At 38.8% G+C, this 61,686-nt stretch overlaps 1 protein-coding gene across 3 annotated transcripts; it reads right to left on the bottom strand.

The window, feature by feature from the left end:
- Nucleotides 1-3,064: 3,064 nt before the first annotated feature.
- Nucleotides 3,065-34,860, bottom strand: RBBP6 (RB binding protein 6, ubiquitin ligase; the record flags this gene model as incomplete). 3 transcript variants are annotated; one of them, XM_079718604.1, is made up of 19 exons in its annotated part: nucleotides 3,065-5,069; nucleotides 5,374-7,131; nucleotides 7,968-8,069; nucleotides 8,358-8,720; nucleotides 10,719-10,787; nucleotides 12,115-12,169; nucleotides 12,280-12,358; nucleotides 12,467-12,563; nucleotides 14,986-15,323; nucleotides 15,442-15,545; nucleotides 17,004-17,176; nucleotides 18,120-18,233; nucleotides 19,893-20,032; nucleotides 20,385-20,481; nucleotides 20,599-20,687; nucleotides 22,786-22,830; nucleotides 27,260-27,296; nucleotides 30,029-30,128; nucleotides 34,695-34,860. In XM_079718604.1, the coding sequence occupies 19 exons, from the start codon at nucleotides 34,858-34,860 to the stop codon at nucleotides 3,491-3,493; spliced, it is 5,505 nt and encodes a 1,834-aa protein (XP_079574730.1). In that variant the 3' UTR covers nucleotides 3,065-3,490. The 3 variants fall into 3 exon arrangements, with proteins under 3 accessions (XP_079574730.1, XP_079574731.1, XP_079574732.1); XM_079718605.1 differs by lacking the exon at nucleotides 18,120-18,233; XM_079718606.1 differs by lacking the exons at nucleotides 7,968-8,069; nucleotides 18,120-18,233.
- Nucleotides 34,861-61,686: the final 26,826 nt, after the last annotated feature.

Below are 61,686 nucleotides of genomic sequence, written 5' to 3'. Positions count from 1 at the left end.
TGGTGTTGGCTTTAATAAAAGATCACTGTTCACCCTCCAGCTTTAAGTGCATAATGAAATTATCAATAGCTATTTTTAAAAAGTCTTTTTAAAAATTAAAAATATAATAAATTTATTTTTGGCTGCATTGGGTCTTCGTTGCTGCACGCGGGCTTTCCCTAGTTGAGGTGAGCGGGGGCTACTCTTCCTTGCGGTGCACAGGCTTCTCATTGTGGTGGCTTCTCTTGTTGTGGAGCATGGGCTCTAGGCACACGGGCTCAGTAGTTGTGGCACATGGGCTTAGTTGCTCCGCAGCATGTGGGATCTTCCCGGACCAGGGCTCGAACCCTTGTCCCCTGCACTGGGGATTCTTAACCACTATACCACCAGGGAAGCCCTAAAAAAGTCCTTTTAACATGATCTTAAAAATAATCTCAAAGGCGGGCTTTTGCACAATAAGAACAGTGCTCATTAAAGGAATTAAAGGCAGGAAAAAGTGGACAAGACATAGATGAGGACACTTGCACAAATCAGGATGCATAAACCATTAACTAGCTTTCTACATCTCTGAATCCCTGTCCTAAACATTTTGGAGGGGATCTGCTTTCTTCATTTGGCATGCTGAGACTAGCAAAGGAGTTATTTTTAGATTCCTAATTGTAAGGCTTTGGAGTTTCCCTGGCACATTGAAGCAGCTAGTCATTGGAAGCATATTATCACCCAAATCTATAGTAGGTCAAAAATTTTTTCCTGTCTTTAAAAAGTTGACATATTCCTGGTTTCCATGATCCAGTGAGGGAGACAACCAAACAGAGCCTGTTAGTAAGCACTTTGGTGTTACTATAGCATATTCAGTGATGCTACTGCATCTTGAGTATGTACATTGAGGAAGGCAGACAGCACTGAGAGAACTCAAAACAATCAAGCTAACTCTCAAACAATGGGTAGGAACTTGTGAAGACAGGCAGAGGAAGGAAATTCCAGCCAGGTGAAACAGCCAATTGAGTTCAGATATAACGTTGCCTTTCTGGAGAGGTTTCACATGTCCAACTCCAAATGGCAGGGGTGAGGCGGACAAGTTAGGCACTAGTTGGAGTACCCAAGGCTGGACTGAACCTTCAGAGGCAGTGGAGTTGCCTGCTCAAACCAGCATTAGACAACATGAGCCATCAGAATTTTTAAGGATCAAGTACTGCACCTAGCACAGTACCTGGCAGTTATTTCTTAAATTTTCTTTCAAGCCTTTTAATTTTGTTAAGCAGCATGCAGCACCTGTAACTAGATTTGGGGTTTAACCTGTTCAGATACAGCAAGATGGACAAGGGGGAGCAGGTTTTGGGAGTGTTAGCATGTGGCTGAAATAATGGGATATAGGCAACTATAGAAGGAAGGACAATAAAAGAATGACTACGGGATGAGTTGAAACCTCAGGCCAATAGAGAATAGAGCTGAAAAACCAGGTTGCAGATGATATAATGGAGTTTAAATTTAAGATGGGAATGGTGACAGGTGATTAACAACTCTGGAAAATTGTCATAGGAGTGGACTGCAATTAAAGTGAAGGTGAGTTGAGCTTGAAATAACAATGCCCCTAGGTAATGAAACTGACCTCACATGACAGAATTTATGATAAAAAGTGAGTTCTAGATGCCAAAATCCTCGGTGAATGTGGGAGATACAGTTTAGATTTTGGGTCGAGATTAGTTAAGTATTAAGAGTGTAGTCTTGGGCTTCCCTGGTGGCGCAGTGGTTAAGAATCCGCCTGCCAAGGTAGGGGACATGGGTTTGAGCCCTGGTCCAGGAAGATCCCACATGCCGCTGAGCAACTAAGCCCACATGCCTAGAGCCTGTGCTCAAGAGAAGCCACTGCAATGAAAAGCCTGCGCACCACAACAAAGAGTGGCCCCCACTTCCCGTAACTAGAGAAAGCCTGCGTGCAGCAACAAAGACCCATGTCACCCAAAAAATAAACAAATAATTAAAAAAAAAAAAGAGTGTAGTCTTGTTGGAGTATCTGAAAATACAAGTGGTATGTGTTGTGGGTAGGGTGGGGTGAGGTTGGCAGTGGGTAGAACAGGCATCCCATCACCAGTGATGGAGATGTCTAGGAATAAAAAAGCGACTTCAGAATCACAACAAAAGCAGAGCCCTTTAAAGTCAAGTCGGTTTCATTTAAAGGCAGCATTTCCCAAACTTAACTCAGTCCTGAACGGCTTTCATAAGGTTAATAGCACTCTATCACCCTTACAATTTTTCTTTAAATCACTTTTTCCTTAAATATTAAATGCTGCATTACACACATTTAAGTATGTTTGTATACCATCTAAAACCGAGTACCAACAATGGTATACAATACTGTAAATATGGTACACTCTGGAAATAATGAATCAAGGCAAGAAGACAGGAAGTTAATAAAAGTTGCTGCTAATGTAAACCCTTTCCTCTTCTACTACCACAGTCCAATGCCCCCTGCCAAAGTACTTTAGGACCACCACCTCACAATAGAACTGGTCTTTTCCTGTTTTTAGCCACTGTCTTCTTAATCTCCATTTATACATCTATGTTTCTAAAGTACCATTCTTATCCTAGTTCCCGACATCCTTTCAATAGCTTTTTATTGCTTACAATAAACTTCCTAAACCAGAGCCATTAAGGAAATCCATTGTAGCCTTACCTACTGCTTCTGGACCTATTGCTGCTTGCTTCTGTTAACTGGACAGATTGGGTAGGCCACAGACTGTTGTGTTATTTAGTACTTTATCAAGGAATTTAATACTCATTTATCAGGGTTTCAAAAAAAATACATAACCATAAACAAATCAAAATTCCTCATCTCTAAAATTCATGTCCAAACTTCTAATTACTATATTTAAGACCCTTCCAGATTTATTCAACCAGATCTCCAATTAACCATGATTTCTTATTTCTGGCCACCTATTACCAGCTCACTAATGAAGTACATTTTCCATGTTTACTTCAGAATTTTATATATACAGTTCAGCTTATACTAAAGTCTCAAAGGATATTTTAAATATGGAAATGGAAGGGGGAAGAGACATGACACACTTTCCTTCAAATAACGCAAGTATTCAACATTTGAAAAGTTTACTGAAAACTTTTATTGTAATCAAAAGGTGACATAACGGAGTTGTAATGAATTCAGCGAATCATTCTGCTGATATTTTAGAACTGATATCAGATTTTGCCAGGCAATTAAAAAAATTCAAATGTGAAAATTTCACAGTACAGTAAACTCCACCCCAACTAATTCATGGTGGTTAAAAATAATAGGCCCTAGCAAAACCTCTCATGTTACATGGTCACAACTCACAATTCTGTACAAAAGTTCGTGTTATAAAGCTCTGATGTAAAAATCAAATAATCAAGCAGCAATATTTTAAGTGCAGCACAGGGTCTTCCATATTATTTACAAGGCTTGGATCTCTTTACATTGTAACAAAATTTAATACAGATGACTTAGTAATTAAGTCAATTTTTAAAATCTGCCCTTTTACACGGTGACAGATTTCACTTTTTGGTCATCCTTCTCCTTCTCCTTTTCTTTATCTTTGCTCTTCTTTGACTTCTTTTTCTTATGTTTGTGTTTTTGGCTTTTTTCCAATTCTACTTCAGTGCCTGCATGTTTCTTATGCTTCTTATGTTTCTTATGTTTCTTGTGCTTTTTCTTTTCCTTCTTTTTCTTCTTCTTCTTGCTGTCCTGACTTTCTGCAGAGCTAGCACTGCTACTGTGGCTTCGGGTTTGGCTTCCAGAAGGGCTATGACTTCTACTTGGACTGACACTAGGGCTGCTTTGACTCTGGCTCCTGGTTACACCTACCTGGCTGACTGCTGCTATGTCCAGGCTCTCCTTTGCTTTCTCCATTACTTTATCTTTCAGTTCTTTAGAAATTTTCCCTGAAATTTCTTCCTCTTTTACAGATACATTGCTTTCACTGTCACTTTCATTATAATCTGGTTCAAAAGCAGCTTCATCAGTTTCTCTAGTTAAATCAGAGGACAGTCGAGAGGAATGACTTAACTGGGGTTTAGGCTTGATGGTGTTCTTATCCATTTGCCCAGTAACTTGCTCTTTCTCAATCTGTGGGTCTGGTGGGTTAAGTGTATAAAGTGATTTATTGCCACTTGACTCTTTATTGTTCTTTGCCTCTAACACATGTTTCTCACGATCTTTACAGGGATTTTTATCTCCAGATTTTGTCTCTTCACTTGAACGTTTAGTATCATAAGTGGCTTTATGATCATGAGGTTTTTTGTCTCTTGAGGGACTAGAGTTACTTTTTTTGGAATCTCCTGTTCCTTTTTTAGGCAAATCTCTCTCTTCCCTTGGCTTAGTTTTTTGTCCAGCTGCAGAGTCTTTACTGCGAGGAGGAGAGTCTTTTCTTCTTAATTCATTCCTTTCATCTCTACGTTTGGAACTTGAATACTCTCTGTTGTCATAATCAGTTTTTTTGTCTCTGTTGGGAGTGAAGTCTTTATTTGAGGAACCTCGAATGGAATCATGCTTATCTTCTTTGCCAGAAGTTCTAGTCTCTTTGGAAGATTGAGACAGACTTTTAAAATTTCCTTGCTCATTCAGACGGTCCAGATTACTATCTTTCTCTGGCTGAGTGCTGTTCTTCCTCTTTTCTGGGTTTTCCTTTTCCAACACTGAATGATCTCTATCTTTGGTTTTCCCTTTTTCACTAGATGCAGAGTTTTTTGAACTTTTGACCTCATGCTGTGTAATTTCATGGCTCACTTCCTTGGTGAGTTTCTGAATTTTCTCTGATGACTCACTTTCTTTTTCAGTATATTTGACTGCATTTGATGGTTTAGTGCTAACATTTTTTATAACACTGGCAGGTTTTCCTACACTTGATATAGGCTGTGTGGTGGATTTAACATCTTCTTCTTCAGATTCAAAGTCATCTTTATCCCATTTGGATTGAGGAACCTGAATCATAATAATAACATCTTCAGCAGGAGCTGTGTTATCATTATTATATTCTTCCATTGTTTTAATGACAGTTCGCTTTGTATCTGTTTTTTCTTCAGATTTCCGCACAGGACTGCCTCCAGTCGAACTGGTACTAAAAAGAAATAAAATATTTTTTAATTAATGAAGAACTTACAGTTATTAAACACTGTTAAGTATAAAAAGACCAAGTTAAACATGATAAATGTCCTTTTAACTTTCAAAAGCCACTTATTTTGCTCTGAGATATAAAGATTTAAGTGTATGACTGTATAAAAACAAATGTGGCTCACCCCCAAAATCTACTTATCTTTTAACAATTCCTTTCTTCAAAGACAAGAGTAACCAGCTAACCCCCCAACATCAATACATTCTTAATTAACATATTCCACTTTTTCCACCCGCCCATTATCAGATACCTGGTATAATCCACAAGTGTTGAGCTGGATCCTTCAGTTCCAGTCACTTTTCGCCTGACCTTTCCTTTGATTTTTTCTTGTTTAACTTTGCCAGACGTTGACTCCAATTTTTCAGAGGGTTCTTTTGTATTAGATATATTTTCTGTACTTCCAATTTTTTTACCAGTTTCTCTGTTAAGCTTGATTTTTTTGGCTGGAGCAGTTGATGATGAAATTTTGTCTTTTTCAGGCGTCCTATCCAGCTTTTCAATATCAAGTTCCGTTTTGCGCTTTGGTGATGGTTTCACTATTTCAGTTACTTCTAATTTAGAGATTTTCATTGAAGATGACTCAAAATCTTTATCTCCACCTTTCTCTTCAGTTTTTCTTTTCCTTTTTTCTCCTTTGCTATCAAGTGGTTTACTTTTCTCATTAGGCTTCTTGGCCTTTTCTTCCTTACTAGTTAGCTTCTCTGACTTGATGTCTTTGGAGTAGTCCTTCTTCACTTTTTCCTCTTTGACTGGTTTTGTCTCCTGGTGTTCCTTTACTGACTTAGAGTGAGCTTTTCTGGGGGTACCAATGATCTTTTCATCTTTTTGAGAGGAAGATGATGATTTCACATTGTCAGTCTTTGGAGTCTCCTCTTTGGCTTTTTTAAGTGGAGGTTCAGATCGAGGAGATTTTTCACGCTCTCCATCTAGTTTTTCTTGAGGTCCTTTAGCAGGTTTTGCAACAGTTTCTTTTTTGGACACAGCAGATCCATCATTTTTCCGTTTGGTCTTGTCACCTTTTGCTTTAGGTTTGTCTTTTTCTCTCTTGTCTTTTTCAGACACTGATTTAAAAGTAATGGATTCAGCATCCATTGGTTCATCTCTAACAGGTGTAGCATCATCTCTACTTGGGAGAACAAACAATGAGTCTGTTTTATTTTCTTCATTACTTGTTGGCTCTCTTGATTTCCTAGAAGTTTCTAATAACTCTGGGTTTAGAAAGCCTTCACTTTCTTCCCCCTTTCTTCTTTTTCTGTGTTTCTTATGTTTATTTCCTTTACCATCTCCTGGAGCATTTTCACTCTCCTTCTCTTTTGACTTTGTATTATCCTTCTGATTGTGACTGTCTCTTGATGAAAGCTTTTCTGGATAGTTGCCACCTATGTTTCGACTTCTATGACTCTGTCCACCAGAGTACTCCTCTCTGCGGCCTCTTGTGAAGGGAGAATTCCTGATGTTAAGTGGTAAAAATCTCTCTGGAGAAAAGTTCTCTCTATTTGCTGATGGTCTAGGCTGTGCTCCAGCAGCATAGCCTTTATAATATTTTTCATACCACTCTCTATATTTTCTCTCCCATTCTCGATAACGTTCTTTTTCAAATGGGTCTCTGAAGTCAACACTCCTCCCGTAATAAGCTTTCATGTCATAAGGTGGTGGAACTTCTCTGTACCTGTTAAAATATTCACGTTCTGTTTCTCCTTGAGGTACATTACGTTTATTAGGAGATTGTCCCCTAAATGCTTGAGGAGATCTTGATCGTGAATGATACCGTCTATATGGGGGTGACCTTGACCTAGATCGATGATACCCGTGCGATCTAGACCGTGAACGGTAATTTCGACTCTTTCCTCTGCCTCTTCTGGGGTATGGAGGTGATCGTGAATAGGAACGAGAATGTGAGCGGCTAAACGATCGAGAATAAGAACGTGATCGTGTTGAACCAGATCTTGATTTAGAATAAGTATATGAACTTCTTGAATAGGATGAACCACTATAGGGAGATTTGGACCTAAAAGCAAAAATAAAACAATAGTTGATAGTTGAGAAATATATACAAAATAAAATACAGACTCTCAGATTTCAGTATGTTCTCCTCACGGTTCATTATTTCTTTATATCATTTCATCTTAGATGATTAAAGAGGCACAGTGACCTCTACTGGAATGGAATAAAGTACACAAAGATCAGAGCAATCACTTGTTATAAAACAAGAGTGAAATCTTAATAATTAGAGTGAAGTGCATTAATGTACTGGAGTTATATGACCTAACATTAAATAAAATGCCAATTAAATTTAAACATTAGTTCCTATCTGATTATTAAGTAGGAGTAACTTTTTTTGTCCTACGTTGGCCAATAGTCTAGCTTTAAAAGGAACATCTCAAGCATAAAAAATAAGTCTTTTAAACAAACTTCCTGGGAATATTTATAATTCAGTTTTTCTATCAATAAAGCAACTTGTATTCTACTGTTAGTTCATAATCACACAGGTTAATGTTCCAGCAGAAAGCTGTAGCCTTAGGTAAAAGGGTTCTCAGAAATGTAATCTTTGGCTAGTCCACTATTTCTTTCCTTCCACAAACATTTCCCAATTATTTCACACTATAAATAACTTCAAGGGACAAGGGTAATTTAATCCCCATAACTGCTAGTTCTACACAATAGAATTTACAGTGAGATATTTCAATAAACAGGTATTGGGAAATAAGCTACATTTCCATTTTTATAAACCTAGACCGAATCAGAAAAATTCCATCACTGCAATGTTATTTATATCCATAGCTAATCCCTGGATATTCAAAGTCCCATTTGTAATTCTGTTGTGAAGGCTTGCAAAACACTAACCTGGAAAATGAGCGCCTACGCTCCTTTTGAATCTTTTTGTATTCCATCAATTCCTTAGCAAAATCATTTGTAAACTCATCTAGCTTGGACTTTTTCTTTTCCCTAGTAAAATAAAGTTAAAGAGCGAAAGTTAACAAAAACCATTTAAGAAAACTAACAAGACAAATGTAATTAGATCATGAATGACATGAATGAAATTGCCATTAGTTTTCCACTTTAAAACTATAAATAACTAGGAATCCCTGAGGAAGTTGCTTGTATGGCTTGGTTTAATTTTTAGGTGATTTTTCTTATACTAACTGGAAACACTGGAAAATGCTTCCAAAGATACCTATTTAACGTTACATCAGAAAATGAAAGTGTAGAGTAATTTCAAATTCAAACACTTACTCTTCTTTTAGTCGTCGTTGCTCTCTATAGAATTCTTCCCTGGACAAAGGTGGTGCTTGTGTTGTTGGGATGGTATTTGAATGAGCTGTCTGTACTCCTGATGATACCCAAGGTGTTGATAAATTGGCCGGAGCTGGAGGAAACCCTGGAGGGGGAACACTATACCCAGCAGGTGGTGGCTGGCCAGGAGGAAACTGAGGAGAAAACTGTGGAGGAGGAACACCTGGAGGGAGAGGAAGTGTGTGGGGAGGAGGAGGATACAAGGGAGGGGGTGGGACAGGTACAAAAACTGGAGTTGCTGGTAGTGATGGGCCTTGAGTTCTCTGTGATCTTTCGCTGTGGTGTCGTCCACGGTTTATACTTCTGGAAAAATAAATTCCAAGATATTAAAGCATCTGAAACAAGTAATCTTATCTTTTCTACTCAAAATCTTTTCTATTCAATCCACAAACAATGGAAAAGAATCAACCATTCAAATAAGCACAGGGACACTGATATTGTTTATATGTAAAAGTAACATCATTTATATGTTAAAAACAACTTTTAAGGCCAGTTAGGGACTGAGATAAGTTTACTAGGCCTTCTTTATATGGAGATGCCATACTTAAAAGTTCTCTTTTGTGAAGTCCAAATATCACTCCACAATGATTTCATTACTTCCTAATCTGTCATTTAAAGGAACTGACAGGTTAATGTCTTTGTGACCTATTTCTCCCCAAAATGCCTTCCAAGACCAAAAGTTTAAATGAAGAAAACCCACTTCCTATAATCTTTTTGAGGAAATAAGACCCTTCAAAGTAGAATAAACATGGGACTTCCCTGCTGGCATGGTGGTTAAGAATCCACCTGCCAGTGCAGGGGACATGGGTTTGATTGCTGGTCTGGCAAGATCCCACATGTTGTGGAGCGACTAAGCCTGTGCGCCACAACTACTGAAGCCCATGCGCCTAGAGCCCGTGCTTTGCAACAAGAGAAGCCACCGCAAGAAGAAGCCTGTGCACCGCAACGAAGAGTGGCCCCTGCTCGCCTCAACTAGAGAAAGCCCACGTGCAGCAACAAAGACCCAACACAGCCAAAAACAAACAAATTTATTAAAAACAAACAAACTAGAATACTAGTTTTAACATTTGTAATTAACAACTGAAAATCTCACTTTTTCTCTCAAAGGGTTAGGTTAAAATTAACAGTGCTGGCCAAAGTTTCTAAATTCTGCCTCATCAAAGAAACAGTGGCTTCTTTAAAAAAGTGGGCTTATTTCTGTTAAGCTAAAAGGATTTTTAAATTATAGGTAATAGGTAACTGGTATACAATAGCAGCAGCTGGGATTTAGATTTCAGGCCTCTTTTCAGAGTCTGATTTAGTAAATATTACCTTCTTTTTAAATATGTGATCTAGCAACAAAATAGTAGTTATCTTTCATAAGCTTAGCAATTCTCTTTGGAGCACTAGAAGATACCCTTAAGTATGACCTAGATAGTAAGAACTATATGGCTTACTTCTTAGATTAACACTGCTTGTGCATCTTCTGGGCAAAGGGCCCCAACAATATTCTGTCTATCCTTTTGGAAGAGAACATGGTAGAAGATGGGGATAACTGAGTCTAGGGGAGAAATAAATGCAAGTCTTCTTTGCATTTGGGAGCTGAGCTGGTCAACATCCATCTTAAATTAAATCAACACCTTAGTTTGTCTGGGCCTTACTGACCGCCCTCTACACTCAACAGAGTAAATGTAAGCCAGTATTCTGCTGGGTGCTGACAGGGAGAAAGTAGTCCTTGGGAAGGAGTAGTAAAGATGTAGCCTTGAAAAACCAACATTTAAAACACTAAATGTAGGGACTTCCCTGGTGGTGCACTGGTTAAGAATCCGCCTGCCAATGCAGGGGACATGGATTCAAGCCCTGGTCCGGGAAGATCCCACAGGTCGTGGAGCAACTAAGCCCGTGCGCCACAACTACTGAGCCTGTGCTCTAGAGCCCATGTGCCACAACTACTGAGCCCGCGTGCCACAACTACTGATGCCATGTGCCTAGAGCCCATGCTCCGCAACAAGAGAAGCCACAGCAATGAGAAGACTGCGTATGGCAACGAAGAGTAGCCCCTGCTCGTTGCAGCTAGAAAAAGCCTGCGCGCAGCAATGAAGACACAGCGCAGACAAAAATAAATATATTTATATATATATAAAAAATATTAAATATAATCTATTCTTTTATAGGCCTCTTAAGGGCAACTACTTAAGATTTAAGTGAGCAAAGTATAAACCAAATGAACCCACTCCCCCTACCACTACTGTGCATTAATTTGTGTTATATTTTTCAGTGTGTCATCCGATTACTGTTTTTCAAGATTTTTAGCAAGCCTACCTGTAGCAGCTTCTCTCCCCTCTTCTAATTTGCTGTGGTGGAGAAACCAGATATCCAAGCTTGTTGGAACTGTGTGGAAAGAAGGATAAAATAGGCTTGAGTATTACACACACCTTTTCGTGTGTAGACTTTAACATACCTATTTTAACTATTCTGAAAACTTTTCCTTACTCCCTGATCCTGCTTCTTAAACTTGTTTCAGACAGAGATATGAGCAACTGTTATATTTACTTAAAATTAAATATTCTTTCTGATTAACATATTATATAAGCTTAACAATTAGGCTTCAATATATATTTTATGTAATGTATTCTAATTAGCATTCTATAAGTTACTCTATGAACTTATTGTTATAGAAAAGGCAAAGAGCTCTTTTATCTGCTGGACACTATGCAGAGGCATTTGACATGTGAGGTAAGTAGCACCATTTCAATTCTACAGATGAGGCAATGAAAGCTGAGAAGTAGAATCACACACCCATTGTCATATAGCTAGCAAATGCAGGAGCTGGGACTCAAACCCAGGTCTGTCTCCAAATCCTGTGTTCTTTCTACTGATATATTCTGCTAGTCTCTCAACTAACATACTTTTTCTAACATACTTTTTCTATAAGAAGTTTGGTTTATCTTTCAAACAAAAAGATTAAAGTCTTAGAATATAAGCCAGTTTACATAAATATATGAGCCCATTTATATGGGTTACATAAACAGAAATAATTGTATAAAAACAATAAATAAATCTGATTTTTAATGCCATAGAACATCCTACAGAAGATCAAAGTTCTTAGTACTTCAGGGTAGAAAATCATACCCTAAAGAATTTTTTGTTTTTTCTTCTGGGAGACGGAAGGATTTATTACTTGCACCAAGTAAGGAGAACACCAGGGATCATTCACAAAGCAGTGTCTCCCACACCCTATAGATTTTAATATGCAATAAAATTTCATTAACATAGCTAGTCAAAATGAGAAATTTTGTGTTTGGTAGACTTTAATCTTATTATGTGTTTATTTACTCAAATCAAAAACATTCAAATTAAAGAGGAAAGTTTAATCTACTAGCATAATAACTGATTCAGTATTTAAAATATTCTTTCAAGTAATTCTTATCTGTTCATTAACTGAGATTCTGCCAAGATGACCATTTGTTAAGTCATAAAAGTAAAAAGAATTTACATGAGTTTACATCTTATTATTACAGAAAAGAATTACTCATTTTTTAAGAAGAATTCTCCATAGAGTCTTGAATTTGTGACATTTTACATAAAAACTGTGTTAACGTGGCATATAAAAGAGGAGTTTACAATAAAAGACACTCAGCACACACTGCTTAGACTGTAATTTCCATTATCTGGTTTGAAAGCAATCATCTGAAGATTATTTGAGACATATACTTACTGTTCCCAACCTGGTCGACCACCACCTGGACGAGCAGTGTTTATTCTTACTGGGCCTTGGAAACAAAAATAAACAAAACCAATAAGTAAATATAAAATTACAGGTTAAGTAAAGTTATAATTATTTTTTAAGGAAAAAAGTTCAAACCAAAATGATTTTACTCACCAGTTGTGGGGATCAATTGTCCATGCAATAATGACTGTCCAAGCAAAGATGGGGTTCCAAGTACAGGCACCTGGTAACCCTTTAGGAAAAACACAAAAAGGTATAGTTAAAAAAACAAAACAAAAAACTCTACTGTAATAATAATAATAAAAAAAAATCTCCAAATTTAAAAGCCAGGGAAACTTACCTTCTCTTCCATAAGGGCAGTAATTGCAATTGAAGAGGCTCCCTTTGAATGTTCAGATGCAAGCGCTGCAGCTGGCAGTATTTTATTATCAGAATCCCTAGATAATAATATAATTTACAATACATTAAAAAGTCACCAGAAATGGAGGATTAAAGCTACAAACTTCCAGTTATATAAGATAAATAAGTAATTGGGACGTAATGTACAACTATAGCTAACATAGCTGTACGGTATATCGGAAAGCATAGATCCTGAGTTCTATGCTTTAGAACTATGCTCAGAGCATAGATCCTGAGTTCTCATCACAAGGGAAAAAATTTTTTTTCCTTTTTATTGTATTTACACGAGAAGACAGATGTTAGCCGAACCTACTGTGGTAATTATTTCACAATATATGTTAAGTCAAATCACTGTACTGTATGCCTTCAACTTATACAGTGATGTATGTCAATTATTTCTCGATAAAACTGGAAAAAAATAGGCAATATTTTCCATATTTTTGAAAAAAAAATTCCATGTTACAAAGATTTGAGTCATATTAAAGAGGCCTCTATATATAATACTTGCAAAGTCTGAAAAATAATAGACCTGAAGGAAATGTCTGCATTACACAAATATTCTTATTTTGGGAATACATAATCTATGATAATAGGATTATAAAGTTTACTTCCGCATGTAATGAGTAAAAATTATCAAAGGAAAAAAAAGAGTAAAAGTCACACTTTGTTGGGGCTTCCCTGGTGGCGCAGTGGTTGAGAGTCCGCCGGCCAATGCAGGGGACAGGGGTTCGTGCCCTGGTCTGGGAGGATCCTACATGCCATAGAGCGGCTGGGCCCGTGGGCCATGGCCGCTGAGCCTGCGCATCCGGAGCCTGTGCTCCGCAACGGAGAGACCGCAACAGTGAGAGGCCCGCGTACCACAAAAAAAAACCAAAAAACAAAACCACATCTTGTTATTGTTTATCCATCACAGTTGCATTAAGATGAGTTACGGGCTTCCCTGGTGGCACAGTGGTTGCGACTCCACCTGCCAATGCAGGGGATGCGGGTTCGTGCCCCGGTCCGGAAGGATCCCACATGCCGCGGAGCGGCTGGGCCCATGGGCCATGGTCGCTAAGCCGGTGTGTCCGGAGCCTGTGCTCCGCAATGGGAGAGGCCACGGTGGTGAGAGGCCCGCGTACCGCACAAAAAAAAAAAAAAAAAAAAAAAAAAAAAGAGTTACATCAAAGATGATGAAAACTTCTGGGGAAAGTGAGAGAGGACTGGACTTTTGACGAGTTCTTCATATGTAAGTGAAATGTAAAATGAAGAAGCCTCCTTAACAAGTACAATCTATGGTAGATATGCTAGAAATTGTTTCAGTTTTAAGACTAGTAAAAAAAAAAAAAACACTTGAGACAAAATAAATAAAGGATTAAGAGTAAATTCTACTTCCACCTCTACTACTAAATCAAAAGGGTAACCTTAGATAAGTCAATGAACTCTCTGGGCCTTATTCCCGCTATTAATCAAATAAAAGGCTGAACTAGGTAAGTGGGATTTAAAAAAAAAATTTTATTTTATTCAAGTATAGTTGATTTATAATGTTCTGTTAATTTCTGCTGTACAGCAAAATGATTCAGTTATACATATATATACATTCTTTTTCACATTTATTTCCATTATGGTTTATTACACGATATTGAATATATAGTTCCCTGTGCTATACAGCAGGACCTTGTTTATCCATCCTATATATAATACTTTGCAGGGATTTCTTAAATATTCTTGTAAAGGTCCTACTCCTAAAGATTTTGTTTCTGGGAACAAACCCCTGGCATCTACTTTTTAAAAGCTGGTTGATTTTTTAAGACTTTATGAGCCATTGGACTATAAAGGTCCCTTTCATTTCAGGAGTGGTAGGATTTAAATGAGTTTTCACTACTCTCCTACGTAATTATACTCCAAAACAATTATTTCTGACCTCTCTACTTCTACCAGTATTTCATCCCCTTTCTCTATTTATCCAAATTGTTCTTAGTTCTGCTGAAGTCTACTGTTTTCTAATACCACCATAAGAGGTGACCATAAGTGACCTCTCCCTCTTGTGAACTGCAGAGCTGTTATGGGCTATTATTCAACATCTAATGTGACTTGCTGGCAATGTGTATAGTTTTTGACCTTGGGATGCTTAATAATTTGCAAATTAATCTCCTTCATTTGTCTGTTCCTCCAGTAAAACTTAGCCATTTCTTTTTTTTTTTTTTTAATTTGGCTGTATCATGTGGCTTGTGGGATCTTAGCTCCCCGACCAGGGATCGAACATGAGCCCCAGCTGTGCAAGCGCCAAGTCCTAACCACTGGACTGCCAGGGAATTCCCAAAGACTAGGTCATTTCTTACAAGTCACCCACCTTACTGAGCACAGTGGGATGCAACAGACTGAAGGTCACTAAAACAACTGTTAAAGCAATATACAATAAAAAAAAACTGCATCACTGATCTCACTTGTTTCCTAACAGTGAGAAATACATAGACTTACCGAAAAGGTCCATCTGATTTTTCTGGGTGGACTGATATGGAGACTGTTGCAGTTATATCAGGTACAGGGGCTGGGGTAGAAGATGGATGTCCAGGCACAGGAGGGGCCAAGGAAGACTGATTAGAGGTTAATGAAGATATTGATGGAGCCAGGTGAGTTGATGAAGATGTCACTGGAATCATCAGAGGATCTTGTTGTCTTGATATTGGAGTTCTCATCAGAGGTTGTAGGTTCCGCTGAATGAGTGGTCTTGGAGGTGGTATTGGAGGTGGGGGTGGAGGTAACTGTTTTCTTAGTCTTTTCGTATAACCAGTTTCATTTTTGAAGTTATTAACAGCCTACGGACACCAAACATAAAAATGCAGAAAAATGTAATGTAGTATTTACTCAAGTACGGTTAAATCAATTAAAAGATTTTTTTTAAATTTTTATAAAAAGTGATACAAATATAGCTACCTGTCGTAAGAACTTATTGGCAATTAAAGCATCAGGAGAGACATCATTCTGATGACACGTTGGACATGTATGTTCATCTGATTCCAAGAGAGCTGTCCTTATACCTATGTATAAGATTTTAAATATTAACAAAAGCATAGTTAGGAACCGAGTTTTTACTGAATGAATTAAAGACAGTTTACATGTGTTCAGTTACATTACTGTTTTCCAAGCACACGTCACTAACCATTTCTATTCTTAGATTAAGAAATTTAAAAGTAAAATTTCTCACCTGATAGCACTCCTCTGCTCTAACCTCTCTCTACCTTAGAAACAGAAGTAATGGATATAAGCTAAACAAACATTTAAACTGAGAGAAAAGATGCTCTTTCCCAAATACCATTCTCTTTGTTTAGCTAGTAATCGGAATATTATAGGGAAAAAAAAAAAAAGTCTAGAAAGAGACAAAAACATTATATGGCTAATATAGGGCTTTTAAAAAAGCATCACTTGGGAATTCCCTGGTGGTCCAGTGGTTAGGACTCTGCACTTTCACTGCTGAGGGCCCGGGTTCAATCCCTGGTAGGGGAACTAAGATCCCACAAGGTATGTGGTGCTAAGAAAAAAAGCATCACTAGAAAAGGGCATTATAAATAATAGAAGCATTATTCAGGCAAAGAAATCAGAGACATCTATAGCACAGCAGGTAAGAACCAATACTAAATTATAGATGCACTGACTATGCTTCAGTGTTGCAAAAAAATCCAATCATAAGTGGTCTGTTAAATTCAAGACGCACTCTGAAACAAGTCTTAAGTGACCTCTTCTTGACTTTGGTCTTCACTGAAGAGGCCCCATAAAAAAGATTTGTATTCCAAAACTACCTTTTTTTTTGTGGCCGTGTGACCAGGGATCAAACCTGCATCCCCTGCAGTAGAAGTGTGGAATCTTAACCACTGGACTGCCAGAGAAGTCCCCCCAGACTATCTTTAGAAATGATAAAGACCAGAGCAGGACTGAGCAATGAAATTTTCAGATGACATCATTTTCACCTGGGTAAGAAGGGACAAACTTAAGATAAGTGGCAGAAAAAAATCAAGTGCTAATAGAATATAAATGACTCGAGACAAAAGTCACAAGTAACCCCCTGGCAAATGTTGGGTAATATCTTTACAGAGTAGTTCTCAATCACACTTAAGAATTTTAGAATAAGCTATTTTTCACATTCCTAGAAAGGGACTTAGATATGATTTAAAAGTACTTCTGGAATATCTAAAGCCCAAAAGGCTTTTACATTTCTGTATACCATTTAAAACAGAGGAAATAAAAATCCGACATTTTATAAAACCTCAGTAAAGTCACCGTGATGAAGGTAAAGAAGGTGGTCAATTCTAATATTTAAAAGGACAAAGAGGTTGTTGGTTTTTTTTTTTAAAAAGTGGCAACAAAGTTATTAAATGCTCATTGATTAATTTATCAATAATTCATATTTTATTATTAAAATATACAATATTGCTAACAGCCTTTCCAAGGAAATACACATACTCTAAATTATGTATTGTCAAAGATTCAACATTTCTTACATTCATCACAATAACTGTTTCCACAGCACGGAATGACAACAGCATCAGTCATAATATCTTTGCAGATGAGACACAACAATTCATCTGGGATAGGATCATCTTCTTCTGAAGATGATGATGGTTCCTCTGGTAAAAAAGGTGGTTTTTCTTTTTTTCCAATTGCATATGCTTCTCTGTAAAAGGAAGTTTTAGTGTTTTAACATTGTTAAGGCAAAGTATTTCCAAAAAAATTTATAATGGGTACTTATAATTCAGTACAATGTCAAATCAGTTTACATAAGTGTGTACCTCCCAAAATAAGGGAGAAGTTATGAACATCCTCCCCTGAGCAAAAACATATAAAACAAAATCCTAAACAAGTATAACAAAAAAGAAAAAAAATGCTATCAAAGTGGCTAAAAGGATCTTCGAATCTGTAACTCTAAGAACTGAGAGCCAGAGAAGTAGAGTGACACAATCAGTGCCACAAAGTTATATTTATATGGGTGGCAGAGACGGGATTTGAGCTTAAGCTATGACAATACCCTAATCACTATTTTCTTTACTACCATGTTTCTTGGGGGAAAAAAATTGTTTTTTCTTCCTCCATAGTCTAACAGTCCCCAAAACCTGTGAAGGTACTAATGTGAATACCACAATATGGGAAACTAAAATTGGAACTGACATTACACAATTAAGGGGGATAATTCAAGGGAAATATGTCACTAATCACACCAGTAATTAATAGCCAGAATTAGACTTCAAAACTGTGGTCTACTATACTTAACATTAAGAGAGATTAATCTATTTATAGTCAATTAAGAAATATTCATGACTTAAATATTTAGAATATGTGTAAAAAATTTAAAGGAACACCTCACTAGATATTTGGAGGTCCATTTTTCATAGACATGTACTTTGCAGAAATGTTGGGTATTAAATACATTAAATATAAAAAACCAAAATATTCTATTCTCAGACTTATCACCACTGCTTCCAACACCCTCATCTTCTCTGTAATCAGGCACATTTGTAAAACACAGGAATTCTCAGAGAAATCCTTTCTGTTTCATTCAGGAACAGTGTGTTCATCTCAATGCTAAAATGAAAGAATCTCATCTGGACAGAGCAGGGTACCTTAGGTGTGTTATTTGTGTTGCAGTTGCTCCATAGACATCACCACGATTCCAGAAATATGTATCAATTTGCTTATGCCCCATTGTTCCCAATTTGTGAAAGAGGAGTCTCCCACTGCCCAAGAGAGAAAAGAAAAAAAAAAAAAAAAAAGAGGAGAAGAGAGGATAGAAAAAGAAACAGAAGAAGAGTCTAAGTTGCTTATCAGTGGTGTTAGTGGAGAGGGTGAAAGTTTCATTTAAAATATTTGGGTTCCCATTTTCCCCAGTATTTGCTGTGTGTTTGGCACAAATGGGCTTTTGTATTTCAGTATTCAAAAGCAATGAAGTTAATTATTAGTAGGGGTTCACAGGTGATGTTAATTTTTCCAACACAAATTTCTATTTAAATACTTTTATATCTACATATTATATTAATATGTAGCCGTCTGCTCTTAAATTGTGTCTGTAAAGGTCATCAATTTCAACCTAAAGCTGTTTGGAATCATGTATGAAATGTCTGAATTAGAAACAGCGTAACAACAAACTGCTCTAAGATGAACCACAAAAACACAGGATGGTAGACTGATAAAAAATAGATGGGAGTGAAGTTGAGAAAGTGAGCAGGGTTGGGAGTTCAGGAAAACATTAATTCTTACCTATGAACTAAAACAGTGTATTTACTCAAAAACAATGTATTTACCTACTCAAAAACACAATCTTTTTTCAGTATCATTCTGTAAGCATAGCCATTTTCATCATCCTTACCTGCTCACCACATCTGACAATATAGCATGAAGCTGAGGAAAACTGTTCTTAATATACATTTTGTCACTAAGAACATGGACGTCTATTCTCTAAATTGATGTTTCTCAAGGTATGCCCTAAGGATCCCCTAAACTCACAATCTCCTCGAGGACTTGTTAAAAAATGCAGACTCAGAGTCTCAACATATAATCCCTGGGGGCGGGGCAGGGTACCCAGGTTGTTTAACACACTTTTGTAAGAGATTCTTATGCACGATTAAGTTAGCGAACCATGTTCCAAAGAACACTTAATATTGTGTTTTATATTGTGAGAGTTTACAACTGTTGATGGTAATCAAAAAGGTAATTAAATGTATTAATAAAAGCATATAAAATGGGAAGTTATCTAGTTGAACTATGCCTCTAGGTTTACTGTCTATTCATTTCATTAAAAATTGGCTCATAAAATAAAATCTGAAAACACATTAAAAATAAGCATTAAGGTATAGCTTATAGAGCTATAGCTGATCTGAACTAATGGTTTATAAAATAAACCACACTTCAGAATCTTAAGACTCACACAGTATATCCAAACTTATTCAAGATACCTCAGCATTTCCTTTAATCTTGGCACTTAAATTTGCCTTGATATCTTGCAGAACTTTTATTCTTAAGCCTCCTGCTTCTCAGAAAGTTTAAGATACTTGTCTTGTTCTTTTAAAGGATGCAAACAGCATATAAGACTATGTGGGAGTATGTATGTGAATGAGGAAGAAAGCAGGGAATGACAGAAAAAGAAAAATTAGAAGACCACAAGGGAAGTGGCACTCACTGGCAGCAAAAAACCCCAAATCCATTTTAAATTTGCTTTAAATGGAGCAGACTGCAGCCTCTCATTCTTAACACAGAAATGCAACATGTGGAAACTAAGTCTTGGTATACAACGTTCATAAGGAATCCAAGTAGCCAACTTACAAGCCCAAGATTAAATAAAACACTATCACCTGGACTGACTATAGTCTCCATAGATCATACCTAATTTGAATACTTACGCATCTATAGTTGGTATTGCATATTTTCCAGTGTTGGTAAGCATTGCACCTTTCATGTTAGGATCTTTCACCTCCATCATAAAACTTCTGGGAATTCCAGTGCTCTTTTTAATCCTAGGACCAGATTCAAAGTTCTTATCCTATATGTATGGGAAAGGAGAGAGGAGGAAGAGATAAAGCAGTTACCTTTATTTAGTATTAGCTAACACACAGTGCTATCATATATGATCTCATTTAATCCTCACAACAGCCATGTGAGGCAAGTACTATTATTACCTCCATTTCACAGAGAAGAAATAACAGGCTTGGAGAAATCAAGTAACTTGCTCACTCAGTAGCAGTGTCAAGATTTGAAGCCTGGCAGTTTGGCTCTAAAAGCTATGCTCATTTGCCATTGTAATAGAGAAGGCAGTATTTACCAAGAAAAATAATATGGCTAAGAAAAAATTTTAAGAAAAATAAGGTGTATCATAGCTTCTACTTTGAACTTACCCCATTTGTTGGGCAATTCTTAATATAATGGCCGGGTTTACCACAACGGAAACAAGTATAAGATGGAGGTGGTGGACCTAGAGGTTTCTTCATGTAACTGAAAGGGGAAAAAAAAATTACATGTACACAAAGACTTGAAAAAAATGCTTCTGATATTGTGGGGGGGGAACCCCACCCCAAGGTACCTATTAGTATGAAGTATTTATGAACTTACTTGACTGGGTCGTATTCATGGCCAGATTGCGACATCATTGCTTTAATTTTATCTTCTTCAGAAGCATTGGCTTCAGCCAGATTGGCAGTCTGTTTAACAGGTAATTATTTGACACACACATTAGAAACACATTTAAGACCACACAGCCAAAGACAACACCACTCATCCTGTAAAGAGCAGTATCTAATCTTGCATAAAAAGTCATTTACAAGTATAACCTAGAAGATGCACTGGGAGTTCGTTAGGTCATTACATGATGTTTGGGTGTCTATGGTGCTGAAGAAAGTCTTTCTGGGGGCACTCAAACCTTAGACCCTGTTTGTACCTTACATTTAAGATTTGCATACTACTCTTCTAAGAGTTAAAAACTGAGACTAAGCTAGGAGAGAAACACTTGATGTTTTTAAGTCTTAAAAATAGTTCAAGTGTCACAGCATTAAGCATCAAATGTCAAGCATATAACTTGGAGGTAGGGTTGGGGGTAGAACAATTGAACATATTATGCAGCAGATACTACAAGTGAGAAGGCTCTTTAGGTAGTGGTATCAAATTTCAAACTAAGTGCAAAGCACATGCACTGAGCATTCAAATTTTAAATCCAACTCTCCAAAGATTTATGAACTTTAAGGTATTACATACAATAGTCTAGATATAAGCAGGGTCTAAGGGAGTGAGTCCTAATAACTTGAATCTTCAAGCATCTAGCACTCATATCAGCCATTCATTAGGTTTTAGCTTTACATTCATCCACAAAACAAGCAACCAGTTTTAACACTTTATTGTAATTTTATATACAAAGAATGCTTAACATTAACAGAGCTTAGAACAACAGCAACATTTACAGAAAACTGGATTACAGATGTTGAACAACTAATTTGTTTGAACCCAAACAGTAACTTACAAATAGTTAAAAAAAAAAAAAAATCCCCCAAACCTCCAAAACTCCCCAACTGCTTCCCACAAAGAAACAATGGTAGGAATAGACCAAAACTCAAATATGGTCCTTACAGTACACATGAATTAAAACAGTGAACTATAAGTTGCTAAAGATGTTAACTCTATGCTAAACCACTTTGCATTAAAAAATTATAGAGATTGGTTTTAGCCCACTTCATGCTTTAGAATCATCAACTTTAATGTTTACTTTTCCCACAACAGGAGCTTAAAAAGCTGTATTTGTTACTAGGACATTTTGGCGGATACATTCTAGGGGATAAGGACAAAACCTATAACAAAGCCAATGACAAGATAGGGACAGCACTAATGGAAAACTCATCTAACTCATTAACCTCGGTTGCTAAATTTGGTTTTACATTTATGATAGCAGGGAAAAAAAAGATCTTCGGAAAACTGGAAAACTTGCTTCTTGGCCCTCAAAAATCTGCCTGATCTGTAATATTTGCCTTTTTCCCCCCTAATGGCACAATTTGCAAACTAAGTCTATTGTTTTAAAAATTAATCCATCACTAGTGCTTTCCCAAACAAAAGGTACACATTGTTGAGCAGAAAATTGCAAGCAATCTTATCGCAAAACATGGCATATACAATGATTTCAGGAGGTAACAATTTTCCCCTCTGCCAAACATACACATCGGTATATTCCTGCAAACAACTTTATACATTTACACAATTCATGTAGTCTGTGTTCAAACAAATTAGGTTGTTTAAAACTTTTTCTAATGCAGACAGACTACAAGTCTATAGCATAAAGAAACAATTGTATCACATTTAAAATGTTGACCTTCAAGGGATCAATTCAAATATTCAAGAAATAACCACGCAATCGTCCGTGTAAAGGAAAGCTTCTATTTTGGCTGCGTAAAGTCCACATAATTTACAGCCAAAACCAGGGAATTCCTCCAGAAATTTGTTAGTTTCCAATGTATAATTAAACAAAATGTATGAGGGAAAAAAGCGAGTAAGTGGAGCTTCATGTGTTTCTTCTGTCTTGAAGATGAACAATACTCCAACATTAGGTGAAGCTGATTTCAAAATACTCCCCCTATCTTCTCAAAACAGCAACTACTCTTTACAGGATAGTAATAGTATGTACAATGTGTCTGCAAAATATCTCCTCCCCCAACCCCTCTTAAAACATTGTTCCACATTAAACAACAACAACAAAAAATATGATGTTAGAAAAAGATTTATATTTTCAAGAATATATATATATATATATATATATACCTTCGTAAGCTGGGCCAGAGAAATAGATGCAGAAGAGTCATCAATCTGTTCACAAAAAATTAAACACACATTCAAGTTCCACACTGAAAACATCTGAAAGTGATCATTTAGTCCCTACTGCCACTTAATGTTCAAATACTGGGCATTTTTCTTAGACGTTTTCTAAAGAATGTTATCTTGTTTTAAAGCTGAAATGTAACTCACCCCACTTATCCTTCTCCACACATCCCACATACAGCAAATAAAGGCTAACCGTTGATAGGGACTCAATTACAATGAGAAAACAGGGTAAAGAAAACTATATCACATAGGAAAACTGTTCAGAGTGGTGGTTTACTAAGTAAGAGTCCCATGTCTATCAATGGTCTCTAAATTTGATAATGCTCAAGACAATGTACACTAGAAGAGAGAATAAGAAATCTTTCGAACTTTCCCGAAACGCCATTATATAACATTGTAAAAACAAGCAGCTCTTTAAAGGCTCAGATAATTGCTTTAATAAAACAGGTCCCAGATAATTGCTACTTTTTTCTTCTTTGAGTATGTACTGCTCAGTCTGAATAAGTTCATTTATTCTCCCATACAAAGAGTAACAATAGCTAATCTTGCCAAAGAAACCACAGCTTTATCAGGGCAAAGATGTTAAGCCAAATAAAGGGAAACAAAAGGTACCCCGGGGCAGGGCAAACAGAGCAGTTACAGAATGGACTTTAATATGCAGAGAAAAGAAAGTTAATTTAATCAAACAGAGCAAGTATTAAACATGGATATAAAAGGGCTTTAAAAATTTTTTTTTCAAATGTGACATTTAAAACTTCTTCATTATTGTTCCCCTGAATATGTTAATATCAGTTTTAAAAAAATGTTTATGTATGTGTGTATGCACACACCTTCGGCCTGTAACTCTAAAGATATGATTTCCCTACAAGTGTACCAAAATGAACACATTATTAGCTTCCTATGCAGTAAGTGGGCTGCTTATTCGACATGTTATAAATTTCTCATGCATTATTGGTCAGAACTCTTCTTTAAAATAGAGAGAATGTAACAAGATGTCTGCATCAAAGAAGAAAAAGTGAGTCTTCATCTTGTATTTTTCAGGTATTCCAGAGAACTAAGAGTATTAAAATAAAGGCAGCATGACTTAGAGCCCCAAACAGAAATGTAATCAGTTTCGATATGAAGTTTTTAGCCCAATGCCCACCACAACAGTAATTCAATAAATGGAAACAAAACTGATGTTGGCTAAATTTAAAATACATCTTATAAATATCTTAAGAGCTTTAAAAGTTAGTTTGATGGATATTATTACTGGGATGTTTATTTAAACAAAAGGTTCTTAGCTCCACATTGAGGGACTACAGAGTCCATAATGCACTAATCCCACATACATTCCTAGCCATATAACCCACCAGTGGGTTCTCACTCTCGTGCAGCTTTGAAGTGTTCTTTCCTTAAAGAACGAGTATCTCAGGAGGTAAATTTAAAAAAGAAAAATTGAAAGAACACATAAATAGACTATTTTTATCCAGAACAAATTCTGACCTATTCAATCTATTTTGAAGAGGGTAACATTTTATTGATATATCAACCAGCAATTACCTGAATTTTAAGAAACAAGGACTGAACAAACTGCTGTCAATCAATGAAATTAATAGCCTTTAAAAATAGCCTATTACTGCCTAGAATATGCATACTGATCATTTCCTTAGAAAGAAAGCAATCAGTTATATCACCCTTTTTTCTTGTTGGAACTAAAAAACTAACATTTTCTTGTTCTTCCCACTCCTAAGATATAGCTGTCTTTTTGTTATTATGCTGGGCTTTCCTATCCTTTCTTTTAGATTTCTGCCAACTTGTTATTAGTAGTGTATATTTATTTATCTGGTTAAAAGTGGTTTCAGATATTCAACAGCATCTAAATCACCTTTTTCCACCAAATAATCCCTATAACACTTTAATACCTTATAATACACAAGTCAAATTTACCACAAATTTAGAAAGGCATCCAATTGTTTTCTACATATAGCAAGGTACTAAGAAATAAGTGTAAAATGCCGACAAGAAATGCTTTAGAAACTAGGAATTTATACGTACTAGACATCAATAAATACAGTAACTTTCAGATTAAAAAAAAAAACGCTACTTAAAAAAAGTACTCTCCAAAAATACTGATTAATGCACACCATAGACATCAAAATTAACCCACATTCTCACATCTAATTTGTGGTCTTGCATCTGGAAGCAAGAATCTGAAATCTTTTATGCAAACTATATTTGCTTGAAATTAAAGGATCTTACAAAATGTAAGCAGGAAGAACCCGCAGCTTTGGAGTACCAACATAGAAGGATGACTACAAACAAAACTTGTGGAATATAGATAGAAACAGTCATCCTTGATTAGAGCTGGCTTAAATTACCAAAAGTGTACATACATTTATTTTTACTAATTAGAATTTTAAAATCTGGTTTAGTGATTCTGTCTTAATTGGCTTTTGTGAATTTGCACAATACACATAAGTTGCCTAGGATGGGCACTAATTACACTTTATGAATATATTCTCTCAAATCTTAAATGTCAGCAAATGTACCCCAAGCAAATAAATGATGGGGATATTAAGTTACCTAATATCTCCACTTAAAATTATTCTACCTAAAAATCAAAGCCACTTTTAAAGTTATTTTTTAAAAAGAAAGAAAAGAGAAACCTAAATAAGCATAAAATAAACTGCTTCTTGTAAGTGTAATACAGACATGCCAGGGAACACACAAGGCTAAAAGAACGTTAACTTTATTTATGAACATGTGATCTGTGTTTATACACATGCTAATAAACAAAAAGGAAATAATTGCTTTCAAGAAATAAAACTTCATCTGAATTAGTTTAAATACTATATAAAATGTACTTTATACAAAATGTGTTACATTAACTACTACAGTCACCAGTATAGTCAATCTGATTTGTGCTAGCATTTGGATACATAAAAATCAGTTTTAAACCAATCACCAGCAAAACAGAAACTGTGGACAGTCTTTACAGCATTACGCTTTAAAAAAAAAACCCCCCCCCCAAAAACCCCATATACCCCAAAGAGGGGGGAAAAAACCCCCCAAAACACTAAGAGTTGTGATTTTTGAATCACTATATTTAGTTCTATGAGAACTAAAGGCCATATACTTTATAGAGAACAAGTCCAAAGTTCAGATATTCTATGTTATCATGTTTAAGATCCAATGATCCAAGGTTAGTGAAATGCCTGATACATAATTAAAAGATCAGTAGCATTTTAAAAGGATAAAGTTGAAACAGCAAGCAATACCCTTAAATTCTATGTGAAGATTTCAGACATCTTGTATTGTGTACAAATCAAGCCTGAGCAGTCAAATGTTTAGAGAACCATCAAGTTTTACAGAACCCAATTACTACAGATCTCTGTTCTGAAACGGATGTTTCACCCCACAACTTAGGAATGTTGCTACCTTTTACTTAAAAGCTCAAAGTCAAAATGGTGTCATGCTTAAGGTTAAGAAGTTACCCTGGTTAAGGGGAGTTACCTTTGATAAGCTACAGCTTTCAGCTGGCTTACAATTAATGCAGCGTTTTAATATCTTATGAGAAAGAGGAAATATCTTAATTTGGACAACTGAGCAGACTAGAGAAGTAGAAGACCTCTGTTAAAACTTGAGAACGATGTACTCAATTGTATAAAATCATCAAAATCATCGACGAGACACTGATATACTTGTAGGGGGCCCAATTCCAGGTTTCATTTTACAGTACAGATATAAACAAAGAATAGGAGCTCAAAATTGCCAAATAAAGCAAAACTAAATAATAAAAGCTGCATCAATGGTCTCTGGAAAGCTCTTTTCTATGACGTGTCTGAAATTGGAGAAAGCATCAAACCTTAAATATATGCTTTGGATGTTGCTAATGCATTTTTCAAAGCCATCAATCAGGCAGTAAAAAAAACCAAAAAACAAAACAACAAAAAAAACCAAAAACCAAAAAAAAGAAAACCTAAGTGATACAACGTGAAAATGGCAAAATATACACTCCAAACATTTTTTATTGCAAGAAACAAAAAGCACACAACAGCCTGTACATACATACAAAATACTAACTATAGACAGACAGATGTAGAACATGTTACCATGTTCATTAGTGTAAAACCTACATGATCTAAAAAAAGATCATACATTAACTGTACAACACAGCGTCATACAGGAAGAATGCTATCATATTTAATATGAAACAGTGCTTTTTGGGCACAAACTACCCATTTCTACAAAATAAAGTGTGCAAATTATGCCATATATATCCATATTCAACTGAGCTGTAATCAAATACATTTTATTTACAATATGTACTATGATCAGTTGGATATTAAGTTCTAAAATGATTTACTTCACAGCTACATTATAAAGGTAAAAGCAATGTGTAGAAAAAGTGTGAGATTGTGTTTTTACATACTGCTTTTGAAGTTCCCATCACTGGTTCAGTTCGACTTCTAAAACGACAAAAAGAAAAACAGCATTAGCTCTCTGTGAGTAGCTATTAATGAATTTTTGTGATAAAAACATCTCTCTAATCACATATTTTTAGGAACACAATTTTTCCTTGGCATAAAGATTTTAAAACAGCCAATTTCAGAAGTAATAAACACACTACCTTGATTAATCTTTACTACCTTTGAACAGTTTAAGATGCATTTCTGGTTTAAAAAAAAAAATCCATACTGGGGAATTCTAGAATAGGTGTGTATCTTGCCACTTATACAATAAATGTTTTCTGAAAGGTAGTATGAGGATTTTGTTATTTAAGAAACTTTGTCGTTATTTTTTTTTTTTTTTTTTTTGTGGTATGCGGGCCTCTCACTGTTGTGGCCTCTCCCGTTGCGGAGCACAGGCTCCGGACGCGCAGGCTCAGCAGCCATGGCTCACGGGCCCAGCCGCTCCGCGGCATATGGGATCCTCCCAGACCGGGGCACGAACCCGTATCCCCTGCATCGGCAGGCGGACTCTCAACCACTGCGCCACCAGGGAGGCCCTGTCGTTATTTCTTAATAGATTGAATAATAATATTATTCCTCAGTTTCTTAATAGGTACAGATGTGAATTTTCATACATCGGATTTCCTTAAAGCAAGACCACTGTTGTTAACATTTTTTAATTTGGATCCCTGAGAAACTGCTGTACTCAAAAAACTAAATTTCAAATCCAGAAAGACAGGTTGGCAGTTTAATTTTTTTTTTTTTTTTTTTTGCGGTATGCGGGCCTCTCACTGTTGTGGCCTCTCCCGCTGCGGAGGAGCACAGGCTCCGGACGCGCAGCCTCAGCGGCCATGGCTCACGGGCCCAGCCGCTGCGTGGCATGTGGGATCTTCCCGGACCGGGGCACGAACCCGTGTCCCCTGCATCGGCAGGTGGACTCTCAACCACTGCGCCACCAGGGAAGCCCGGCAGTTTAATTTTTTAAAAAAGTCTCAAGACAATGACCAAAGACTAAATAAGAATTCTAAGTTCCAAAAAAATCAACATTCTGACAGAGTATTTTGGTTAAAAGAATAAGTTAAATAAGTTGGTTATGGAGAAGTGAACAAATTGATTTTTAAAATACATACACAAATAAGCTCAAGGAGAAATTCCTTTAAAAGTCCACACAGAAAAGGGAACAAGGGTCAAGTTGCTAAAATACAGCCTTTAAAGGCTTAGTTTTAGTTTTAAGTTTATGCTATCCTGACTACAAAGAAATGTCAGACAGCGTATGGAGTTTCTAAATTTGTGCATGATTTGGAAGTCCTGAGATAAAAATGAAGTTTTAATTTACTAGTATTTGCTCAACAAATTCAAAGGCACTTCAAGAGGCAAGTATATTACAAAGGAAATCATATACATAGTGAATTCACATTTAATTCTTTAAGGGGCAACTATTTTCCCTAGTATTGATACTTTGAACAATTCTCTCCCCAAAGTCTCTGAATATCAAAAAAATCACTGAAATCGAACATTTGCTATTTTTAAAAAGCACTTGGTAAATTAAGGAATAACTTCACACTAGATTCTAGGAATTAATTATTCTCTTACAATGTCGCAAAATTATGTAAAGTTAAAGGCACATAGTTCACTTGGTATTTACAGAAAAAAAAAAGTATTCAGCTTTTTAAGTTGTTGCTATACAGAAGATATGACACAAAAGAAGCTCCAAACGTTAATGTATGGAATATATATAACTTTACACTAAACTAATGAGAATATTCTTAGAAAACTTGTCCACATGAGGTAAAGCTCCAGGAAATGACTATTTTCCCTCAATTCCAAGAACACATTCCATTTCCTAGGACTGGCAAATTCCAGAATGTTTCATTGACCAAAAGCAGAATTTGCCAAAATTTCAAGTAAGGCTACCTCACCTTTAAGTAAAAATCTCTACGCTTTAAATAGCTCAAGTTGCTACCCTTTTCACATATTATAATTGTTATTACCACTGAAATTTCAAGAAAGCAGAGAAAGTTAGATATAAAGTTTTAATCCTGCCCCTTTAGTGAATTTCTTAAGCTCTAGACCACTCTTAAGATATTACCACATTCTTACTCCAATAAAGGGCATTTACCATGTGCCAGGCACTATTTAATTCCTACAACTCCCTGGAGTTAAATACTCATATCCCTATTTTATTTTGAGGAATCTGAGTCACAGACTTTAGGTAACTTACCCAAATACAACTTCACACAACTGGTGGGAAGTAGTAAATGGAGTCAAACCTAAGTCTGATTCCAGTGTCTGTGGTCGCTTTCCAACAAAAGCCCCGTACTGATTAGGAACAAATGTTAGCATTACTGAATACTCTTGATGCTGACAAAATATTTAGGACAGATCTCTTAAGACACTTAACATACATTTCTGTAGTGAAAAAATGGTAGGGGGAAAAAGTGTACAGGCAAATAAAAACCAAAGAAGGGTTCAGAAATATTTATTCACTAATTTGAACATCGTTTTCTTGTCTTTGTAAATATTACCTATACAGGGCAAAAAATCTTTCTAATAGCTCTTACTCCTAACTAGAGGTTAAGTTAGCTGGGGGAAGAAACTAGGAAAAAACAAACTCATCCTCATAATTTTAAGGATTAAGAAGACATACTTATTAGGGTAAAGTAATGAGTTCACTTCTAAAATATACTTGTTCTTTCTCACAAAAAAAGTCTATTTTGAGAACTTAAACATGGGATTTAATAAATACTTACATAACATATGTCTTGCTTGTAGATTTAACACCTCCAATAGGAATTCTTCTAACAATTACAGATGAATTCTTAGGAATTAGAGCATTATCATCAGTATATTCTGTAAATAAAAAGATAAAGATTTGAATTTCTATTTGGGATTTGGATAAGTCATAGTCCTCAAGAAATAGAAAACTTCAACCAGACATAAATGTTACAGGAAATGATCTTAAATATAAAGGAGTATTAATAACTACATGCTCCTTGCATCTAGATTACTGAAATTGTCAGAACAAATATCCATAGCCATAAGGGGTTTCTCTTAAAAGGACACCCAATAGTATCAGCAGGTTCTTGGCTCTGGCACCTCTACTTTTGTGGAACCCCAAATCTCAGTAAGACTAAGTCATTCTCTATTTAGCCAGTAATGCAGAACATCTGAACTATATGAGAAAAAGCTGTTATTTAGAATGCAAACATTCTATCTCTCCTAGGCCCTAAACACAGTATTACTGGGGAAGACACAGTAAGAAATTAAAATATGACACATTTCAAATACAGAATAAAGGGCTTTGTAATAAAGAATTGAAAGTGGATGCAACTTTGGATGGTATGTTGATTCAAGGAAGGCCCCTCTGAGGAACTGACAGGTGAGACTAAGAAGCCAGCAAGATGTGCAAAAACACCGGACAAAGAATGTTTCAGAGAGAGGGAAAAGCATGTGAAAAAATGACACAAAAAGGCCAGAAGAGCTGATGAAAATGAAAGAATGACTTGAAATACAGGTAGAAAGGTACACATTATATATACTGATTCATATCTTGTTTCTAAGTACAACAGGAAGTCACTGAAGGATTTTAAATAAAAATGATGACAATTTTAAAAACAATATTAAAAACAAAGATAACTCTGGTATCTACGTGGAGAATGAACCTGCATGGGAACAATAGAAACAGGGTGACCAATAAGGAGATTGTTGCGTAGTTTAGGTAAGAGAGAGTAATGATCTGTTCTGGAATGTGACAGAAATGAAGAGTCAAGAGTGTTTTGAGGTAGAACGAAGGCTTTCGGATGGATGCGGGGGCAGAGACGAAGGTGAAAGAGGAATCAGGCATGAATTCCTGGGTTCCTGGCTTAAGCAACTGGATGAACAAGGATGTCACTTTCTCAGAAGACAAACAGGGAGGAAGAATTTTTCTACTCTTTGGACTGTTGCTTGCAATACTTTTCTAAGAATGAAATTAAAAAAGAAGCTGGACCAATGAGTTCAACTATGGTTAAAAAAAAAAAAAGATTTGCTATGAAAGGAATTTGTAAAATTACCAAAAAGAAAAATAATCCACTACAGGGAGACATGTAAAAATGTACCCATCTCCCTTAATCACACAATCAGGTATCAGGGTTCACTCTTTTAAGATTACTGAGTTTACCTGATTCACTAACGTTACTCAGCACCTAGGGGCTGACTACCACTGTTCTAATTATTTTAAGTTTATCACATATGTAAGTAAGCATTTTAAGCTTCTATATATGTATCAGCTCTATTATTTTTAATCACACTATTTCCTGTTATAAACTAAATTGTTCAGGAAAGGGCTCTTTTCAGTATATTTCAGGTAGTGTAAGCTGTATCTTCACAAGTTTCCAATTAGAGTGATGCAATTTCCTAGATTTCACATACCAATGTAAGACTACCATCATTATCTTTTGGATAGTTCAGGATAGTCCCAAATTCCAAGCAAGCTCTGAGTAAGAAAAACTGGGAGCAGGGGAGATGGGGTATCTTTTAAAAATCCTGGAACCAAAACTTGGTGTCAAACACGGGACAGTTAAGCTTCTGCCTATGTAACAACCCTCAAAAGAGTTCACTGTGGGAACAAATAGCAAATATGTTCATGAGCTCTCCAAGCCAACTTATTCATTTGATCAACACAGTGCTCTGTCAAGCTTAAAGTCTGGTGCCCTGATGCCACATGCTTTCTAATTGACCTTTTAAAGTATCTGAATTACACTGATGATTTCTTACCCTTTAAACACCTCCTTAATAAGTAGCCTGTTAGCTTCAAAAGACCCTTTCTATGCAACACTGTCATTTCGGATCCAAAAACATGAAGACTATGGATGAAATGAAAAACAAGATGAATTTAAGAAATGGAGAAACAGTCTTGAAAATACTTCATCCTCAGCTTCCAAATCTTTCACACTAAGTTCAGGATAAAGGTTGTTTTGTTTTGTTTTGTTTTGTGTGTGTGTGTGTGTGTGTGTTTGGAGGGGGATTGCAAACAAGCAGAAAATTAGGAAAACAAGTTTATTCAGGAAAAACATTCAAAAAGATAATTTGAGATTCATTTTGAAATACAGTCTAGAAATAAAGAAGAATTCTTAAATCTAAAACATGAAATTCTGATCCAAGCATTTTAGTCTAATTAAGATATAAGAGTCCTAAACATGGACAGATTTCCAAAACTGTAAGGAATGTTTTATAGAAACATTAATTCAAACAAACGGAAGTGATCCAGTTTGGCATTCTTTCCTAGGCAATCTCCTAACTATGAAGCTATATTTATTCCATCCTATTTAATTCACTGGACGGTGCTAAAACCAAGTGGCATTCTTACTCAGCTGCCTTGTGACACTGGATGCTATTTCTCATAAAACTCATTAAGTGCCTAGATATCTTTTTCTCTCCTAATTTGAGGATTGCATAAGATGCAAATTTTCACTTCTCTTAACCAATCTAATAGCAAAGCTTTCTCCAATAATGACAGTTCACAAATACATAAAAAATATGCTGCTGAGCAAAGCACTTCCCTGCTTTCAGCGTTTGTAAAAATAACGTATCATATAATTTCCTGGCTTAAAAAAAAAACAACACATGACAAAACTCTTAAATTCATGGGCAAGAATTCCATCAACAATAATTTACTCCAGTTTAACAAAGTTGTTATCAATTATTAGGTGGAAAAGATGGACAAAGTCTAGTCTTAAATCCTGTTATACTCCAGTAAAATATGAAATTGCGTAATATGTGATTAAAATTGCCTTAATTCTCTAATTTCATTTATATTTTCTTTCCTCTCATTCTTTAAGTATCACTAACATATCAAGATGGCCTAAAATTCGTGTAAATCCATCTGTTCTGTTAAGCGTGACTATAATGCTTAAGGGATGCTTTTGTGGCCTTAAAGAATATCTTCTTTAAGGTATTTTCTTGAATAATATTTTTAAAAGCTGTTTCTCAACTGTTCATGATCCCCAATAATTTTCCCACATAATTACAATTACCAAAGCCTCACATGAAGTGTCCCTTAGGTCTGATACACTGAAAAAAGGGGGGCGGGGGGAAGTGGAGACTATTCTTTCACGTGTTAGCAAGTGAGTATATAAAATTCTTCCTTATTGAGTATTTTTGAGTTGTGATATGCCAGTAGTACTGTTTCTTAACATAACACAATTATAGTTATGTCTGGATGTACTGATAAATGGAAAACAGCTCTTGTACATAACAAGAGTTATTCTACCTACCAAACTATATGCTAGACGTGGAGCCCCCCCAAATTTCAACTAAAAGAACCCATGTTCCACCTTAAGTCAAATTTAGTGATCAATGAAATACCCTAACTAGCACTTCACTTTACTTCTCATCCCATCAGTAAAACTCAAAAGACTGACCTACTAAAAACTACACATCAGCATTACAGTAATGAGAAAAAGAAACCAAAACAAGTTCAAAGCCAGAATCTGAAAAGGCCATTTTGTCTCATTCTCATACCTATGCTACATTCTCAATATTATACAAAATGCTTTTAAAAAGGAGAAAGAACTTAAAGATTCCAATGAGTGGCTTCTATAAATAAGCTACTCATATAGTAGCAGCCGACTATTTTTCAGTATCCTAGTATCAACATCATTACGTAAAGTCTAGCAATTACTATTTTAAAAAAAGGAAAAACCTGTACTTTTGATCTTTACGAAATTGCTAAAGTTTAAGAGTAATGTGATGAACTAAGAGTTCAACTACCTAATTACTGCATTACTAATTCTGGAATTTACACACAAGACAAAAGTGGTCACACCGGAATATACCAAGTTCCAAAAGCAATTCTAACATTAAAGACTGGCTGGATTACGTCTTCTGAAACATTAAAGTGAGGATCTTTCACCACAACGCAGGCAACTCCAAAAATTAAAACTAACTAAATAAATCAGGGGAGGGAGAAGAGAACATAGAATTTGCCATTAAACCCCCAAACGTGGTTAGGTTAGAAAGTTAGCAAAGTATCTCTAGTGCTGCTTTAACAAATAAGCAGCCTGGCTTATGCGCTCCTCCCCTCCTTCTGAAGAAAAACAGGTTAGAAAACGCCCCAGGGCAAGCACTCAGAGAACCTGGACAACACCCGCATCCTGTGCCACGGAAATCCTCGTTTTAAAAAATCATTTGGGAGGAATCATCAGACTTGCACGATTGGGGATCAGCCTGTTCCAGATGATCCAAGTACGCAGAAATCAAGTAAGTCAAACTCCAGGGCCGACTGCTGCAACCCTTGGCTATCAATGAAAGTCGTCCCCAAAGTGTTCGAACGAACAGTCCCACAAGAGACATCATGGCGGTTAGTCTCCTGCCAGGCACCTCGCCACCAGCATCTCTCTTCCACCAGCGAGGATGTGGAGCCCCTGTGGCTCTTACCTTCTTTCGTCTGCGCGTTGGTGATCTGCAGGTCGCAGTCGGCAGCTTTCAGCTTCTCTCTCCCCATAATCTGCTTCTTTAAGTCGCAGAGGGAGATGTGGAGCCCATCAAAGGTGACGGTATCATAGTTGAGTTTAGAGGAGAATTTATAATGCACACAGGACATGGTGCCAAAGGATTCCTCAGGTTCACCGAGGAGACGTGGACACGCTCAATGTATGTATAAACTTAAGAGCAAAATATGTACACACACAGAATACTCAAGAGACACCGAAGGACCCTAAGGCCTCAGATTAAATAACCCCCCCAGCCACAAGCGGGGGTTCGTAAAAACAATAATCCAGAACCCCCCACCCCGGATATTCAGAATCGCTTCATGTGGGAGGAGGCGGACGGGGACGGGGCAGGGGGCAAGCGAATCCGCCAACGGGCACAATGTCACCCCGCTGGGTTCCCCTCGCTCATGCTAAGGGCCGGCAGGAGACGGGGGCAGGCGGTGCAGTCAGTAGCGGTCAGTCCACACGTTAAAGTCCGAGCGACCCCGCGGGGTCAGGGGTCCATAGCGCGGCCGCACCTCCCGGTTGGTCTCTCTCTCCGTGGACGGGGGTGACCCAGGCCCCGGGAGACGGTTGAGGGGAGAGGGCCTAGGCCCGGAGTCCACGAGCGGCCTCTCGCCTCCTCCTGGCTTCCGGACGACCGGCGTCGGCTGCCCCAGGCCCAGGCCCCCACCACACACAGACCCCTTTCACCTGCTCCCCGGAGGCCACGGGCGGCCCCGCGGCCTAGGCCGAAACGCGCGGTCGGCGGAGGAGAGGCCTTCCCGCAGGCCGCCCCGAGCTCCGCCTCCCCCCCGCCGCCGCCAACGCCGCCTCAGACACAAAGCCGGTAATAGGCCTCGGCTAGGCCTCGCAGCGCCTCCTCACCACCCCGGGCCCCAGCCAGCGGCCGGGGGGCTTCGGCTGACCCCGGCGACGCCGCCGAGGCTCCCCGACGCTTCCTCTTGCTGAGTGCTCCGCGCTTCTCTCGCCTTTCGCTCCCGTCGCCTTTCGGCCCAGTACCACAAGATTAGGCCCGGAAACCGCCGGGCAACGGCGAAGGCTCCGCCGACTCCCTTTTTCTTTCGCCCCCCTGCCGCTCTCGGGCCCTCGCCAGGTGCCGGCGACACCGCCAAGGCAACCACTATGGCGGACGCGGCCTGGCTTCGGGCGAGCGCCCCACTCCGGGGTCTCTTAAGCAGGGATTGCACGGGCGGCGCGCGCGGGGCGGGCCTGCCGTGCGCTCATAGGCGGGACGAAGGGCGGGGCCTGCGGCGTCACAAAGCGCACCGGCCCGCCCACGTGACCCCGCGCTGTGTGACTCTCGAGCGCGGAACCTAAACCATCCGGGGGAACGGAAGAAACCATCTGCCTCAAAGGGGGGGGGGGGAACCACCGATTCCTCTGCCCAATTTAAATAAGCATTATGGTTGAAATGCAGTAAACTATGGTTGCTATGCAAGCACCCCCTAGCTTCCTCTTACAACAAACTGGTTACCTAAAGCTCTTCCTAAGGAGAAATTCTGGAGCAGCCCCGGGCTCGAACTGATAACAACCACTACTGTAAAGATACATTGAGCTCTTACTATTGGGCTAAGCATGGGGGTAAGCGCTTTACAGTATTTTCACGCTCGGGAGCCTAGTTGTCTGGGTTGGAATCCTAGCTGTGGGGACTCTAGATTTTAGTCTTCTGTGCCTTACTTTCCTCGGTTATATTATAAAATGTTGTTTAAAAAATAGTATTTGGGGGCTTCCCTGGTGGCGCAGTGGTTGAGAGTCCGCCTGCCGATGCAGGGGACACGGGTTCGTGCCCCGGTCTGGGAGGATCCCACATGCCGCGGAGCGGCTTGGCCCGTGAGCCATGGCCATTGAGCCTGCGTGTCCGGAGCCTGTGCTCCGCAACGGGAGAGGCCACAACAGTGAGAGGCCCACATACCGCAAAAAAAAAAAAAAAAAAAAAAAAAAAAAAAAAATAGTATTTGGTTTACTGGGTTGTTAGAGATTAAATTAATGAATACATTTCCATTGTTTAGGACCGTCCCTGGCACATGGTTCAATGTGGCTCAATAAATGTTAGTTTAACATCAACAAAAAACCAGAGGTGGTCAGCACTACCGTTATCTCCAATTTATAGATGAGGGAACTGAAGCTAGCGAGCGATCATGCACTTTCTGAATTCGCAGAATCAGGGGAATGTCTGCTCAGTGGCGGGGTCCGAAATTCCATCGCTAATTATATATGCCGGGAACTGTACCAAGACCCCCTCAGTAGATTGGAATATTTTTTCCTTGGTGCATGGGGAAGTTATTATTACATTCATAAAATTCATAATGTAATAAAATTGTGTTCATAAACTGCAATAATCACTATTATTTACAAATGCATTTTCCGCATCCTCTCTGAATTTTACAGGCTGGGCTCAGAGAAGTTAGTCACTGGGAGCAAGGTCACACAGCCAAGACTTGGCAAAGTTTGCCAGGGACTTCCTAAATACACACTCCAAATTCTTACTGAACTCGGTTTAAATCAATTATCTTATTGTAGAAGTCTCCTGAGGCCACCTTATCTAAATAGCACCGTCATCATTCTCCATTCCTTTACTCTTAATTTTCTTCCAAGCACTCACTCATCATTACTTACAGGGTGTATGTTTACTTTTAAATCCTCTGTCTCCCCTTCAGCTGAGAAAAGGGATTTTTGTCTCTTTTGCTTATACTGTATCCCCAGCTCTTAGAACACTGCTTGGACATAGTAGGCACTCAAGAAATATCTGTTGAATAACTAAATATAGAAATACCTATAGAAATACCATGGCGATAAGATTTTTGCAAATCAAGGGCAGTCCCAGAGACACAAATACAATTTAATTCAACCACATCATCAGTGCTTTTCACATGTAACAAATTTCTTTCTCCTTTATCTTTGGTAACTCACTAAAATTTTCTTGCTCTTGGGTCCACTGTAGAACAGCTGCTTTTCTTGAAAAAAATCTCTGTGTGAATGAAAGGGGGAAAATCACATCTAATGAAAGAAAAACTGGACAAGAGAATGGCAAATCATCTTGGTATCCCTGCCTCCAAAGTGGTCTTTGGTTAATTCCTCCACACCCAATTTAATTAATCAACCTGATGGGATTCAAAGGAGGCCACACCCTTAGGGTAGAGTAGATCAGACCCCTGCCAGAAGAGGAGTAAGTGTACTTTGAAAGAATACAGTCAGTGGTATGACTTGGTCCAACCGTTCTCCTCAGCCAAGAGCCCTTTACAAAGCTTTGTTCACCCTCGGCACTCATTTATGGAGAGCTCACGCCTTATCACATCAAACAGGTCAAAATGTACCCACAACCCACATTAAATATACTTTTGATGAGATTTTTTAAAATTAATTAATTTATTTTTGGCTGCGTTGGGTCTTTGTTGCTGTGCGCGGGCTTTCTCTAGTTGCGGCGAGCGGGGGCTACTCTTCCTTGTGGTGTTGGGGCTTCTCACTGCGGTGTTTTCTCTTGTTGAGGAGCAGCCAGGCTCTAGGCAGGCAGGCTTCAGTAGCTGTGGCTTGCAGGCTCTGGAGCGCAGGCTCAGTAGTTGTGACGCATGGGCTTAGTTGCTCCCCAGCATAAGGGATCTTCCCAGACCAGGGATCGAACCCGCATTGGCAGGCGGATTCTTAACCACTGCACCACAAGGGAAGTCCCTGATGAGATTTAACTGAGCTGCCTGACTAATTGACAAAATGTTACATTTGGTCCATTTCATTAAATTCCTTTACTAATATCAATTTTGTAAATTTCTTTTGGTTATATGGAACTACATTCCCTGCTGTACCCACCTCCCCAATATTTTTGTAAGCCCTTTTGAAAAGCCTTTTGTGCTATACCTATGGTGAATGAAGCATCCCTTTCCACGCCCCTCCTCTGTAGCAATTTTGGGGCTCTCACACCTAGGATTTTATACCTTTGTCATTCTCAAACCCACCATACCCTCACACCTCCACCAAACACATACATTTAGTAGATCTCCTACCTTATTTCCTTTTGCTAAAATTTCCTAATTGGGAGACTGAAGAAGCTCTGCCTGTCCACTGAAGGGGACTTGGACTACTACCCAGGCTCCAGAAGTTAGAGTAAGGCCTGCCCCCACGGAGACTGTATTTATATACATTTATAATCTAATCCCCCAAGTGCCCCAGTAGCAGTGCCATCACCAGATTCTTACTCTGGCCTGCGCACTCTCAGGCCAAATTCATCAAAGGTAGATACATATATCCCCATACCACCAATGTATCTTCCCCAGATGGTTGATTGATTGCCCTTATATTACCTTTATATTTATTTAATATTGGGGCCTACAAAAATTTTTGCATTTTTAATAGAATCCATCAGTCTTTTCCCCTTCACTTTTTTTTTTGGCCAAACCATTCAGCTTACAGGAACTTAGTTCCCTAACCAGGGACTGAACCCGTGCTCTCGACAATGAAAGTGCCAAGTCCTAACCACTAGACCGCCAGGGAATTCCCTCCTTCATGGTTTTTACCTTTATTTGTATACTTAAAAAAGTAGTTCCTGGCCATTCAGCACCCACTTTAGATATTTATCTGCTTATGTGTCCTTCTAGTTTATGTATGAGCTTCCTGAGTTTAAATTAAACTCTGTAATCTATTTGAATATTTTTGTGTATAAGATACACAGAGCAAAGATCATTTTATCCCTTTTTAAATTGCGGGGCTTCCCAGGTAGCGCAGTGGTTGAGAATCCGCCTGTCAATGCAGGGGACACGTGTTCAGTCCCTGGTCCGGGAAGATCCCACATGCCACAGAGCAACTAAGCCTGTGCACCACATCTACTGAGCCTGTGATCTAGAGCCCGTGAGCCACAACTACTGAGCCCGCATGCCGCAACTACTGAAGCCCACGTGCCTACAGCCCGCGCTCCGCAATGAGAAGCCACCGCAATGAAGAGTAGCCCCCGCGCTCTCTGCAATTTAGAGAAAGCCCGCGCACAGCAACAAAGACCCAATGCAGCCAAAAATAAATAAATAACTTGTTTTAAAAAAAAAAACCAATTTCTAAAAAAAAATAAAATAAATAAAATAAAATTGTGAAACATATTGTTAACAAAGAAAAAAAGCATAAATATATATATTATGATTTGATGCAAACTACAATATGATCTATAAAGGGACTTTGTTTTTAAACTATTTTTATCTTATGTCTATTTATAATAGATAGGTGATTTTAGTTTTTAGAATATTTTTGCAAACTTATGTTTGACTCCTTCCATCTTGCCTTCTTAGCAGCATTTTAAGGCACATTTAATTTGCTGAAAGCTGGTCATTGATTATTTAAGTCCTCACATGAACTGAGTTTTTGAAAATTGATATGAGCAACCTATTTTCCCTCCACCGTTAATTCATGTATTCACTCAACACTCATTCAATCGGCAAAAGTAAGAAGTTTGACTGGGAATTCCCTGGCAGTCCAGTGGTTAGGACTTGGTGCTTTCACTGCTGAGGGCGAAGGTTCAATCCCTGGTCCCAGACCTAAGATCCCCGTACGTCATGTGGTGTGGCAAAAAAAAAAAAAAATTATGATAATACCATGTGTGGGAGATGGGGAGCAGTGGGATCGCCTGTGTTCATTGGGGGGTATGCACTGGAACAGTCATTTGGAGAAACAGTTTGGGATTCTCTTGCAAAATTGAGCATTCCTATACCCCATGAATCAGTAATTCCACTCCTTGAATTGTAAAACAGAGTTAAAATGCTACTTTCCTAGAAACAGAAAGTAGGGGTTGGGGGAGGGGGAAAATGAGGAGATGTTCAATGTATATAGACTTTCAGTTTTGCAGGATGAAAAAATTCTAATTCTAGTTACACAAAAAAGTGAATATATCTAACACTACTAAAGCATACAGTTAAAAATGTTTAAGATGATAAATTTTGTGTTACATGAAAAAAAAAAAAAGACCAGAAATATAGTATCTCGGAAATTTCCTGGCAGTCCAGTGGTTAGGACTCTGTGCTTTCACTGCTGAGGGCCTGGGTTCAATCCCTGGTTGGGGAACCAAGATTCCACAAGCCACACAACACTCCCCCACCCCCACCCCCCAAAAATATATATATAGTATCTTTCTCATATTATATTGGTTATATACCCAAGGCAAAATTTAACTCGTGTACTTGCACAAGAATTTCATGGAGTCTCTCTTTTTAATAACAAAAAGCTGAAACAACCCAAATGCCCATGCCATGAGAATAGATTCATTAAAATCCATCCAGACACTAGAATATTGTACAGCAGTGAAAATAAGTAAAATACAGCTACATGTAAAATATTGTGATGGGAATCTTTTTAGCTGTTCTTGAATCAAAAAAGCAAGTCTCAGAAGATGGCGTATTATATAATACCCTTTCTGTGAATTTCAAAAACTAGTAAAACTAAACAATGCGTTATTTAGTTAGTCATACGGATAAAACACATCTGCAAAAAGACAACTGGAAAACACAAAATTCAGGAGACTCCATTACTTCTGAGAAGGAAGGATGAGATACAGAAGAGGAACCCAGAGTTGTTGGTAATGATCTTGGTCTTGGGTAGGTTCACAGGTATTCATTATTTTAATGAAAAGAAAGAAAGAAAGAACAATTAAACTACAAGGGAGCCATGCACAGAGCAATGATGACAAGAGGTCATGAGATCAGGGTTATGATTAATCCACTGATGTGCTCCTGAAGTTCCAGCCCTCCCTTCTTCCCATTACCAGCAAAGAATCTCACAGACAGACAGAAAAATGAAGTCCTTTTCAAAGAAACCAAAATTAGGCTAGTTCCCTAAACCCTCGTAGCACTTAATGCCGTAACTGTAAAAAAACAAAACAAAACAAAACAGAAACACCTCATGTGTTGCTTATACTTGTATACTTCTGTTCTAGTTTTCTTGTGTTCAGATCAGAGAGGCGACTTGACCCTCAGACTCTGGGTGACCTAGGGACCTGGAGCCAGAACGTGCCACCAGGGACCTCATATTGTCCTGTGTCTTCTAACTTCACCTCATAAAAGTGGGACTCAAAACCAGGAATGTTCTGAAGAGGTGTGGCCTCATAAAAGTGCCAGGGGACATTATGTAGAGACAGACACACGCCACGCTTGCTTCTCCTAGGAATGCGAGGGCTCTAGGTAAACGCAAAAGATAAGTAGTTCCGTGCTTTGTGACCACCTAGAGAGGTGGGATAGGGAGGATGGGAGGGTGACGCAAGATGGAGGGGATACGGGGATATATGTATACATATAGCTGATTCACTTTGTTGTACAGCAGAAACTAACACACCATTGTAAAGAAATTATACTCCAATAAAGCTGTTAAGAAAAAAAAAAAGACGAGTAGCAATGGGAATGTTATTGCGTCAGAGCTGAGGTAGAGCTCAGAAACTTGGAGAAGCCTCTTCTCTCTAGGATGAATGTGACCTATTCATTCATTCCCCCAGATACAAACTTTGTAACAAGTGCCAGTGTGTGGCAGGCATTGTGCTGGCTGCTGGGCAATCCGCGGTGAACATATCAAAGCCCCTGCCTGCAGAGCGTTTACAATAAGTTAGGGAAATCGTGTAATTTTAGAGGCTCCCAAACTTGCTGTGTGACCTTGGGAAAGTACTTTAACTTCTCTGGACCTTGGTTTCCTCTGGGACCTGTTTCATGGGCCCTGTGTGACTGCACTCAGAAGGGTCCTGTGCTTGGTTTAATGCTCCGATATTGCGGTCTAGACATTCCTTTTAAGTTTCATTTTCATTTGGCCCTGAGTCCCACAAAGTATGTAGCTGGTCTTGGTTTTCTTGATTTGTGAAACAGAGTTAAAATAGTGTTTTCCTAGAAACAGAAAGTAGGGGTTGGTGGAGGGGGAAATGGGAAGCGTTTCAGTTTTGCTAGATGAAAAAGTTCTAGAGATCTGTTGCACAATAAAGTAAATACGCTTAACACTACTAAGCTGTACGCTTAAAAATGGTTAAGATGATACATTTTATGTTATGCGTAAAAAAAAAAAGATGAAAAAAATAGCACCTTCCTCATATGTTTGTCAAGACAATTCCCTGACATTGTCTGGCACACAAGCACCATGTAAATAAATTCAAGTGGCAGATGCTAGAGATGTTTCTTGGACGCGCTTCCCATTTGGATAAACATAACAACAACACCACAACTCTGGCTGGCATTTGCCACCCGTTTCCTATTCACCACACCCCATGCCAAGTATTTTTAATGCAAAGCTCCTTAAATTCTCCCAAGAACCCTGCAAATAGGTCCTAATATTATCCCCATTTTATAAACGAGGCGATGAGGTTCAGAGAGGTGAAGACATGTGCTTGAGGTCACACAGGATCCATGATTTAAAACAGGGTGTGCCTGGCTGGGGAGGACGGTCTCCTAACCACGACTCTATGTGACAGCAGAGGCGTCCTATGGAGGGGCCCACGGGGAGGGGCATCCTATCTTCGTGTACCAGGAGCAAAGCTGATCCACTGCCAACAGACTGTCCCCGGCCTTCTTCCGTCTCACAGTTACCCTCTGTTATCTTTGATCCTGTGTTTTATCTTGTCTCTGCTCCTGGATTAAGTTCTCAGAGGGCACAGACCTCATCTGCTTCATCTGTCTTCCCTCAGGCACCTGGCAGGTGCCCCAGATAATTATTTGTGGAGCCCCAAAAGGACCCTTGATAAGGGGTTCTGTCTGGCTTCTCCAGCAGTAACAAGCTTGGTAGATTAACACAGGGCAGTGGCCTTGAATCTACCTTTTAAGGAAGTGCAAACAGCGGCGCCTTTAGGTACATAGGCCATCTCTCAGGCTTTGTGCATGCCCCTAACCCATTCTGCATCCAGGATTATTGATCCAATGGGCCTGGCTCTGTGCTGCATGCTGAAAGTGTAGTATCTCCTTTACCTTTACTATGACACTGTGAGGTAGGTCTGATTCTTTTCCCGGTTTTATGCAGGAGGAAAACCGAGGATCAGAGAAGGAAGCCCAAGGTTACACCCCCCAGAGGTGAGACCAAGGTCACAGCTAGTAGTGATGCAGCCAGGATTCAAACCCAGTGGGTGAGCTGACTTACCCTGTGTGGGGTTCCTCGCCGTGTCTGTCCCCTGTGCCTGCCTCTGCTGTCTACCTGTCTTCAGTTTGCTGCTGATGACAAAGGTATCATTCTCTCAAGGTTGCTTATTGAGTGACAGCTTGTTCCTGGCATTGCTCGAGGCATGCAGGATACAGCAGTGGACACGATGTGCAAGTCTTTTGCTATCCTGGAGCTTCCGATCTAGTGGGGGAGAGCTACAATAAGCAACTAGACAAGCAGAGAGAGGATAACAGTAGAATGTGATAAGTACTATGAAGAAAATTAAACCGGGTTAGGGAGATGGAGAGTGACAGGGCGGGGGGTGAGGGTGACTTAACACTGAATGGTCAGGAAGGGCCTCTGTGAGGAGGTGACATTTGAGTGTGAGGTTCTAAGGGAAGAAGTTTCTAGCTGGGGTGATTGGCATGTGCAAGAGTCCTGAGGTGTGATCTAGGGACAGTCAAAAGGCTGGGACGGCTGAGGTATGGATAACGATGGAGAATGACAGGGCTTAGGCCAGAGGCATACACAGGGGCCCAATCACGTAGGACCATAAAAGCCATTTGAACAAATTTTGACTTAGAGAGGAATGTCCTAGAGGTGTATGAGAACTCCCTCCCATGTTAACATTCAGGGCAATTTGAGTATGGCTGGTACCACAGCTGAACTATAATTACCTTCAGAAGCATCTGGGAGGTTCCAGGAACTTGAAGGGGCCCAGGATAGCATGGGGCTGTCAGGTGTGGTTTATTTAAAGGCAGAGATTGGGTGGCACATACACCATGGCTCATAGCATCCTTCCCAGCAGTCACGTAATCAGGGTTATGGCTTCTGACAGGTGGAGAAGGATGATCCAAAGGATAGCTGTTTCTTCCTGCAGCTCCTGGAGCCTGTTCCACCTGTTGTGCAGGCTGGTGACATAGATCTGGCAGGAATGGGTCAAAGGTAACCCTAATTATCTAGGTCTGAGACTTGGTAGAGGAAGAGGCTGGCGGTAGAAATCTTCCCCAGGGAGGCAGAAAAAGGGAGACGGAAGGGGAAAGCCATGCCCATATTTGAGCCCTGACTCTGTGTTGAGGCATGGAGCTTCTTTCCAAAATAGAGCCCAAAGAGTCTGATTCAGCAGGGCTTGGCGGGATATGCAGGTTGTTCTGATGCACAGCCAGGATTCAGAACCACCACATTCTAGGTTGCACATAGTTAAGTGCATAGATGCCAAAATAAAAAGACAAAACAAAACAAAAAACCACACTCACAATCCCTATCAAATTACCAATGACATTTTTCACAGAACTAGAACAAAAAATTTTTTAATTTGTATGGAAACACAAAAGATCCCAAATAGCCAAAACAATCTTGGGAAAGAAAAACGGAGCTGGAGGAATCAGGTTCCCTGTCTTCAGACTATACTACCAAGCTACAGTAATCAAAACAGTATGGTCTGGCATAAAAGCAAACATATAGATCAATGGAAAGGATAGAAACCCCAGAAATAAACCCATGAACTTAAGGTCAATTAATCTACAATAAAGGAGGCAAGAATACACAATGGAGAAAAGAGTCTCTTCAATAAGTGGTGCTGGGAAAACTGGACAGCTGCACATAAAAGAACGAAATTAGAACATTCTCTAACAGCATATACAAAAACAAACTCAAAATAGGTTAGAGACTAAATGTCATACCAGATACAATAAAACTCCAAGAGGAAAACATACGCTAGGAGAACACTCCTAGGAGAACACTCTTTGATGTAAATTATGGCCATTTAGCATCCATCTTCTAGAATGATGGAAATAAAAGCAAAAATAAACAAATGGGACCTAAGTAAACTTAAAAGCTTTTGTTTTAAAGCTGATCACTCCAAACTGATCTATAGATTCAGTGCAATTCTGATCCAAAATCCCTGCAGGACTTTTGTAGAAATTGGCAAGCTGATTCTAAAATTTATTTGTAGAAGTCAAGGAATTAGAATAGCCAAAACAATTTTGAAATTAAAGAACAATGTTGGAAGATTCACATTACCTGATTTTCTGACCTATTATAAAAGCTAAAAAGTCCAGACATATATCCTCATGTATATGTATAGCTGATTCACTTTGTTATACAGCAGAAACTAACACACCACTGTAAAGCAATTATACTCTAATAAAGATGTTAGGGCTTCCCTGGTGGCGCAGAGGTTGGGAGTCTGCCTGCTAGTGCGGGGGACGCGGGTTCGGGCCCTGGTCTGGGGGGATCCCACGTGCCGCGGAGCGACTGGGCCCGTGAGCTGCAGCTACTGAGCCTGCGCGTCTGGGGCCTGTGCTCCTCAACGGGAGAGGCCGCGGCAGTGAGAGGCCCGCGCACCGCGATGAAGAGTGGCCCCTGCTTGCCACAACTGGAGAGGGCCTTCGTGCGGGGACGGGGACCCAACACAGCCAAAAATAAATAAATAAATAAATAAATTTAAAGTAAAAAAAAAAAAGTTAATAAAAAAAGATGTTAAAAAAAAAGTCCAGACAGCATTGTACTAGAGATAGTATAGATATCTAGATCAATAAAACAGAATAGAGAGTCAAGAAATATATATATATATATATATATATATATATATATATATATATATGACATTCTTACAAAGCAAAACTATAGGGACCAAAAAAAATCAGTGCTTTCCAAAAGCTGAGGTTTGAAGAGGGGGTGACTACAAAGAGGCATGGGGTAACTTTTGTGGGTGATGACACTGTTCTATACATTGATCATGGTGGTGGTTACAGACTGCATATCAAAACTCTAAGAGCTGTATGCTATGAATCATACCAATGTTTTTGTAGGTCAGTCTCCCAAGGCAATAGAAATAAAAGCAAAAATAAACAAGCGGGACCTAATCAAACTTACAAGCTTTTGTACAGCGAAGGAAACCATAGACAAAACGAAAAGACAACCTACAGACTGGAAGGAAATATTTGCAAATGATGTGACCAACAAGGGCTTAATTTCCAAAATATACAAACAGTTCATACAACCCAATAACAAAAAACCAAACAATTCAATAGAAAAATGGGCAGAAGACCTAAATAGACATTTCTCCAAAGAAGACTTACAGATGGCCAACAGGCACATGAAAAGGTGCTCAACATCACTAATTGTTAGAGAATGCAAATCAAACCTACAATAAGGTACCACCTCACACTGGTCAGAATGGCCATCATTATAAAGTCTACAAATAAGAAATGCTGAAGAGGGTATGGAGAAAAGGGAAAACTCCTACACTGTTGGTGGGAATATAAGTTGGTGAAGCCACTGTGGAAAACAGTATGGAGGTTCCTCAAAAAATTAAAAATAGAGTGGGATCCAGCAATCTCACTCCTGGGCATATATCCAGACAAAACTATAATTCAAAAAGATGTATGCACCCCTATGTTCACAGCAGCACTATTCATAATAGCCAAGACATGGAAACAACCTAAATGCCCATCGACAGGTGAATGGATAAAGAAAATGTGGTACATATACACAATGGAATACTACTCAGCCATAAAAAAGGATGAAATAATGCCATTTGCAGCAACATGGATGGACATAGACTATCATACTAAGTGAAGTAAGTCAAAGAGAAAGACAAATACCATGTGATATCACTTACATGTGGAATCTAAAATATGACACAAATGAACCTATCTATGAAACAGAAACAGACTTACAGACACAGAGAACAGACTTGTGGTTGCCAAGGGGAGGGGGGAGTGGGGGAGGGGTGGAATGGGAGTTTGGGATTAGCAGATGCAAACTAATATATATAGAATGGATAAACAACATGGTCCTACTGTATAGCACAGGGAACTATATTCAGTATCTTGTGATAAACCATAATGGAAAAGAATGTAAAAAAGAATATATATATATACATATATATATATATATATATATATATAACTGAATCACTTTGTGGTACAACAGAAATAAACAAAACATTGTCAACCAAAAAAAAAAAAAAAAAAAGCTTTTGCACAGCAAAGGAAACCATAAACAAAATGAAAAAACCTATGGACTGGGAGAAAATATTTGCAAACAATGCAATTGACATGGGATTAATTTACAAAATATACAAACAGCTGATTCAGCTCACTGTCAAAAAAACAACCTAATCCAAAAATGGGCAGAAGACCTAAATAGACATTTCTCCAAAGAAGACATACAGATGGCCAACGAGCACATGAAAAGATGCTCAACATCGCTAATTATTAGAGAAATGCAAATCAAAACTACAATGAGGTATCAGGACTTCCCTGGTGGTCCAGTGGTTAGGACTCTGTGCTTTCACTGCCAAGGGCCCAGGTTCAATCCCTGGTCGGGCAACTAAGATCCCACAAGCTGCGTAGCATGGGCAAAAAAAAAATAATAATAACCACAAAGAACTACAACAAGGTGTCACCTCACACTGGTCAGAATGGCCATCATCAAAATGTCTACAAATAAAAATTGCTGGAGAGGATGTGGAGAAAAGGGAACCCTGGTACACTGTTGGTGGGAGTGTAAATTGGTGCAGCCACTATGGAGAACAATATGGAGGTTCCTTAAAAAACTAAAAATAGAGTTACCATATGATCCTGCAATCCCACTCTTGGGCATATATCTGGAAAAGACAAAAACTCTAATTAGAAAAGATACATGCACTCAAACGTTCATAGTAGCACTATTTACAATAGCCAAGACACAACCTAAGTTGTGTCCATCACAACCTAAGTGTCCATCAACAGATGAATGGATAAAGAAGATGTAGTATATATACACAATGGAATATTAGCCATAAAAAAATGAAATAATGCCATTTCCAGCACATGGATGGACCTAGAGATTATCATACTAAGTGAAGTAAGTCAGACAGAGAAAGACAAATATAATATGATATCACATATGTGGAATCTAAACAAAAATGATATAAATGAACTGATTTACAAAACAGAAATAGACTCACAGACATAGAAAACAATCTTGTGGTTACCAAAGGGGAAAGGGGGGAGAGGGATAAACTGGGAATTTGGGGTTGACAGATACACACTACTATATAGAAAATAAATAAACAACAAGGACCTACTGTATAGCACAGGGGACTGTATTCAATATCTTGTAATGACCTATAATGGAAAAGAATTTGAAAAAGAATATATATACGACTGAATCACTTTGCTGTGCACTTGAAACTAACGCAACATTGTAAATTAACTCTACTTCAATTTTAAAAGATGGTTAAAAAATAAAATAAAATCTTTGGAAAAAGAATTACACTCGATCCCAAAATGCTCAAAGGATCTGGGGTCTAATGGGCCCATATGACCCACCGCTCTGCATGCAGGGGGCAATAATATTACCTTTCCTGCAGGGTTGTCCTGAAGGTGCAATGTGGCCATTAGGAAGAGTGAGGCAAAATCCTTCTCCCAGTCATGGCCGAGCACCTCCCCAGATCAATCCTGTGCAGTTAACAGCTGTAAATACTGGATAAAATGTTAAAAAAATTAACTACCTGAGGGCACTGGAGAATGACCAAAAACAGACCGTTGCTGAAGGGGTGTCGTCACGTAGAAGAAAGGGACAGGAACTGGGTGTATGTCCCGTTTTCAAAGGCAGGGCAAAGGGGGTGGGGGGTGGGGGTGGCTGCATCTCTGCCAGAATGCCTGGTTTAGTGTCTTGAAGAATCAGAGAGCTAAGTGTGTGTGAACATGGCCTCTGGAAATTGAGGGGGCAATCTTGGAAAGGGAGATCCAGAGAAGAGGAACCCCCCATTCTATACGTGAGCCCTGCTTCAATCTCTAGCAGAATGCTTGTATACAGGGCAACTCCAGCTGCGGTTAAACAAAGTGAACGGATACACTTCAGCTAAGACCCCGGGGTGGGGCTGGGGGGCAGCCTGCAGCTTGAGTTCAGCCAAGGTATCTGCCTGCTTCAAAAAAAAGACTTACCTGGTGGCGCAGTGGTTAACACTCTGCGCACCCAGTGCAGGGGGCCCAGCTTCAATTCCTGGTCAGGGAACTAGATCCCACATGCTGCTCGCGTGCCCCAACTAAGTGTTCGCATGCCACAACTAAGGAGCCTGCCCACAACTAAGACCCAGCACAACCAAATAAAAATAAATAAATTAATTTAAAAAAAAATAAATAAAGGAATGAGACAGCCTGCTCTGTACTGATATGGAAGGATATTCAAAATATATGAAGTGGGGCTTCCCTGGTGGCGCAGTGGTTGAGAGTCCGCCTGCTGATGCAGGGAACATGGGTTCGTGCCCCGGTCCGGGAAGATCCCACATGCCGCGGAGCGACTAGGCCCGTGAGCCATGGCCGCTGAGCCTGCGCGTCCGGAGCCTGTGCTCCGCAACGGGAGAGGCCGCAACAGTGAGAGGCCCACGTACCGCAAAAAAAAAAAAAAAAAAAATCTATCTATCTATATATATATATAAAGTGCAAAGCACAGTAAAAACCAGTGTATAATATGCTTCTAAAATTGTATGTATACATATCTGTGCATGTATATATATATATATATGTATACATACATATATACATATGCACTTGTATATATCTAGAGTATTTCTGAGAAGCTGAGAGGATACACAAACTGGTAACAGTGATTGCTTTCTGGGAAGGGAAAATGGAATTAGATTGGTCCAACCATATGAGAGGAAGAACCACTTTCTTTCCCTCTTTGGTTTTGTTTTTTTTCTAAGTCAGAATCACTGAAGTATAATTTCCATACATAAAAATTCACTCTTTTTAGTTTACAGTTTTCCAAATTTTGACGGACACATACAATCACGTACCAACCACCACAGTCAAGATGTAGGCTATTTCCATCACCTCCAAAATTCCCGTGTGCTCCTCTGCAGTCAACCCCTCCCTCTACTTCCAGCCCCTGACAACCATCGACCTGTCTCCTGTCCCTACAGTTTTACCTTTTCCAGTTCATCCTATAAATGGAATCATACTGTACGTTGCCTTCTGGGGCTGGCTTCTTTCATTTAACCTATTTAATTTGACGTTCATCCACGTGGTTATAGCCACAGTTCATTCCTTTCTGTTGCGGACTCCTCTTGCATTGTATGGATGCACCATGGTTGGTTATTCATCAATTGAATATTTGGGTCATCCCTTTCTTTCTTTCTTTTTTTCCTTTCTTCCTTCCTTCTTTCCTTTTTCTGGCTGTGCTGTGCAGCATGCGGGATCTTAGTTCCCTGACCAGGGATCAAACCCACGCCCCCTGCATTGGAAACACAGAGTCTTAACCACTGGACCGCCAGGGAAGTCCTTGGGTTTTCTTGTTCTGGTAATGACAGTGCTATAAAATTCATGTTTAGGGCTTCCCTGGTGGCGCAATGGTTGAGAGTCCGCCTGCCGATGCAGGGGACGCGGGTTCGTGCCCCGGTCTGGGAGGATCCCACATGCCGCGGAGCGGCTGGGCCCGTGAGCCATGGCCGCTGAGCCTGCGCGTCCGGAGCCTGTGCTCCACAACGGGAGAGGCCGCGACAGTGGGAGGCCCGCATACCATAAAAAAAAAAAAAAAAAAAAAAAAAAAAAAAAAAAAAAATTCATGTTTAGGTTTTTGTATGAACATGTGTTCATTTCTCTTTGGTAAACACCTAGGAATAGGTTATTGAGCCATATGGTACGTGTATGTGTAACTTTACAAAAAAACTGCCAAACCGTTTTCCAAAGTGGCTCCATCTTGCATTCCCACCAGCAATGTATGAGATTTCCAGTGTGTCCACAGCCTTGTCAGTTCTTCATATTGTCTGTCTTTTTCCTTTTTTTGGCCATTCTAACAGATATGTGGGAGTATCTCATATATATGTCCCTAATAGTTAATAATGAGGAACATCTTTTCACATGCTTGTTTGCCACCATATATCTTTATAACAGCATTATTGAGGTATAATCCACATACCATAAGATTTACCTTTTAACCATATAAATTCAGTGGCTTTAAGTATATTCATAGAATTACGCAGCCATCACCACTAATTTTAGAACATTTTCTGTCACCTCCACAAGAAACCCATTAGCAGTCACTCCCCGTGCATACCTGCCTGACCCCGCCTCCCCTCCCCCAGCCCTGCCCCAAACCATAGTTTGTCTTCAAGGATTTGCCTATTTTGGACATTTCACATAGATGAAATCATGCAATACGTGCTCTTTGGTGTCTGGCATCTTTCACTTAGCTCATGTTTTCAAGGTTCATCATGTTGTAGCATGTATTAGTACTTTTTGCCAAATAATTGTCCAGCTTTTTAAAAAAAAATAGATTTATTTATTTGTTTGTTTGTTTATTTGTTTGTTTTTGGCTGCGTTGGGTCTTCGTTGCTGCACGCGGGCTTTCTCTAGTTGTGGCGAGCAGGGACTACTCTTCGTTGCGGTGTGTGGGCTTCCCATTGCAGTGGCTTCTCTTGTTGCAGAGCACGGGCTCTGGGCATGGGGGCTTCAGTAGTTGTGGCACGTGGGCTCAGTAGTTGTGGCACGCGGGCTCAGTAGTTGTGGCACATGACAGGCTTAGTTGCTCTGCAGCATGTGGGATCTTCCTGCATCAGGGCTCGAACCCGTGTCCCCTGCATTGGCAGGCGGATTCTTAACCACTGCACCAACAGGGAAGTCCCCTGTCCAGCTTTTTTATGGCTGAATAGTACACCATTGTATAGTTTTGTTTATCCATTCATCAACTGATGAACATTTGGATTGTTTCCACTTTGGGGCTATTATGAATAATGCTGTATGAATGTTCATGCACAAGTGTTTGTGTGGACAGATCTTTCCATTATCTTGAGTATAGGAATGGAATTGCAAGGTCATAAGATAATTCTATGTTTAACTTCTTGAGGAACCACCAAAATATTTTCCATAGTAGCTATTCCATTTTATTTATTTTTATTTTTAATTTTTTTAAATTAAAATAAATATTTTTGGCCATGCCACACAGCATGTGGGATCTTAGTTCCCCGCCCAGGGATTGAACCCATGCCCCCTGCATTGGAAGTGCGAAGTCTTAATCACTGGACCACCAAGGAAGTCCCTATTTTAATTTTTAAAATTTTTTTAATTGAAGTATAGCTGATAGCTATTCCATTTTACATTCCCATCAACAATGTATGAGGGTCCCTGTTTCTCCACATCCTCACCAAGGCTTGTTATTGCCTCTTTTTTTATTACAGCCATCAAGTGAATATAAAGTGGTATCTTATTGTGGTTTTGATTTGTATTTTCTTTTTTAAAAATATTTATTTATTTATTTGGCTGCACCGGGTCTTAGTTGTGGCACACGGGATCTTCGTTGCCATATGCAGGATCTTTAGTTGCAGCATGTGGGCTCTTAGTTGTGGCATGCGGCATCTGGTTCCCTGACCAGGGATCAAACCCATGCCCCCTGCGTTGGGAGTGCAGAGTCTTATCCACTGGCTACGAGGGAAGTCCCTGTATTTTCTGAATGACTAATGATGTTGAGCATCTTTTCATGTGCTTATTGGCCATTTGTATATCTTCTTTGGAGAAATATGTATTCAAGTCCTTGAACATTTAAAAATTGTGTTATTTGTCTTTTTGTTCTTGAGTTTTAAGAGTTCTTTATATAGTCTGGATATAGTTCCCTTATCAGATATATAATTTTAAAATATTTTCTCCCATTATATGGTTTGCCTTTTCCCTTTATTGATGATGTCCTTTGAAGCAGAAAAGTTTATAATTTTGATAAAGTGCAATGTATCAATTTTTTCTTTTGGTGTCATATCTAAGGAACCATTTAACTGGGGGGGGGGAAGGCATGTAACATAAAATTCACCATCTTAACCAGCTTTGAGTGTACATTTCACTGATATTAAGTGCATCCACAACATTGCGCAACCATCACCACCACTCATCTCTAGAACATTTTTACTCTTGCAAAACTGAGAACTGAAACTCTGTACCCACTAAATGCTAACTCCCCATTCTCCCCCCTTCCCCTGAGCGTATTCCTTTGTATCTTGCTTCCTTTGTTCAATATGTTTGTGAGAACTCTCTATGACAAGGCATATAATGATGTATCTCATTCATTTTCATCGCTATATAGTGGTGCTTCTCAAAATCAGGCCATCCAAGAGGTCAAAACAGTTTTCATAGTACCAACTATACACACATAGTATATAAATACTAAGAAGAGATTTGCCTTTTTTATCTTTATTCTCTCATGAGTACTGTGTAGCTTTCTAGAAAAAAATGTACTGTGGAGCTTTCTAGGAACTACATGAGGTGAGATATTGCAACAAATGAATGCAGAAGTAGATATGAGAATGCAGTTGCCTTCTATTAAGGCAGACATTAAAGAGATTTGCAAATATGTAATGTCACCATTTTTGCTAGGCTTTAAAAAAAGTTATTTTTCATAAGAATATTATTTATATTATGGTATATATTTATTATTTTTACATGAATTAACAAACATTTAAGAAGTTTCTCAGTTCAAACTTCCCACATGGTAAATACGTATAGGTATAAATGTAAACAAAATCTCTTTGGGGTGGTTAGTAGTTTTTAAGAGTGTAAAGGAGTCCTGAGATCAAAAAGATAATCACTTCTGTATAGTATCAATTGCATGAAAATACCATAATTTATTTATGCATTCTACCATAGATGGACATATGGGATGTTCCCAACAGCATTATGAACAATGATCTTATGAATGTTCTCAGATGTATATATGTATTGCATATATACACGAGGAGAGGAATTATACATCTTTAACTTTAATAATGTCGTACTGTTTTCCGAAGTGGTTGTACCCACTCATATTTCCACCAGCAGTAAAGGAGTGTCTATGAATCTCCATTCATACCAACACATAGAATCACAACACTTTTAATTTTTAAAAAATTTTTATTGGAATATAGTCGGTTTACAATGTGTTAGTTTCTGCTGTACAGCAAAGTGAATCAGTTATACATATACACGTAGTCACTCTTTTTTAGATTCTTTTCCCATATAGGTCATTACAGAGTATTGACTGGAGTTCCCTGTGCTATACAGTAAGTCCTTATTAGTTATCTATTTTATATATAGTAGTGTGTATATGTCAATCCCAATCTCCCAATTTATCCCTTCCCCCCGCTTTACCCCTTAGTAACCATAGGTTTGTTTTCTACATCTGTGACTCTATTTCTGTTTTGTAAATCAGTTCATTTATATCATTTTTTTAGATTCCACATATAAGTGATATCATATGATATTTGTCTTTCTCTGACTGACTTACTTCACTTAATATGATAATCTCTACGTCCATCCCTGTTGCTGCAAATGGCATTACTTCATTCTTTTTATGGCTGAGTAATATTCCATTGTGTATATGTACCACATCTTCTTTATCCATTCATCTGTCAATGGACATTTAGATTCCTTCCATGTCTTGGCTATTGTGAACAGTGCTGCTATGAACATTGGGGTGCATGTATCTTTTTGAATTAGAGTTTTCGTCTTTTCTGGATATATGCCCAGGAGTGGGATTGCTGGATCACATGGTAGTTCTATTTTTAGTTTTTTTAAGAAATCTCTGTACTGTTCTCCATAATGGTTGTACCAATTTACATTCCCATCAACAGTGTAGGAGGGTTTCCTTTTCTCCACACCTTCTCCAGCATGTATTATTTGTAGATTTTTGATGATGGCCATTCTGACCGGTGTGAGGTAATACCTCATTGTAGTTTTGATTTGCATTTCTCTGATAATTAGTGATGTTGAGCATCTTTGCACGTGCTTTTTGGCCATCTGTATGTCTTCTTTGGAGAAATGTCTATTTAGGTCTTCTACCCGTTTTTTTTTGATCGGGTTGTTTTTTCGATATAGAGGTGCATGAGCTGTTTTTATATTTTGGAGATTAACCCCTTGTCGGTTGCTTCATTTGAAAATATTTTCTCCCATTCTGTGGGCCGTCTTTTCATTTTGTTTATGGTTTCCTTTGCTGTGCAGAAGCTTTTAAGTTTAATTAGGTCCCATTTGTTTATTTTTGTTTTTATTTTCATTACTCTAGGAAGTGGATCAAAAAGACATTGCTGCAATTTATGCCAAAGAGTGATCTGCCTAGCTTTTCCTCTAAGAGTTTATAGTGTCCGGCCTTACATTCAGGTCTTTGATCCATTTCAAACTTATTTTTGACAACACTCTTAATTTTTTGCCAATTTAATGATATGGCATAAAATAAAAAGCATGATAGAGATCTACTTTCCGTTGTGTATTCTTTTGCACATTTTGACTTTTGTTCCATGTGTATGTTCAATTATAAAAGTTACACTATATATTTTTAAAAGCAAATTTGTCTTTATAAAGTCATTTAAAAAATAACTTTCCATACAAATATGTTGAGAGTGCTTACATATATCTTTCACTGAAAAATTTCCTTGGAAAAACAGAATGTGCTATTCATCAGCATCTCTTATTTTTTGGGCAAATATGGGTAAATGGAAGAGCTGAGATTTTAAGCCATGTGTCTCTCTTATTCCAGGCTCTTTCACTTCTCTTTAGGAGAGCATGGTGACAGGTAGCAGGTCTTTTCTTGTTTTGTTTTATTTTGATTTAATTTTAAGCCACCTTTAAGAGGGGATGCTGCTGATAGCTGCCCCCTAGTGGAAATTTGCAAAACTCCCCCCACTGGAGGGTAAGAAACTCCCTTTGGGTCCCTCACCACTCTCTTGATGAAAGTCAGGTCTCTGTTCTGTACTAGCATTCTGCTTCCAGGAGAGAGTAAACAAATTGATAATCCTCAGTGTGGCCAGGGTGTAAAGAAATAACATTCTTACCCCTGCAGCATGAGTACACTTTTGGGGACCAAGATCGAGGTCAACCTGTAGCATCACAGCTTTGGTTACAAGTTTGGGTTGGCTATTTATCAGACTTTAGAGGCATCACAGACTTTAATAGTTTCCCACCCTCAGCACTATTGACATTTTGGGCTTGATAATCTCTTGTTGTGGGGCTGTCATGTGTATTGTAGGATATTTAACAGCATCCTTGGCCTCTACTCACTAGATACCAATAGCATCCTTCTCCTAGTTATGACATCCAACACCTGTGTACAGTTACCCTGACAAGAGCTAAAGTGTGCATACATCACCTTTATACAGAGAAGCCTCAGTCTTGACTTATTACCCATCTTTTATACCATATTAGTCACATGGCCCTGAGGCTCACATGCAGATTCAGAGAGCCTCCAATACAAGCGTATTCCTGCATTCCCACACAGCAGAAAAAACTCAGGACATTCCATATCCACCCTAACTCTTCGTTTTCCAAGGAAACTGCACTGTGAGAACTCAGAGACCTGGGGTCATTCTCAGGTAGACCTACCCCAGCCCAGGCCTGAAGCTAATTAACCCTTTACTTACACTGCCACAAACCCTACCCAGCAAATTAGAGTTGGTTTATTAAGTGCTTCCTCTCCCTACAGAGACACTGTTCATGCACCTCCCTCCCACCCACCCCACTTAAAAAAAGAAAGAAAGAAAGAAAGAAAGAAAGAAAGAAAGAAAGAAAGAAAGAAAGAAAGAAAGAAAGAAAAATAGCAGGACTCTCTGTCCGCCAGGACCTGTATAGCCTCATAGAAGCCTCCATCAAGTCTGCTTTCAGGTCCCCTGAGCCCTACATCCCAGATGAACTTCGTGGGACCATGGAAAATCTAAGCTTCTGGGGTGGCATGCAAAGGCTTACTTTGTTCCTCCACTTTAAATACTACCCCCCCAACCCTTGTTCTGGCCGAGTTGTGTGGCTTGCAGGGATCTTAATTCCCTGACCAGGGATGGAACCCGGGTCCTGGCAGTGGAAGCGTGGAGTCCTAACCACTGGACTGCCAGGGAATTCCTGAAGTACCTCTTTTAGATCACGTATATTGTGCTAGTGAAGGTGCAGTGCCTACATCTAGAAACACTTGTCAGTGTGCTCCTGAAAGAAAGAGCTTCCCCTGAAAGAAAAGCTTAAGGAAATTTCACAGGGCATGATTCCACTCCACTGGGACATCAAGATTCTTTCAAGACAGTGGTAGCTTCTTATATGACAAAATAGGGAACATTGGCAACTGTTGAAAATTTGCTGGGGTCTAAGGGAATTCTGGAAATCTCAAAGAGTTGTCACTCTTCATAAATCACAGCAAGATCCTTTTTGACCCAGCTCCTAGAGAAATGGAAATAAAACCAAAAATAAACAAATGGGACCTAATGAAACTTAAAAGCTTTTGCACAGCAAAGGAAACCATAAACAAGATGAAAAGACAACCCTCAGAATGGGAGAAAATATTTGCAAATGAAGCAAGTGACAAAGGATTAATCTCCAAAATTTACAAGCAGCTCATGCAGCTCAATATCAAAAAAACCCCAAAAAACCCAATCCAAAAATGGGCAGAAGACCTAAATAGACATTTCTCCAAAGAAAATATACAGATTGCCAATAAACACATAAAAGAATGCTCAACATCATTAATCATTAGAGAAATGCAAATCAAAACTACAATGAGGTACGACCTCACACTGGTCAAAATGGCCATGATCAAAAAATCTACAAACAATAAATGCTGGAGAGGGTGTGGAGAAAAGGGAACCCTCTTGCACTGTTGGTGGGAATGTAAATTGATACAGACACTATGGAGAACAGTATGGAGGGTCCTTAAAAAACTAAAAATAGAACTACCATACAACCCAGCAATCCCACTACTGGGCATATACCCTGAGAAAACCATAATTCAGAAAGAGTCATGTACCACAATGTTCATTGCAGCTCTATTTACAATAGCCAGGACATGGAAGCAACCTAAGTGTCCATCAACAGATGAATGGATAAAGAAGATGTGGCACGTATATACAATGGAATATTACTCAGCCATGAAAGGAAATGAAATTGAGTTATTGGTAGTGAGGTGGATGGACCTAGAGTCTGTCATACAGAGTGAAGTAAGTCAGAAAGAGAAAAACAAATACTGTATGCTAACGCATGTATGTGGAATCTAAAAAAAACCCAACACAAATGGTTCTGAAGAACCTAGGGGCAGGACAGGAATAAAGACGCAGATGTAGAGAATGGACTTGAGGACACAGGGAGGGGGAAGGGTAAGCTGGGACGAAGTGAGAAAGTGGCATGGACTTATATATACTACCAAATATAAAACAGATAGCGAGTGGGAAGCAGCCGCATAGCACAGGGAGATCAGTTCGGTGCTTTGTGACCACCTAGAGGGGTGGGAGGGAGAGGCAAGAGGGAGGAGATATGGGGATATGTGTATACATATAGCTGATTCACTTTGTTATAAAGCAGAAACTAACACACCATTGTAAAGCAATTATACTCCAATAAAGATGTTAAAAAAAAAAAAAGAGTTGTCACTCTTCCTTGAAAATGCCTAGTGCTCTCAGAGATCCTCACTTTACCCTCCTCCCAGGGCCATAAAGTAATTCAGGAGAAACAATCTATCTCCACCCTACCCCCCTCCTCCCAGTTTAGTTTGATGAAAGGATAAAATGTAAACTTGAATGTACTGATGGCAACTGGGGAGACCCTGCCTGGAATGGAGTTGTCACCAGTGCAGTTTTCCTAGAAGCAGATCCTGCGACAATGATGTGAATGCAAGTAGGATATTTGGCAGTTGATCCCAGGAAGCCTCAGTAGGGTATTAGAGTCACAAGACAGGGAAGGGAAGGAAGCCAATTAAAAATGTTTTGTGCAACAAGTTACTGCTGTGGGCAACTGGGGTGCAAACCCCACTGGGGAACTCCGGGAGATAGTATAGAACACGCATCACAGAGTTAAGGCAACCCAAAGAGAGAGATGGGCTGCTAATCTATCAATTCTTTTTTTTTTTTTTTTACTGTATATTTATTACGTCCTTTATTATGGACATTTGGTTGTTTTCCTTTTTTGTTGCTGTCGTCGCTGCTATTATTAGCATCCTACACACACTGTATCTTTGTACACACCATATCAGAATGTCTCATAGTATAAAGTATTATAAATGTAATTGCTGGGTAATCCATCAGTTTTTTGTTTTGTTTTTGGCTGCGCCGCGCAGCATGCGGGATCCTAGTTCCACGACCAGGGCTCGAACCCATGCCCCCTGCAGTGGAAGAGGGGACTCTTAACCACTGGACCGCCAGGGAAGTCCCCCATCAGTTCTTATCAGCATTTGTTAAGGGCACTCCAGGCTTTCCTTGCAGGTGGACCAAGTGGGCTTCCTTGCCTGTGGCCAGAGAGAGCCCTGAGGCCAATATAGCTGCTGCCGAAGCTATAGCGAAGGGTGTGTGCTTGGATTCCCTTATGCTTCACGTTGTGTTCTTCCCTCTGTCCTGTCACCGATCCTTCTGGGTGGTGGCCCATCGTGACAATTTCTTTAAAAAAAGGTTGCCAAAAGGAGGGCCAGTGGTATAAGCTCCATCTCTGCTCTTTCATTTGGTCCTGAGGCCGTCATTTATCTCCAATCACCATTCTCAACTCTCCTCAACTTTGGCCAGCAATTTTTTTTCTCATAGCTTTCTTTTTATTGAGATAAAATCCACAAACCATAACATTCACTCTTGTAAAGTGGACAGTGAGGTGGTTTTTAGTATCCTCACAAATTTGTGCAGTCATCACCACTATCTAATTTCAGGTCACTTTCATCCCTCCATAGCCATTAGCAGCCACTCCCCACTCCCTTCACCGCCAGCCACCCCCCCACCCCCACCCCATCCAACCCCTGGCAACCACCAATCTACTTTCTGTCTCTGTGGACTTGCTTGTTCTGGACATTTCCTATGAATGCAATCATATAACATGTTGTCTTTTCCACCTTGCTTATTTTCCTTATCACAGTATTTTCTTTTTTAAAATTTTTAGTTTTTTTTAATTGAAGTATAGTTGATTTACAATGTCGTGTTAGTTTCTGGTGTACGGCAAAGTGATTCATATATATATATATATACATATATATACATATATATATAATATATATATATACATATATATACATATATATATAATATATATATATATATACATATACAGATCAGATTCTTTTCCATTATAGGTTATTACAAGATACTGAATATAGTTCCCTGTGCTACATAGTAGCTCCTTCTTTTTTATCTATTTTATATATAGTAGTGTGTATCTGTTAAACCCAAATTCCCAATTTATTCCTCCCCTCCTTTCCACTTTGGTAACCATAAATTTGTTTCCTATGCCTGTGAGTCTATTTCTGTTTTGTAAATAAGTTCATTTGTGTCATATTTTAGATTCCACATAAGTGATATCATGATATTTGTCTTTGTCTGACTTACTTCACTTAGTATGATAATCTCTAGGTCCATCCATGTTGCTGCAAATGGCATGATTTCATTTTTTTATGGCTGAGTGGTATTCCATTGTGTATATATACCACATCTTCTTTATTCATTCATCTGTTGATGGACTTTTAGGTTGCTTCCATGTCTTGGCTATTGTAGATAGGGCTGCTATGAACATTGGGGTACATGTATCTTTTCAAATTAGAATTTTCATCTTTTCCAGATATATGCCCAGGAGTGGGATTGCTGGATCATATGGTAACTCTATTTATAGTTTTTTAAGGAACCTCCATGCTGTTCTCCATAGTAACATAGTATTTTCAAGGTTCATCCACGTCGTAGCACGTATCAGTACCTCATTCCTTTTATGGCTGAATACTATTCTATTGTATGAATATACCACTTTGTTTGTCCATTCAAGGTGGGCATTTTGGTTGTTTCGCTTTTTGGCTGTGATGAACAGTGTTGCTATGAACATTTATGTACAGTCTTTGTGTGGGCATATGTTTTTATTTCTCTTGGGTATATACCTAGAAGTGGAATTGCTTGGTCATATGGTAACTCAAAGCTTAACTTTTTG

The sequence above is a fragment of the Hyperoodon ampullatus genome (genome assembly GCF_949752795.1).
Source record: "Hyperoodon ampullatus genome assembly, chromosome: 14".
Classification (NCBI taxonomy): Eukaryota; Metazoa; Chordata; class Mammalia; order Artiodactyla; family Ziphiidae; genus Hyperoodon; species Hyperoodon ampullatus.
The sequence above is the reverse complement of the archived record's forward strand: the minus strand, read 5'-3'. Positions and strand labels throughout refer to the sequence as shown.